Raw genomic sequence first — 72,089 nt, forward strand, 5'->3', positions numbered from 1 at the left:
TCCCATGAGAAGTGGTTTAAAAACAGAATAAGATACACATTCAATTGGATATGGAAATATAGCTTACCTTCTAGGAAAGTAAGAGAGGAAGGGAAATAATAGTAGGAAGGACAGATTGGAGTAGGGATTTGAGGAAGAACTGGATGAAAGGAGAGAGAAAAAATAGGATAAACAATATGACGGGGAATAGTTTGGAAAATGAAAGCTCAGAAAGCCAGTAACTTATTTTGTTTAAAAAAGAATAGCTAGACTCAGTGAAGTCATTGAAAGAAAAAAGAAACATACTAGCAATTGATTTAACTTTAAAATTTGCAAAGCACTTTACATATCTCATTTGATGCTCACAACAACCCCCATGAATTAGGTACTATAATCATTCTCATTTTACAAATAAATAAACTCAGGCCAAAAGCTAAATTTCTTGTTCAAGATCACACAGATAACAAAATCTTATGTATGATTTGGATTGAGGTCATCCTAATTCCAAGTTTAGAATTCTATCCTAAGTCAGTTCCTGCATGGGACATACATTTATTCATTTGTTGATTCACCCATTCAACAAGTTCTGGAATATCTGAGAGGACCTTTATGATACAGGCCCAATATGCTAGAACTAGAATGGACCTTCAGATGCAAAATACCAGATCTAATAGATTAGATCAGTTCTGATACAGATTGAGTAGTACACATATCCCAACGGTAATGCTCTGTGAGTTGTGTGACCTTAATTGGAGAGATGACTTCCTGTGCATTAGTCAAGAATACTCATTTCAAAACTTAGCCCTGTGGGAAAAGGGATGATTTTACTGTCAGCCTGTCTTGTCTGTCTCTCTCCAACTTACTAAATCTTTTTTTTTCCCCTCTGTATGTCTCTCTTAAATCTTCTGTCTGTCCATCTGTCTCTGTCTGTCTGTCTCACACACACACACAAACCTCCTACTGATACTCATGTGATACTGATGGCAGAAGTACATAAAACCTTACTCATAATAGTCAAAATTTTCTTTCTTTGTCTCTCTTTGCTAGGATTTGGGAATCAGCATGACTTTGCATCAAGGCAAGCCTTGCCTGAGATTCATTGCTCTGTAGAGAGCAGCCAACAATAATACCTAGGAGAGGTAATCTATGTCATGTTTCTTTCAGAAATAATTATGTGCCTTATGTTTTTATTTCTAAGAACTCTATTTTCATTATGTAGGAGTTATTTGAGATAGAGCTGTATGTCTGCCCTAAGCTGGGAATGTCCCCAGATAGTCCATATGCTTGGTATATTTTGACTTATCCTACATTTATATTTTTATTATTGCGCTAAGAATTCCCCTGTAGTTCATGCATGTGGCTGTTCTTATAAAATCTGTTTATTTCTTTGTCTTTGTCTCTTTGCCTCTATCTTTCTAGGACTCTCTCTCTCTCTCTCTCTCTCTCTCTCTCTCTCTCTCTCTCTCTCTCTCTCTCACACACACACACACACACACACACACACTTATGTCTTTTAGTTGTCCCCTTAGAAGTGCTTTAATTTCTAGAACCATTTGCACATGCTAGTGTGCACACATACGCACTCACACACTTCTGTATTCTGAACACCTCCAACAGATCTGGGGGCCAGCTCAAAAACACTTAAGATCCTAGGATCTTAGACTTAAATATGCTCAGCTTAGGAGAAAATTTAGATCATTTTGTATGCCATCTGCCATTGGATCATATATTTATTTAGAAGGGAAGGGATCTATGAGAGCTTTAAATACAACTCCTTTCTTTGACAGTTAGGAAACACAAGCCCACCTGGAAAGGGTTTGAGGTGGGACTTAAATCTAGACCTTAGTGATTCCAACTTCAATACCCTTTCATAGTCCAACTATGTTGTTTAATTGAGAGTGGGACACTATATCAAAATTTAAAAAAAATAAACAAAACATGCAAAATCTAAGAAATATTGTCTTGGAATCCAGGAAATATCATTTTGGCTCTACCTATTTACTATAAAGTCCGGACTAGCTCTCTGGAGGACTTTGGGATCAGCCCTAGAACTTGGTTTTAGTGTAGGCGTGAAGGAGGGAGGAGAACCACCAGGAGCATGGCCAAAAATGGAATGTCTCATTTCCAGTCCTTCTCAACCTTTATACACCTTAGTATAATTACATCATTACAGCCTACTGAAAATGTATGAACTAGAAAACCATTACATCTCCATACTAAGTACTAAGTATGAACTAGAGAACCATTATCTCATCAATTCCACTTGTTTCAAGTATACTTCTCCAAGTATACTGGGGAAACTGGGACACTGATGCATTACTGCTAGAGTTATGAATAGATCCAACCATTCTGGAGAGCAATTTGGAACTATGCTCAAAAAGTTGTCAAACTGTGCACACCCTTTGATCCAGCAGTGTTACTACTGGGCTTATATGGCAAAGAGATCTTAAAGAAGGGAAAGGGACCCATATGTGCCAAAATGTTTGTGGCAGCCCTTTTCCTAGTGGCTAGAAACTGGAAATTGAGTGGATGCCCATCAATTGAACAATGGCTGAATAAATTGCGATATATAAATGCTATGAAATATGACTGTTCTGTAAGAAATGACCAGCAGGATGATTTCAGAGATGCTTGGAGAGACTTACATGAACTGATGCTGAGTGAAATGAGCAGGATCAGATCATCAATATATACTTCAACAATGATACTAGATGATGATCAATTCTGATGGATGTGGATCTCTTCAACAATGAGATGAACCAAATCAGTTCCAATTGATCAGTGATGAACACAATCAGCTACATCTACCAAAAGAACACTGGGAAATGAGTGTGTACCACAACATAGCATTTATACTCTGTTATTGTTTGCTTGCATTTTTGTTTTTCTTCCCAGGTTACTTTTACCTTATTTTTAAATCCAATTTTTCTTTTGTAACAAGACAACTGTATAAATAAGTACACATATATTGTTTTTAACATATACTTTAACACATGCAACATGTATGGGACTACCTGCCATCTAGGGGAGGGGGTGGAGAGAAGGTGGGGAAAAGTTGGAACAACTTACAAGGGTCAATGTTGAAAAATTACCCATGCATATATTTTATCAATAAAAATAATAAATATATAATATTTATTAAATAAAAACGATAATAAAAAAAGAATGAGATAAGATGATGTTGAAACTAGAACTAGCTAAAAAGTTTTTGTACAAACAAAACTAATGCAGACAAAATTAGAAGAGAAGTAATAAACTGGGAAAAGATTCTTACAGTCAAAGGTTCTAATAAAGGCCTCATTTCCAAAATATTTAGAGAATTGAATATAATTTATAAGAAATCAAGCCATTCTCCAAAAGATATGAACGGACAATTTTCAGATGAAGAAATTGAAACTATTTCTAGCCATATGAGAAGATGCTCCAAATCATTATTGATCAGAGAAATACGAATTAAGACAGCTCTGAGATACCACTACACACCTCTCAGATTGGCTAGAATGCCAGGAAAAGATGATGAATGTTGGAGGGGATGTGGGAAAACTGGGACACTCATACATTGTTGATGGAACTGTGAATGGATCCAACCATTCTGGAGAGCAATTTGGAATTGTGCTCAAAAAGTTATTAAACTGTGCATACCCTTTGATCCAGCAGTGTTAATACTGGGCTTATATCCCAAAGAGATCTTAAAGAAGGGAAAGGGACCCACATATGCAAAAATGTTTGTGGTAGCCCTTTTCCTAGTGGCTAGAAACTGGAAATTGAATGGATGCCCATCAATTGGAGAATGGCTGAATAAATTGTGGTATATGAAAATTATGCAATATTACTGTTCTGTAAGAAATGATCAGCAGGATGATTTCTGAGAGGACTGGAGAGACTTACAGGAACTGATGCTGACTGAAATGAGCAGAACCAGGAGATCATTCAACAACAGTACTATATGATGATCAATTATGATGATCATGGTTCTCTTCAACAATGAGATGAACCAAATCAGTTCCATTGTTCAGTAATGAAGAGAACCAGCTACACTCACCGAAAGAACACTGGGAAATATTTTTTCTACTCCTTCTGTTATTTTCCACTAGCATTTTTGTTTTCCTCTTCAGGTTATTTTTACCTTACTTCTAAAGCTGATTTTTCTTGTGCAGCAAGATAACTGTATAAATATTTATACAACATATGTATACATATATTGCATTTAACATATACTTTAACATATTTAACATGTATTAGTCTTTAACATATTTAACATGTATTAGTCTACCATCTAGGGGGAGGGGCTGGAGGGAAGGAGGGGAAAAGTTGGAACAGAAGGTTTTGCAAGGGTCAATGCTGAAAAATTACCCATGAATATCTCTTGTAAATAAAAAGCTATAATAAAAAAATAGAAAAAAGAAACTAGAACTACCTAGGTATTGGATAGATATAGGGAGTCCTTTGAGAACTCCTTCAATTTGCTGATATTTTGATATCTATTTTTGTTGGAAACAAATGTTTTGGAAATACAGATGGCTATGGGATTCTAGCTAATAACGGGGGTCTTTTCTTTTGCTGTATTGTCTTAAGGGAGATAATTGATATTATTGAGTCAAATTATTGACATCATTGATAATTTGGCATTATGAGATCAAAGAGTTGGGGATATCATCCATTTTCAATCCCCACTGTCTCTCCATCCTGTAGGTAATTTCTTTTCTCCTAGGTTTGATACCAGGTCCTGCCATGTCCAAGCTATGCAATTTTGGTGAAGTTTCCCCTTCTATAGATCTCAGTTTTTTCACCTGAAAAATTGAGACAATTCATTCAATATGAATTAAGCATCCAGTAAAATGAGGAGGCCAAATTGGATGAACTCTCAGGTTTCATGCAACTCGAAATGTGTTCAAAACCCTGTGCTAAGCGAATACAGGGAAAATACAGCTGATCCTTGGAGCCACCAGCAGCAGCTCCATCTAGCTCTGATAAGGACAGAGTTTTGCCAACGGTGAAGTCTCACCCAACCCCCCAAAAGATTAGTGATCACTTGTATATTGTAGAATTTGCTAAAAGAACAAAGGAGCTGAGGACTTTCTTCCCACGTGCCTCTCTAAGAGTCTTAAAACAGTCTAAACTTTTGAAACTTGTGTTAGAAATGACATAATGTAATCTGCCTCTGACAGCAGATGCCTGAAGCATCCCCAGACTCAAGGCCCATTAGACACTAAATGCGGGATGGGGTCCAAACTGAGAGATGAACCAGGGAAACTCAGTGAATGGAAAAGAGGCTCAGGCGGACAGGGAGACTGCGGACTGCTGAACTTAGCATCCCTTTACTCTCCAGGGCACTGGTGAGCCTCCCAGAGGTGCTGACAGCATCTTTCTATTTCCTGAGCTTCTTCTTTGCCTGAAACCAAGAAAACAAAGTATTACACAGATCAAAATAGAGGCTCTTCCCAGGAGCAAAACAGGAATGGAGGCCACATAAAAACCCTTAGTGTTCTCTGGGCATATATCTGACAGTAGAGATCCAGTTGGCCACAAAAAAGTTGGAGACTTTTTCTGGCCATCCAACTCAACACAATTGTTTTCAGCACATCATGCTATGGCACAGTCTCTTTGAACTGTTCTAGCTCAGTTTCCCTGCACTAGTTTCCCTTATTGTCCTGACTCAGTTTCCTTAACTGTTCTGCCTCAATCCCCTCAGTTGTAAACCCCGCCCCCCTCTGGTTCATTAAGACTGAGGACCATTTGCTCTAAGATTATTAATGGTCAATGTGAAGCTCAAGATGAGGGGGGGGTCAGACTTTCTGGCTCCTGGCTCCTTCTGCCTCAAGAACTTATGACACTGCCCCCTCTAAAATATTCCAAAAAGTAAGGCTACCCCGGATACCTCATTGATATCTTTCCTTCTGTTTATTCAAATATCCTGACTCTGGCTTTTAGTAAGGATTTATAGCCTCCCCCCATCCTGACAGAACCAGATGGTTCTGTATTAAAAAACCAAAAACAAAACCAAAAAAACTTTCCCGCTCTTTTCTTTGTTCAAAAAAGATATAAAAAGACTTGGGATTCTCACATTCGTCACTGGATACTTTGAGACGAGAGTCTTGTCCAGTCAGTTATACTCTCCAATTAATAAAATATTAAAAAGTCTCTAATCTCTAATCAGCTTCTTTATTAAGTGCATGTTGGGGTATTTAAGGCCTCTGTACGAGGAATCTCCATTGATATGACAAATAAAACTCACATTTTCTCTTGACATAGAAAAGAGACTTAAAGGAGAAAGGATTCTTCCCTCCTGCTTTCTAATTATCCCTTTGTTCTTTCCTCTCTCACTCTTTCTTTCTCCTCCTCTTTCCCCTTTTTTTCTTTATTTACTCTGGCTCCCCCCCCCATCCTTTTATTACTTGGAGAAGGAACATATTGTAATAGGAGTAAAAAAGTACTGCCTTAGCCATCAGGAATGTCTCAGTTACTTACGGACCATGTGACCACAGCTTTTTTACCTGTAAGATAAGAATAGTATAAGTTGACATATCACCATAAGATCAATGTGAAAATTGAGTTGGATCATGCAAGTAGAATAGTTAGCAAACCTTAAGACAGTGTACAAATAGTCAGCTCTCATTTCTTCTTTCCTTCCCTCCCTTCCTTTCTTCTACCATAGTTTCTTATTGTTAAGGCATTTTTTAAAATCTTGTCCAACTTTTTTGATTTCCTTTACTGTTTTCTTGGCAAAGATACTGAAGTAGTTTGCAATTTCCTTCTCCAGCTCATTTTATAGATGAAGAAACTGAGGCAAATAGGTTTAAGTGGCTTGTCTGGAATAACACTCGATAAGTTTCTGAAGCAGAATTTGAATTCAGGAAGATGAGTCTTCCTGCCTCCAGACTTGTCACTCTGTCAACTGTACCACTAGTTCTGCTTCCTACATTGTTAAATACCCACTATGGTCAGATCTTCACAATTAAACTTGAAGTTCCAAGAATTTCTGTTAATTATTATTAACTATTTTTCTGCAGTAAAAGCTTCCCTTGGTGACTTATCTTCCTAAAGAAATGGCAGTCAAAATCCATACTAATAGAGAGTAGCCTCTGGCAAGCCCTACTAGCTTCTGCATACAAATGTAGATATGAACTGGATATCCTTACCCAAAGATCATGCAGGCTGAGAGGACTAGGTCTGGAAACAATCCTCCCTAGAAGATTGTTCACTAGAGTGGAGTTCCGCCTGTTTCTATCTGTAAATGGGTCTATATGTCTATACCTATATGTAATTGATGTCCTTTTGCTTGACTCTATCCCTCAGGAGGCCATCTCCACAGATGATGCAAAGGATATTTGGAAATATGAGGGGCACCTAGAGGATTGTTCTCTATCCTTAATAAATTTTAGAGAAGAGCAATTAGCATTGATGGAATTGAATGGAAACTCTTTGAAGTTTGAAGACTTTTCCCTTAAGCCATTTAAAGTCCATTTTACCACTCACTCTGCTTAACCTTTATGTCCCTCAATGAAATCCTCATTCTTTAGTCAGAATTGTTAACTGGGGGGCAACTAGGTGGTGAAGTAGATAAAGCACCGGGCCTGAATTCAGGAGGACCCGAGTTCAAATCTGGTCTCAGACACTTAACACTTCCTAGCTGTGTGACCCTGGGCAAGTCACTTAACCCCAGCTTCAGGGAAAAAAAAAAGAATTGTTAACTGTCTCTGCCAATTTTGCTTCGTCTGCAAATGTGACTAGCATTGTCTATGTCTCCATTCCAGTCATGATAAAAATTTTGAGTGGTGGGGGCCCATGATAGCTTAGTCAGGTACTCTGCTAAAGACCACTCTCCAGGGAGACATTTATTTGTTACCACTCTTTGAGCCTGGAAACTCAGTGATGCATTATCAGAGCCCAGATTCCTAAGACTTAATTTGGCAAAACTTTGAGAAAGTTCAGCTGGTTGCCTTAAGAATAGTAGACTGGGACCTGAAAAGAACCGAGTTTTGAATTTTATGGGACTCTGTGCCTAGCCTTAGTTTTCAGCTGGATAGCAATAATTGCACCTATCTCCAAGGGTTGTGAGAATCCAGTGAAATATTATTGTTACCTGTAAAGTGTCTTTACAAGCAGTAAAGTGTTGTGTTAAAATAATATCTATCATTAATATCTACTCTCTGTTTCATAGACAAGAATGATAACCAGGGAGAAAAAAATTTGGCCAAGATCTGATGGCAAATTCTGGTCAGAAGTGATACCAGAACCTGTCTTAGCTCCTTACAAAACAGTCTCGTTTTCTCTCTTCCCTTTTATCTTCAGTTGGGGTTTAGTGACTTTTCTGGGCTACACAGAGAGTAAGTGTGACTTCAGATTTGAACAGTTTTCCTCTTGACTCCCTCCAATGGGGGCTAAGTGGTTTGGCCAAGATCCCACAGATAAATGTTTGAGACCAGATATGAACTCGTATCCTCCTGTCTTCAGGTTTAGTGCTCTATCCATTGTGTCACCTTCCTGCCTCATTTCCACTACATTCTGAAAGTAAGGATATCCGTGAGTGAATGGAGCCACTTGTCATAGCAGGGCATTCTGGGAGAGGCACTGATCTCTTTGGCTTGTCATTTAAAAGTTTTCACCCCAAGTCAAACAGGCGACTGAAGTTAACTTGGGATTTTCGCAAACCCACAATTTTAGTGGCGAAAAGTTCTGCCAGAATCCAGGCTATCCTCAGAATTGGTTGGCAATTCTGAACTCTCTGTGACCCTCCCTCAGAGTCATTTGTCTAGCAAACAATGATGGAGAATTAATAAAAGATCTAAAATTAAATGGCCCCCTTCAATATGGTTTAATTGCCTCTAACCTTCTGAAGAGAATTCAAAACCCTGGCACAATGTATCTTCAAAGAAAAGCGTCTCTCTTCCAGGAGGTTACAACCATTTAGCCGGCAGATGAAAAACAATGTTTTCAGGGGAATTAAACTGTCTTGTGTCCCAGCTTCTAAAGGAGCAGTGAATCAGTTAGGCTAAATGGTCCCTGCTTCCAGATGATGGAAGGGACTTCAGGATTTTCATCATCCCTAATTCTTCCCATTGTGGAGTTCCTTAATGAGGTGCAATGACAGGCAGAGCCGGTGATCCCATTGCAGGCAATAAGGACAAAAAGCAGACATTCCCCTTCCTCCTTTTATTGTCACTGCTCAAAGCAGAGCCAGATTCTAAGCTGGGTCTGATCCTAAAGCACTATCCATGGGCCTTTCTCAATTTTCACATTCCTATTTGTGATTTTCATTGGATTAAATTCAATCACAAAATGCAGAATTTCAAAGTTGGGGACAAGTAGTGAGCGCCCCCATGTCTCCATCATAACAATATACCTGATATGGCTGTCCAAGCTTTGCGTGAAGACTACAGCGAGGCCCTCATTTTTCAGTAGCTCAAATTTTGAGAAGCTTGGCTTCACTAATTAAAACTTTTTTTATATAATATGTTAAAACACGCCTCCTTGCAGTCTCCCCACCCTCGGCAGCCATTGCTTCCAGCTCTGCCCTCCGGTTCCAAATACAACACATCTAATTGCTATTTTGTATGAAAGTCACAAATCTATTAAAAAGAGCTCTCATATTTTCCTCACCCTAGCATCTCATCATTTTCAGGTCAACTTCAGGTCAATGCCCATTTATTCACCTATCCCATGGCTTGGAGCTCTTGGTCAGTCTGACTGTCCTTTCTTGGATGCTTATTGATGTTCTGCGGAGTCCAAGCTGCATCCAAGATACAGGACAGAGAGAAAAATCACAGCTCCTTAATGTGACACTAGCTGCTCTTGTGGTAACCTCCAACTGCCCAAGCTCTTGACAACTCTTATCACACTGCATTGGGCTCATGTCATTAGGCTGGCAGGTGATACAGTGGTCAGTGCTGGGAATGGCTGGAGTCTGGGAGACCAGAATTCAAATCTACTCTCAAATAGTTTTTAGCTATATAACTATGAGATACTGCCTCAGTATCCTCATCTATAAAATAGGGATAATGATAGCACCTATCTCCTGAGATGGTTGTGAAGATTAAATGAGATAACCTTTATAAGTTTGAGTCTAAACAACTTTGTTGTTGCTGTTAGTAGACTTAAATTTTATCACTATTAAATGTCATATTATTAGATTTGCTCCAGCTTTTCACCTTGCCTTAATCTTTTGGATCTTAAGAGCATGTTAGCTATCCCCTTTTGTACTACCTCATCTCCAAATCTAGTAAGCTTCCCACCTGTACTTTGTTTCTTTCTACAAAGGTGCTACACACATTAAGAGAATCCCTTGCACATCCCTGGGTTCCTCTGATCAGGATCCAATCAGGATTATTCTGTGGGCTTGGCCAGTCAATGACTTTCCAGTTCATGCAGTTATCCAATTAACTAGCTATATATTTCCAGCTTTTCCTCAGCAATAGCATGGGGATCTCTCATTTATTGGAATAAATTAAGGGAATAGTTCTTCTACGTCAGCTTAGCCATCCTGCCCAAAGAAGAAGTAAGGTTAGTTCTTGATGAAGGGATGTTGACTGTTGGGAAGCATAGCTTCCCTTTCATAGTCATAGCCACAGCTCTTAGTTTAAGCATAATAGCTGACATTAAGTGGGTAACTCTGGGCCAGTGATTTTCCTTTGGTTTACTATGTTGTAAAAGTGGTTCAAACATTAGCTGTGTGACTTTGGGTAAGTCATTTAATTCTATATGCCTAAATTTCCTCATCTGTAAAATGATCTGAAGAAAGAAATGGCATACACTCTATTATTTCCACCAAAAAACTCCCAAATGAGATCATAAATAGCCAAACATATCTGAAATGATAAAAAAAATTAAAAATTATTTAAATGTTTACAACATGCTTTATAATATCATCCTCTTACCCCCCCCCCTTTGTTTTGTTTTGTTTTTTAAACTATCTTTGCCCAATAATGTAATTCTCTGGCTTCTTCCAAGTTACAGCTCAAATCTCACCTTTCCATATCTTCCTCATTTCTAGTGCCTACCATCTGTTCTTTTCAATTTATCTTTTTTATAGTTTGTATACATTTATTTGTTTATTATTTCTCCCATTAGGCTGAAAGCTCTATGAGAGATGAAATAACTTTTTGCCTTTCTTTGTATCTTTTTCACTTAATGCAATGCCTATATATTATTAGGATACAGTAGGTTCTTAATAAATGTTTATTAATTGATCCTTCCAACTCTAGAAATCTAATTATAATCCCTATTTTAGAAATGGGGCAACTGAGGCCAAAGGGGGTTAAGTGCTTTTCTAGTAAGTATCTGAGATTGGATCAGATTGATTGACTCAGAGTCACTAGAAATGGCACTTCATATAGTTATGTTGGAATAATTAAGATAAGTAGAGAAGAGACAAAGTCGAAAGACGACTGAGTCTGCTTCTGCTGTTTACAATCTATATGTCCTTGAATGAGTCCCTTTTCCTAACTTTTCCCATTCCTATCATGGGGCATTTGAGCATGATGATCATTATGGTTTTGCCCAAGTTTAAAGTCTCTGCTTATTGGTAACTCTCGCACAGAGTGCAATATTATTCTACGAGTAAAGCAAGTAATCAATGGGAAAATATGTGAATAGCTATTGATCTTTCCAAATTTTATCAAACAGAGTGATGAGGAGGAGATGTTGAGGATGGGTATGTGGTGATATGATAATGGTACCACAGGATGTAAGAAATAGATGAGATTTCTTCCTGTTGGTCAAAGGGCTAGGAGTAAGTGAGAGTGACATAGAAAGAATAACAGGAATTCAGGGGAATTTCTATAGGCACTTTGCAGTCTAAACAACTTTGTTGTTATTGTTAGTAGTTAGACTTAAATTTTATTACTATTAAATGTCATATTATTAGATTTTTGGTGGGGAAATCTGTTTTTCTTTGATTCCTGTTCCTTCCCCCAGAGACAAAGCTTGTATGCTTTTTATTTCTTCAAATCCAAAGTAAAGTTCCATTTTAATGGGAGAAAAATCCTGTTGAAATCAATTAGTTTCCCTAAATCTGTTGCTAAGCTTTCAAAGGACTCTTGAGTTCTTTCTGTACGTGCTGCCCTCAGAAGTTGCAGAGGGGAGGGGAGAGTGGGGCCGGGAGTTGATGGGCAGCCTCATCTCTGCTGTCATCTGCAGATATCATTATCCAGAGAAGATCCTAAATGCCTCACTGGACAACAAGCAAAGGCGGTTTCATTTTTGCAGAAATCTGAATTTGTTGGCAGACTGTGTATTTTTCTATCATATTGCATAATCTATCTGAGCAGAAACCAATTTTCACTCAATCAACAATACTTTAAGGAAAGCTATGTCTGTGAACTTACTCAACCCAGCAGAGGCCTTGGAGATATGCTGAGCACGTTCTTGTAGGGCTCCTGGGTGCAATCAGAAGGACTCCGTCTCTCGGGCTGGACAGGAGAAGTTGCCACTTGTTGGAACACTATGTACCTCCCCACTGGTGGGTTCCATTTTAATTCAATTCAGCAGGAATTCCCCCAGGCACAGGACTAAGGAAAGAAAAAGACAAAAACAAGCTTTAATCTAAAGGAGCTTGTGAATTTGGGGGGAAGTGAAAAGTACATATCTGAATGAATACAAACTACATAAAAAACCACATATTTGTTTTTTTTGTTTGATCTCATTCATTTTTATTTGTTTGCTAACAGTAATCAATTTTGCTGATCAAGGCAGCTAGGTGGCACAATAGATAAAACACCAGCCCTGAAGTCAGGAGGATCCGAGTTCAAATCTAGTCTCAGACACTCAACATTTTCCAGCTGTGTGACCCTGGCCAAGTCACTTAATCCCAATTGCCTCCTCAACAACAAACAAAGCAAAACAACCCCCCCAACCCCCCCCCCCCCCCCCGCAAAAAAAAAACAAAAAAAAAAAAACAATTCAATAGTCACAATCAGGCTGACTCAAGATTTAGCTGTTTATATTCTTTTAAAAGAATATAAATGAGTGTCACAGGATGACTAAGTTAGGGCCAGGGAGAGGAAGAACAGAGCAAGCTTATTTGACCATCACTTGGGAAAGCCTCAAATACTTGCTTAAGTAGCTCCCATCTGGGAAGCTATGAAAAATTTTTGATCAACAGTGCCAGACTTCACGAAGGGTGTGTATGGGGGCAGATTTCCTTTCAGTTTACATAAGAATTTGTACCAATGAAAACTTCCCTGTGAGAAGAAGGATTGCTCTGTGAGCTATTAGAGTAGGACTTTAAATAGAGAATTAATGACAAACTCTTAGAAATGCTGGTTTTTCAGTCTCCCAAGACCCACTACTTTATATGAGATGGAACAGGATATATCGGGAGTCTGACACTCCTCCTCTGTCTCTAAATACTCTACCAAACATTTTAATTATTACTGTAGATGCCAGCTCCTTTCCTAGACAGGAAATTCCAGTCTAAGTTCCACATCACACTCTAGGTTTTTCTCTTCATTCAATACAGAGAACTAGTTTGGTTGGTATTTGGGAATCAAGAAATAGTTATTGGCTTAAAAGTAATGTTAACAAGTTTCGACTTCTGTGAAGGACATCGGCCTCTCTGAAAGGAAGGCTCGCGAAGCTATGAATTGTGGAAGGAAACATGGGAAGTCGGGGCATCCTGCTTGTTAGCCAAGAAATAGCCCAGCCTCCCGGATATCCACAATGTCAGACCTCGTCTGTCTGAGGGACTTTGTCCTTTCCCCAAAGCTCCAGTCCCATGTTTTCCCAACTACCTGGAGAAGTCTGACTAGAACCACATACCTAGCATGTCTAATCCATCATGTGTATGTTCCTAAACCAAAACCTGCTCTTCAATTCTCTGTGTCTGGAATGGCAGCGGTCCCTCTTTGCCCACTCTCTCTCAGGCTTAAAGCTTCCGTGCCATCTTTGGCACCTTTCTCCGTGTTAGGAGATCAGAAGGGCTCAAACTTGGCTGATGGTTGGTGGCTAGGTTGGGATGTTGGACATTCCAAATCATGGTAATTATCTGTGGGATTGATCTGTGGCAGCATGAAAGGGGCCACAGGCATATTGCCAAGAGGAGGCTAGTAGCGAAGCCCTCATTCATTCCACGTTACAGGTGCATGGGCTCAGAGCCAGATGGGAGGAGAATGTCAAGAGGGAACCATATGGAACTTTAACCCCACCTGAACAGCAGCGCAGAAGGGGGACCATGAGTGGGGACTGTGACAGTTTTGGATGATAAGTCTGGATGATCAGGAGGTATTCCTTTCATTCTGGCTTCCTGATCTGATCCTGACTTCCCAATTTTAAATTCCTGTCATTCCCTTAGATCTTGGGTCTTCATGTGGTTTGGCAAAGAAAAGATTGGGTAAGAAATGGCAGGTAAGCATAAACTTATTCACACCTGGAAGCTTGCCTGCAAAATGCAAGGGAAACCATAAAGAACGCAAAATGAGTCTGCTAAGAAAGGTTATAGATTAGCCAGACAAGGGTCCCAAAGAAATAGGAATTCGTTAGAACTGGACGAGGCAGAGACTAGTTTGGGCTCCATCACAAAGCTGCTCGCAAAGATTTGTACGCTGTAAAGCATCTGTTTCTTCTCCCCACCTTCATTCCCAGGGTCATCTCACTAACAAGAGACATTTGATGCTGGCATTGAACTTCCTCTACGTCCACTCAGTTAACAAGTCCTGCCATTTCTACCTCCCAAATATCTGTCAGACTGTCCTGCATAGATGCACCCATAGCTACCATCCCATTTCAGAGCCCCATCCCCTCTCCCCAGAAGTATGCTAAACTGGCTCTTAATTGGCTTCTCTGAGTCTGCTTTCTCCTGTTGCCAATTCCTTCTCCATCTGCTCTCAGATTAATATTTCTCCTGAACAGGTGCCGCTACCCTGTCATCTCATCTGCTCAAAATCACTCATTTCTTTACGCTGTAGACCCCTGAGAGTCAGAACTTCTTAGTCTGAGGAGCAGAAGTCTCCATCATTGGGCTAAAACTTCATTTTCCAGACTTAAGTCTGAGTACTCTCCCCTTTACTACTGAAGCCTCTCAGTACCACAGTCATTGTTCATAAAATAAATGCTTTGGCTTTTAAGATTCTGGTATTCCCCAATTCTTAGATTCCTCCTAGTTTTGTTATTCTCTGTTTTAAGCTCCCTCTCAGCTCTGACATCCCCTGTTCTAAGCTCCCTCCCAGCCCTGACATCCCCTGTTCTAAGCTCCCTCCCAGTTCTGACATCCCCTGTTCTCAGCTCCCTCCCAGCTCTGACATCTCCTGTTCTAAGTTCCCTCTCAGTTTGCACATCCCCTGTTCTAAAGCTAGTCTCAATCCTGTTATTTCTTGCTTAAGCTCCATGAGAGTAAAGAATGTTGATGAGAACAGCTGTAAATTCCCCAACCCTTTTGCATCCCCAGCCCTAAGAATAAGGATTTGCCATACTTAATAACGGATTTTAATACACGTTCCTGGCTGCTTTTCCGGTTCCATTCCTTATACAGGAGTGAAAGCAGCTGTTTTCAACTCTACAGCTTTATTTTACTCTGGCTGATGTGGATGGCCACCTACTTCATGTAGCATGTTCTTCAAGGCAGTAACCAAGCCTATTATGCTAAGAATCTTGCCTTCAAGAACTTTGCAGTCTTATAGCAGAATAATGCTTGAACACAAACTCTTGCCCAGTTTAGTTTGTTAATATATGAAGACAGCTGATATCGGAACATCAGCAACAATATGAGTTCTCACCCTAGTTCTAGGCCAGTTCTTTGTAATTTCAAGGCATCATGGTCCAAAAACATATAAAACTCTCCTATAGGAAGGGGTCAAAACTGCAAGTTTCCTTTATTTGCCTCATAAATAAAATCATCTCTCATTTAATTATCCAATTCATTGCTACACTGCTTGCTCTCCAACAGGACTTGTTCCTTGCGTGTTTCTTGAAATAATAAGGTTACACTGTTTTCTCAAGCCATTAAATTCAGAGAGCCCTGCACACTGCTGTTCCCCCCCCCCTTTAACAATGTTTAGAGGATATTAGTCTCAGTTACAGTACAAAATATCATCCTCCGAGTTCTGCAATACAATTTTCTGCATGCACTCAAGTGGAGGGACTCTTATTTGAATTGATGGGACGGTTACCAGTTTCGCCTTGGATCTCTACATCATGTCCTTAAACTAGAATACAGAACATCGAGACTATTTAACGTCTTTATTAAGGTTGTGAAAGGTCACAGAGACATGGCCAGAGTATTCCTTTACAAATCTCTGCAGTGCTAAATAAGAGAACGCGGTGAAACAAAGCAGAAAAAGAAACTCCTCTCTCTCTGGGGAGGGCCTGGATAAAAAGGATTCTCTGCCCAGGCTGTCCAGTAAGCTCCAGGAACAAATAACGAATGATGAAGTTTGGATAGTCTTCCTGGACTTTATCTTAACCCTTGTCCATGCCATACCAACCCCAATCAATCCTTTAATAGAGTTTCATGGGGAAGTCAACAGAAAGAAAAAAAAAAGTTTCCTTTGAATAACTCCTCTGGGGATTCAGACATAAAGGGAGGAAAAACTTATCCTTATCTCCAAGGAGTTTATATCCTATGGAAAAACTTTTTTTTTTCAAGACCTTTAATAGCTCGAGTGTCTGACTAATTCTGTAGATGTTCGGTATATAGAAGTATAACTGGGCCCATCCGTCATAGCAGTGCAACAGTTGGTTGCAGAGGGGATTGGTCAACATCCCCTTGTAACAAAGAAGTATTATCTCTGCTATAGAGAAGTTGGGTACAGGAGAAGAGATTGCTTATCCATCTATGTTGATTGTCTTTCTGAGAATTAGGTAATTTAGGAGTCTCAGGTAGGATTCCTGTTCCTGAAAGCCCTGTACTTGTTGCTTTTCCTGCTTTGGAGGGACTTCCCAAGATGCATTTAACCCACAAATACTAAATCGTTCTTGGAAAGTCTATTGGTTCTTTCCCCTAAAAAGCTCCTTCCCTGACTCCCTCTCTCAGGCCTTATTAACTGCCATTAATCTCCAGCATGAACCACTCCAGTATCTATAGGAATGTAGCAGCACTCGTCCCACTCGGGAATACATCTCCAGAATTCCCAGAAACTTGGACTTGGGGGGATCATCACTTGGTACCTGAATAAGAGTCCCTCTGCAGAACAGCTTTCTAGCAGTCATGCAGATTTTATTTGAAGTTAGCCAGTGCCTCCAAATAAATGCAAAAACCTAAATCCTGTAAACCCTGCCTCTCAAGATATCCCATTCTGCTGCAGTCAATTGCTAATCCTTACTAAATTTTCCTTAATTTGCCTCTATAATTTTCTACTTCTCTGTTTTCTCAGAACAAAAAGAATCAAAACTTCCTTGTGTAAAACCCTGCAGGGAAGGAGAGGATATGAAGTGGTAATTAACTTTCTGGCAGTGATGGCCAATGTGATCTGTTAAATGTAGGGTCCTGTCTGGGTTAAAATTGAGTCCTCTGCTTTTTTGACAACTTCTGGAGAGACTCATTGCTAGGATTTTTTTTTATTTTTTAGATATTCTGGACTGTGAAATCCTAGAGAAATTCTGCAACTTTAAAAAATCTATACATATAAATAATAATTATTATTTTCTAGTGAGTGTTCCTTCATAAGTCAGTTTCATTGATATAATTTGGCAAACTTTTCAGTTGTTGACTGGTTGACTATTAAATAATGATAATTTTGTTTTATTGAATTCCATACATTGATGTGCTCTGTTTTACTGAATCCTGTGTAAGCACAAATATTAAGTTTAATGTGAGATATCTGAAATCATTAGATTGTTCCTCTCTAATAAAAATGTTCCTATTATTCTTTTTTGCAGCCAAGTAGTCATAGACTGTCATAGAAAGAAGAATGTCTAGTCCTTTCTTAGGGTGAGAAAGCCTGTGACTAAAATTCACAAATAGTTCCTGTTCTTTGTTACTTTTCTGAGCCCACTTACCTTCTTGTCCCGATGGATGTGAATTTGCATTACCCTTTGGTTTACCCCAGGAGTAGTAAGGATCCATGGGGGAAGTGCAGGCTTCCTTTAGGATAAGGGATGCAAAAGAAATTGCCTGGATCTTTGTAGATATCAGCTATGCTGGAAGGACACCTGAAGAATTTTATTGATCCTTTCATAGAAAGGGACAACTTTTTGTACAAAACCTATTTAAAAGATTTTATGCGCTGAAGAAATCATGGAAATAATTCCATCCAGGACACTTTTCACATTTGAGAAAGGAACAATTCTAATTTAGCCCCAGACCACAAATCCCTATAAGAACGTTCAATATAGCTTGAAAAATTCATTTTGATCCAGGTTTCTGGTCAAGATAGAACAAAATTTTTTTTGTCTTTGTTCTTCCCTGTGTTTGTGGATTAACAAAGGCTAACCAAACAAAGATAGCTGATAAAGATAGCTTATTTTGATAGCTTATTGGATGGTTTCTTGTTTTGATGGCTTATTTGAGGAACTCTGCAAAATGTTCCTTGTTCTTTAAAGCTGCAAAACTTTATTTGGAAGTAATTGTAATTTTGATCTGTACATTTGGGATGGCATATGATATTCGAGATTTAACTGTGTAACGCTGGGGAAGAAGGTGAAGGACATTACCTTTGCTTACTCAAAAACTAGAGAAAACTGTTCTGGATTAAGGACAAAATTTGTGTTTAAAAAATGCACTCCTGCTTATTTTCTGGGGATGACAAATACTTTTTGTTTGTTTTTTTTTTTACTAAGGCAATTGGAATTAAATGACATACACAGGATCACACAGCTAGTGTTAAGTGTCTGAGGTTGAATTTGAACTCAGGTCCTCATGACTTCAGCTCTAGTGCTCTAACCATCTAGCTGCCCCAAGAAGGCAAATTTTAAATGGGGAAATATGTAGTCACATTTTCTCTGGGCACGTCCAACTCTCCTAACATAGAGAAACCTCTTTTGAGTTGGCCAGTTTGCTTAACATGGAGCCTACAGCATCCCCTACCATAAGGGAAGAGGCAGTCTCTTTTGATTGACTGTCTGCATCTTTAAAACCAGTGAATCATTTATTCAAGAGGACACCATGAACTGAACCAGTGAGAGAGAAGCACTTTCCTTCCTCTGCTCCCCTTAGACCTCAGTTCCTAGAAATGGACCTAGGAGTGTTTATTTCTATTCTGCAATATTTGTCTTTCTTAGTTCCAAATTCTGAAGGTGATTCCTGGGAGTTGGAGCCTGGATTGCAAATGCCAGGGAAACCCTGAAAAGCCAGTGTGTCCGAGATCGGGACCCAAGATGGTTTAAGATTGGGAAACAGGACTATGTTTTATGAGAACGGAAAGAAACTATGAACCTAATCTCTTCCCTTTCCTCTGAGGCTAAGGTGGTACAAGAAGGAAGGGCAACTATCCCTCCTATGGAGTGAGAAGAGGGAATTAAGTTTATGTACTTGACATTTTATATTCTGAAGTAAATATCCTTTATAAAAACCACTCTGGCTATTGGTGGCTAATAGAATTCAGTTGAAAGGCACCACCTTCTATACTCAATGGGGGGACATCATTTTGGGGGTTAAAGTGAATATCAGGGAATCCCCAAATCTTCTTAGTGATACTAGAGAAACCTGTGAGAGGAATAAAAAGCTCCCATAGCTGCTTTTTATGCGATGAATTCAGTTCAATTCAACCAACATTCACTTATTATTGTGATCAAGATGGAGTGTACCTACATGGACAAAATTTAGTTCAACAAACACCGAGTAATCTAGTTTAACTAATATATAAAGTATAAGAAAGTGCATTATTATGAAACAGGTCAAGAGATGTGGTTGAAGACCCAAATGTACATGTCTTTAAAGCTTAAATCTGACCCCAAGTGCCCGTCCCCTCTAGATCTTGCCCTCTGCCATCTCCTACTATCATGTATTTGTTTCTCTCTTTCTGTTTCTCTTCCCCCGGCACACTCCTGAGTGCCAGGATCACCTCTTTTTTCTTTTGATACAAACATGTTATACTGCACACAGAAGTACTCATGGAATAGGATGGAGTATCAGGCTTAAGAGTTTTTATTTTCTCCTAGAGACAATAGGGAGACACTGAAACTTTTTGGACAGAAATGTGAGAATTAAATATCAGTCACACTGTTTTCGTGTGCAAAAATAAACAAGGGGCAGAATTTAAAAGCCACTTATTTGGCTATGGTAAACCAAGCAATAATTATCCAATAATTAATTAAGTATACTGGATGACTTAAATGAAAAAAAAATCCATGAAATCATTAGTGTTATTATCTATAGTGATGAACTGATAAATATTAGCTTCATTTTTGCTTTGGACGCCTCTTCTGTCCCTTTCAACACTTTAGTGAATGACACTCCTTATAATAGGATTTTTCAGGGAATATCTGAAGGCTAAAATATGAGGAGGAGGAGGAGGAGGGGAAGGAGGAGAGAGATGATGGTGGTAGTGATGATGATAATGGAAGATAGAGCACGGACACGGATTTAACAGTCCCATTGTGATGTTGCCCAAACCTTTTGGTCAAAGAAATATGTAGACTATAGGGAAATAGAGGCCTCAGTTAACTAACTTCTGGCAATCTGGTTTCTACCTATATGCCTTTTCCCAACCATTTTTTTTTAAACCCAAGATTTAGTCATGTTGTCTCAATCTTCACTAGCCTTGACCCATATGGCTTTACAAACACAGCTGATAGTTCTTTATTGTTGGAATTATTTCCTTTCTTTTTACCTTTTATTCGACACAGTTCTGGTTTTCCTTTTACCTCACTGGCCAATTTTTTGTCTCTTTTTCTGATTCATCTTACCTGCCCTTGCCCCTGAATGTAGTTATGCCCTGAGATCCAATTCTAAACTTTTTTTCTTTTGTCTCACCCCTCGCAGTCACTATTATGCTTGCAATTGTTACTTCTTTCCAATTCTATATTTTCAGCTTTGAATTTTCACTTGAACTCCCTATTTCCCCCTTCACATTGACTTGTAATATATGTAATTGTATTGCACTAAAACATGTAAATGTATTATATTGTACATATTTATGTAAATATATCACATATGTAAATCAATTTTCAAACCTGAAAACAGTATATAATAATAATAATAATAATAATTATTATTATTATTATTATTATTATTATTATTAGTTGTGGTGGTAGTAGTGGTATGTCTAACTGGACGTCTTTCCTGCCCCTTCCAAGATAATCTGTGGAGCTTCCCTCAACTCTTCCTTTGCCTCACCCCTTACGTCGCAGTTAATACTTTCAGCACATACTTCCTTGGTTCTGTTCAAGGCTATATTGCATCTTCCTTTGAGCCATTTGCAATTATAACCTACCCAGGATAGAGATATCTATAAGAACAGCTGTAAAACATCCCAGGGATGACATTGGGTTGTTGTAGCAGCTTCCTTTTAGTGAAGGTCTTTAGGGGAAAGGTAACATGGCCATTGCTCAGGTATGCTTATAGAGGAGATTTTTACCCAACCCATTTGATTTCAGGGATTGTGGGATGCAAAGCCAACAGAATTTCATGGGTAGGTTAAAAACCATCTACTTAGGGAATAGGCAGATGGATGGGGTGGAGGAGTACAATTCTAATCCAGGTAGAACAGGTTGCAATTTAAGCAAAATGGTAGAGACAGGAATGAGTCTAGAATGTTCAGTTGATGTGGACGGGTCTGATCTGACTGGAACACTTTGTCAGGGAGAAAGAGAACGTCCAAGAGATAAAGAAAGGCTCCCATTTAGCCCAGATCTTCTCCCTCACTAAAACCTAGGTGCCCAGTCGGAGATTGTTCAGATAAGGGACGACTTGGAGACATAGGAGATCTCTTCCTGCTCTGAAAACCTGCGAGTCTCAGAATCTACCGCTAAGGTCTCAGTAAATCCCACGAACAACTACACGGATGTAAAGATACTTTCTGGATTCATAGCTGCCAGACACCAGACTCTCTCGCCCTAGATACTGCCTGTGTCAACAGATGAGATGTGAAGACGCTTCTGAAGGCTGCTAAGCCAAGTAACAATATAGTTTTTCCATAAGATCAATGAAAATGAGGTTTCGGGTTTGTCTCTTTCAACTGAAAGACAAATTAACAGCAGGAAAACAGTTAGGAGCCTTTGGCAATCAGCAGGATTGGGAAAGAGGAAAGATTCAAAGGAATAGTCCAGCCTTGCCATGTGTGGCCCAATGTGATTTTCTCCTTAATAGTCAAATCAAGTCAGAACACATAGTCCTAGAAGCAGTGGCGGATTTCAGGTTACTTGCAGAGTTGTACCTCCCCCCCATTCCTTCTCCACTCTATTGTCCCCCATACCCCACCAACCTTCACCATCCCCCAGGATTCCTGTTCTCTTTCCTCTGGTGATAGAAAAATGGCTTTTAGAAAGATCCCTCACTTACCATTCTGAAAAATTCAGGAGGTTAGAGGTGAGAATAGTTGTATTCATTTCAATTAAAAAGATCATAGGAATACAACTAGAAAATATCCAATAGGCCATCTAATGCAGTCCTCTATATTTCACAAATGAGGAAACTGAGTGAAGTAAAATAACTTGCCCATAGTCATACACCTGATAAGATACAGAGATAGGAGTTGAACCTTGGTCCTCAAGACTCCAATCCCAGCATTCTTTGCATTGCAGGATGCTTTCTTTCTACTTTGCATTATGATAATTTAGTATCTATGATCAGGAGGGAGCTTCTAAAGGACCCTGCCACTCCAAGTCAGCATGCTGTCTGCAACTTGTTGCCTTGGCAGCTTGACTTGGACACAGAGCCTGAAGAACTTGCCCATTGTCACACACATCTGTCACAGGGAGGACTTACACTTGGGTCTTCACGAGTGCAAGACCAGGGTTCTGCCCCGTTTTAGAAAATCATGGCATTCGTAGAACGGACAATACAAGGAAAAGACCCTCCCAGTTTGACAGGTTGACAGGACCCAAGAGAACATCTAGTCCGAGCAGCATCTAGTTGCCATCGCATGCAAGGAAGAGTCAATCTTACCCTTTCAGGATACTAAAACCCTCAGCCATTTTCCCCATTTTTTAAACTGTAAACCTAAGAATAAAGGATGCGCATGGAGACAATCATAGACTCTTGTTTTTTGTCTCTCCCATCCATTAGTGAAGATATCTTCCATCCTTCAGTGATCTTAATTTCTCAAAATGAACTTCATGGAAAGAGGAGCCGTGTCATATTCCCTCCCCAGTGCTGTTCAGCATCAGCCAATTAATAAATTCAGGGATTGTACAGCTTCCCCAGTTGGGCCCAATGTCCCACAGGCAGTATTATTGACTACTATGGAAAGCAGATATGAAACTGCATATTCATCAGTTTCTTGAGCATTCTAATCAGGGAGATGTTGCAGTGCAAACGAGCTGCGATATTCTTTAATTTTGAGAGATGGGCAGCTTTGGAATCTAATAGACCATAGCTCAGTAATGCCAGCCTGGGGATGGCAAGAAGCAGAGTGTATGTTTTTGTTGTTGTTGCTATTGTTTTATTTTTAATGGCACATTATTAGCTTATAGGGGTGTGTGCATGCGTGTGTGTGTGTGTGTGTGTGTGTGTGTGTGTGTGTGTGTGTGTGTGTGTGTCTCCTGAGCAGAAAGGCAGCTATTAAGAAGACAGAATTCTCTGGACTGGTTGCAAAGAAAGTAAGTGTAATATCAGATATTCTCTTCAGTTAAAATTGGACACTTATTTATCTAGGGATGAAAAGTCTGAAAAGCTTCAGACTTTTTCTTCCTACTGTTTTCAGAATTGCGTTTGGAGTCTACTTCCCGCCCCCCCCCCCCCTCCCGCACTTCCAAGATGATGATTCTAGGAGAGGAATGGCCACTGCTTTCTGCATTTATTTTACCAATGAAAAGTCCCTACTTCCTGGTCCCCTGTAGCCGCATGTTCTAGCGCTTTTAACTGCTTTGTTACTGTGACCAGGGCTCTTGCTCCTTTGTGGCCTATTAGCAATGCTCTTTTAAAAAAATAAATTAATTCATTAATTTAATTAACTTTTACAAAAAATCTATGCATAGGTAATTTTCCAGCATTGACAATTGCAAACCTTTTGTTTCAACTTTTCCCCTCCTTCCCCCCACCCCGTCCCCCAGACGGCATGTTGACCCATACATGTTAAATATGTTCACGTATAAGTTCAATACGATATAGGTATACATGCCCAAACAGTTATTTTGCTCTACAAAAAGAATCAGACTTTGAAATAGTTACAATTAACCTGTGAAGGAAGTAAAAAATGTAGGCAGACAAAAATAGAGGGATTGGGAATTCTATGTAGTGGTTCACAGTCAACTCCCAGAATTCTTTTGCTGGGTGTCGCTGGTTCAATTCATTACTGCTCTAACCAATGCTTTTTTTTTTTTTTTTTAACCAAGGAACTGGGACACACAACTGTGCATGGACAATAGAGTTGCCAGTAAGCACCAGCTGTCCCAGATCCAGCAAAGAATCCCTTGAACAGTTGTCTGACATCTTCCTAAGCTCCTTATCATCTATGGGCTGAAAACTTTCCAAGGTGCTGCTGTTGCCATTGCCACATATGTAGGCTCTAGTCAGAGCTCACCTCAGTAAGTTATACACTTCTTCTGCCAACCTCTTTAGTTTCTAAGGCTGAGAAAAAAATCTCACCCTGCTTTTTGGTTGGCTTTGTTCCTCTAGAATTTGATTTGAAGTACTATTTTAAAGTTGTTTGGAAGGGAATATTAAGGAAGTTCAGCTAGGTAATTGCCTTTAACCTGCCATCTTGATTCCCAATTAGAAACATTTTTAAAAACTCTTGATTTATTCTAATGGTTTGTTTTATCTCAGGGAGTCATTGCTTTCTGTTTAGTATATTCTCATTCTTCAGGGAATCCTTTATTTGGATAAAGTTTACGAATTTCTGTTGTAAGTTTGTCTATTTTTCTTTCATTTCTTCTATCCAGAATTTTTATTTCAATATTTTTCTCTTGTTTCCTATTTTCTAAGTATAGAAGTTATTTCTGTGGAAAAAATACATTTTTTCTTTAGTTTCTGCTCTTCCTGAGTATGGTGTTATTTTTTCAAGTTTGAATTTTTAGCAATCTGTTTCTACAGTAATTCTTTTTTGTCAAGTGAATTTCTGTAATAGATTATTCTCTCTCACCTTAAAGTTTCAACATTAATTTTTTTTGCTGTCCCCAAGGCCAGGTTTCTTCCTCTTGCTGCACTTTTGGATGAGGTAGTCAACCTTAGTCTTGCTCTGCATCTCACATTAGTTCCTACGCTGATCTATATTTTCTGGTTTTAACCTTGTTCTCCTGACTATCTTTAAGAGCTAGAGTAATAGATCTTCAGGAGCTGCATGGAATTTCAGGCAGAGTTCTAGGGACATCAGAGCCCTGAGGTGTCCCCAGTTGAGTTCTGCTGTGTCTGTTCTCATCACGCCTTTCCTAGTGGCTTCCACCACACTCTGGGGCTTTTTCAAGGCTGCAGCATGCCTTGGGCTATTTGTGTTTCTAGCAGGTCTCTGGTGGTACTAAGGCTTCTTTGTCAGTGCTAGCGCCACGCTATTGCTGCTTGGGCAGGAAGCCCTCTGTTCTCTAGTTCTGGGTCTCTAGTTGCCAACGTGTGCATTCATTCAGTGAAAGATGCCATGCCTCGTTTCCCTTTGGATTTCTTGATCATTAATTGATCTGAGGCGATTTTTAGTATTGTGCCATAAAGAAAGCTGATCTTCCTACCTCTAACAACCTTGATTGCAAATTATAAGCTTATATGGAACTACATACACACATATAAATACATATTTATGTATATTGTACATGTGCAAGTATATTCAAATCCATACAGAGGAAACAAAAGGTAACTTTACGCTATTACAGATGTGACTTAGGGGAGAAACATCCTGCAGAAGGTCACAACCAAGTCTCTATGGAAGGCAGAGATTCTAAGAAGTGGAGGTAAGAAAGGAGAACATATTAGGCATGAGGGACAGTCAGTGCAAAGAGATGGGAGACTGAGTTTTCTATATGAGAAATAACCAATAGGAAGGTGAAGAACTCAACGCTGAGCAGAAGAAGTCTTTGTTTCTGCTTTCAAATCCTAGAGGTAATAAGGACTCACTGGAGTCTACTTACTATGGTAGTTGTAGGGAATGAGAATACAATAGCCATGCAGTGAATTATACTTAAGGGAAATCATTTTGGCATCTGCATGGAGGCTGGATTCAGAAGGAGTATCTGGAGTCAGGGAACCCAGTTAGGGGATAAGCAGTAGTATAGCAATGATGTAATGGAGGAACCAAAATAAGGACTTGAACAAGTAAAAAGAGAGAAAGGGAATATACCAGGTGAGAGAACATATAAACAGAAGAGAAAGTGGTTGCCACACATATATTCCTCCTCTAATCTGTTTTCTATCTAGAGATCAAAAGTTGTTTCTAATTCATTTCAGACTTGGACTGACTCACAGGAAAATAGGCATTATTGTTGTACATGTCTCAACTAAGACAGAATAGCCCTTAATTAAAGGAACAAGAATAAAGTGCATTGAGAGCAGAATTTGGGGTCAGAAACACTCAAATTTGAATTCTGCTTCTGGTTCTGCTTGGGTGGCCTTAGATTTCACTTTCACTTCAAATCCCTAAGCCTCAGTTTCCTAACTGAACAATTATTAAAAAGCACTTTATAAAGACTTGGTTTTTTATGGTTCTTCAATGGTTCAGTGATCAAGACAATCCCACTAAACTTTGGATAGAAAACACCATCTGCATCCAGAAACAGAACTATGGACATTGAATGCAATTCAACACATGGTATATTCACTTCTTTTTTCTCTTTCATGGTTTTTCCCTTTTATTCTGATTTTTCTCTCCCAATGTCATTCATAAAGAAATGTATATATAAAAGTTAAAATACCTATAAAACCAGAAAAATAAAACAATTTTAAAAGAAAAAAGACACTGCATAAAACTGTCCAGAGAATCAAGTGAAATAGCCCATATAAAGTGCTTTATAACCCTTATATCATTGTATTAATTCTCCCTGTTATTAAGAGATCCAAAAAAAAGACAGATATGACCCAGACTTTGTTAAAACAGGCACCACTCTGCAAGTGGCCAACTTGTACCCTGTATCCAATGAGAAAAAACCCCAAATCCCACTCTATGACCACATGTCCACCAGTGTTACCTCTTGCTGGTGAAGGAAGGATCCTCATCTTTGGGATTCCCTTGTTATTTTCCCGGTCTATCTGAACATTTCAGGAAATTAAGCCAATTCATGTTTTAGGGCATTGACTTCCCGAGTACTAAGAGGCCCAGAGGAGATAGAACCTTGACTTCATCAGCACTCCATGTTTCCTCACTGAAGTGTCAGATCTCTTCTTAGTACAGAGATTCATATCTGGGTCTATTAAAAGCCTCACTCTGACACTCTCCCAACTTGAAATGTGTCTATTAATTCTCCTAAGATCCCTGGAAAGTAAGTGGACGAAAAGCATCACATAAAAGTATGTGGGTTCTTTTTTTAAAAGCAGGACCAGCTTTAATTATAAAAAGAGGAAAGGGTGATAAAGAATGGTAATTGAACAGTAGTGACCTCTGTGGCTCATGACATATATAATGAGATTTTTTCCCCTTGAAACCAGCCCAAGTCTGAATCAGGACACTAAATGAACAAGGGATGAAAGGCTGCTCTCAGGCATGGTGGTTGGGCTATTACCCTTTAAAAAATTAAGACAAGTCAAACATCCAAGAAGAGAAGATGCAGTGATGGGGTATCATTTAAAAGTCCTCAAGGGGCATGATGCCCAGATTATACTCAGGAAATTGAGATCACGCTCAGAGTTTGACAATCAGAAACTGCTCTGAGAGGCTGTAGTTTAAATCAATTAGTAAAGATTGGGATGTTCCAGAAGCAGATGACCATCTGATGGTCAATCAATCAATATTTGATTAACTGTAGATTGAGAAGCTGCTAAAATGGTGTTGATGAGTTTATCTATCAGTTAACTGTGATCATCTCTATTTCTATGGTTCCACTGAGATAACTCCTAACTAGTATGTCCAACACTGGCCCCTACCCTGAATTCTAGTCTTCCATCTCTAAGTACATCAGCTGGCCAACTCTCCTTGGATATACCACTAATTCTAGTCAGTGGACTGGTATATTTTGAATCGAGTGCATTAGCACAGTGCTTCCAATGAAAGGCAAAAGAATTCCTGCTCTCAAAGAATTCAGTTTCATGCAGGATACTGTGAAAATGGCTATGTATAAATATGTTGTAGACATGATAAATTGGAGATATAATCTACAGAGTGAAGACACTGATAGGAAGCTGGATAGGGAAAGGCTTCTTGCAGAAGGTGAGATTCATGGGACTTCATGGAAACTAAGGGAACTCAACTCCGTCTCAGCAACCTGAAAATCCTTCAAAGTCAGCAAAATGTGTCAAATGCAGAGAGCCTCTCAAAGTCAACATGTCAAAAGCCAAATTCCTTATCTCTTGCTCAAAACCTCCTTCTCATTCTGATTTTTTAATTTTGATTAGTATCTCCCCTATTCTCCCATTCCAGACACTAATTAGCTATAGTCTGAGCAAGTCACTTAACTGCACTTTGCCTCAGTTTCCTCATCTTCAAAAGGAATGTAATAACAGAGGATACCCCACAAGTTTGTTGTGGGATCAAATGAGATTAAAGTGCTAGATAAATGTGAATTATTATTAATAATAACCATCTTTATGATCTCCAATTTCCATGTTCAAACCATAATTTGAACCTTACCTCCTCTACATCCTCTCAGCCACCCAGGGCTTGTGGATTCTCTCTCTTTAATAGTTTTCTCATATTTTTCTCTCCTTTCTAGTCTTGCTGCTACCACCCAAGAATAATCCCCTTGCTTCATCTCCCTGGATCACTGCTATGACTTCCTAAAGAGTTGCTCTTTCTGGGTTAGCATTCATGGTCCTTCACAATCCTGGCTCAATCTTCCCTTTCTGTCTTATCTCATATTGAAGCATTTGGGTTGTTTAATAGGTAGAATACTGACTTGGAGGCAGGAAAACATCTTCCTGAGTTCAAATCTGGTCTCAAGAGTTATTACCTGTATGATCCTGGGAAAGTCACAGAATCCAATTTGCCTCAGTTTTCTCAGCTGTAAAATGAACTAGAGAAGAAAAGGGCAAATCACTCCAGTGTCTTTGCCAAGAAAACCCTCAATGAGGTTTTGAAATCAGACACAATTAAAAAATGAATGAACAACTGTGTCTATTAGTCTATAAACACCCTAGAAACCAGCATTTCATGTTAATATATCTCTGTCAGCACAAAACCGTTCCTAGAATAATGATGATGGTGGTAACAATGAGGATGACAATGATAATATCTAAATTTAAGTTACATTAAACTTAAACTACATTTAAATTACCTATTAATGTTTGTAAAACACATAAATATTACCTCATTTGATCCTCTCTACAATCTTGGAGAAGCAATTTCTGCTATTTCCATTTTACAGTTGAGGAAACTAAGATAAGGAAAGGTTAAGTTTCTTCTTCAGGATTACACAAATAAGAAGTGTCTGAGGCTGGATTTGAATTCAGGATTTCCTGATTCCAGGTCTAGCACTGTGTTGTCTATCTATTTCACAGGGCTGGGGATGTGATCTGGATAATTAAAACTAAAAATTTAGTTTCCTAAATCAAAAAATGATATGGAAATACGACTCAGTGCCATATGTCTTAGATAAACTGGTATACACTGTAGACATTCAGAGAAGGGAGTCAGTGCTGGTAATGGACGGTGCCATAGAGAGAATGCTGGATTTAAGCGTTAGGAAGACCTGAGGTTGAATTCTGTCTCATACACTTAAAACCTGTTCGATTCTTGGCAATTCACTCCAGTTCAGTGATCTTCAGCTTTTTTAGCTGTAAAATCTATCCATCAGAGGATTAGTATGAGAAACTAAAGGAGATAATAAATGTCAGGGCTTTGCAAACCTTAAATCACTATATACATTCTAATTAACTATCACTAATCTTTCTCCTCCTCCTCCTCTTCCTCCAACTCCCTCTCCTTGTTAATCTCTTCCTCTTCCTTCTTTTTCTTCCTCCCTTCTTCCTCCTTCTTTTCTGCCTTGTCCATTAAAGATGAAACCAACCATAAACCAAATCCATTTCCTTCTAAGTGCCAACAGAATGTTCTAAATTCCATGAATGGGTTTGGAAATATGGAAGGAAGTGTGTGGCAGGGAACCACCTTTACCATTTATAAGAAAATTGGATCCCCATATATTTTGTCTTCTTTCAAATTCTGAGCTTCTCATGAAGAAATACAATACTTTTAATCATCATATATCTTCATCTTGTAAATGAAAAAAAAATCCTGAATTCTCCCTGCATCCCAGTAGAAGGCATTTTTAAAATGCGCAATCAGGGTGTTTTAATGGTGTTATTACTGTGTGCTTGCTGTTACGCACATATAAATGATTACATTTTAACAGCAACTTAGTAATCTATAACTTCCATAATGAAGTGATTTTTATAGAACATTTTTATTCATTTGAAAAATGTCTAGCCTTCTATTGAATGTGAATTAGACTCCATATTTAAATAATCAGTTTTAGCTGTGCAGTATTAGAAAGTCACATTTTACAAAGCACTTTTAATTATTTGGGGGAAAATTGCATGCCACTTAATGCATTTTTGCAATTAAAAATAATGCCCATGTATAATTTTGTAATTTCATTGATATTAAAATTTAACTAAAATGTTTGTACCTACTGTTAAAATAGTCTAAGAATTTAGAACCACTGAATATCAGAGAGGGAAAGAACTTTACAACATGGAGTGTCAGAACTAGATGGGAAATTAAATAGAGAACAGCAGAGTTGGGAAGGGTCTTGAAACAGAAAATATAAAAATGGGGAAGGGGCTTAGATATAAAATGACAGAAAAGGGAGAGAGGCCTTAGAACAGAAGATGTCAGGAGAGGGAAATTTCAATATAAGACTAGGAAAGAAATTAGAAATTATATAAGCCAACCCACTCATTATGTAGATGGAGAAACTAAGGAAAAGATGCATTTCCCAAAACAGAGGGTATATAATTTATGGCCTGAGGTTTATCCCAGCATTAATTCCATGACTCAGTGGCAAGGTGTAGACAATATTGCAGGCCTTTGACCTCTCCATCCCGGCCCTTTGCCATTGAACCATTTAGCCAAAAATTTCAAGGTACGGCTCACGGCTGGGCTTCAAAAGAGACAATTTTCTTTGCTGACGCGTCTCTTGGATTCTAATATTTTCCTACAGATTAATTACATCCCAGCCAGGTCCTAATTGTTATTTCCATCAGTGGGAAAAGAACTGGGTTTTTTTGAACTTTAAGAAAGGTAATTGGTCCTGCCCTGATGGCTCAGCTCCTCACCTGCCAGCTCTTGTTTGTGGACACAATAGTGGATGGATGACTTGCTAATGAAGTGCTGGAGAGCAGGGCCCAATGGTACACTCCGCTGGCACTTCGGAATGAGCATCTCCATGGTCTCCAAGGTCTGGCAGGCACAGAATGAGCATGCAAACCTTACTTTGCCTTTCTTGGTGGTTGAGGAAAGAAATCTAATGAATGGGCCCTTGCTAATGTTGCTCCCTTGCTCTGATGGCCCAAGCCCATCAGTCAAAGACAATTCAACCCTGAATTGAGCTGAGCAATTATGTTTTATCAGATTTACCCAGAATGATTTAATCATTTGGTTTTCGCCAGTAAAATATAAAGAATTTTTTCTTCTTTTCTGCTATCCCCCTTGACCCAGCTTTTCATGTATAACATGCATATACTTATGTGCACTACAAACTAGTAATACATAGACACTTTATTAAGCATGTGTGCACATGTGCATGGGCAGGCGTGCACACAAACATATCATTATACCTTTCATTTTTATTAGAACATATTTTCCCCCGTGACTTGCAAAAGTTTCACACCTTAGGTAATATGGACAGGCCCATAGAGTCTTGGAATCCCAGATAGTCGGGAGACCTCAGAGATACAAGTCCAATATGTGCCTTAAAAGGAGTCCCTGATCCAACATCCTCCACGAGCAATAGTCATGCATCCATTGCCTGAACACCTTCAATAAGAGGAAGCCTATTACCTCCACGATGGAAAAACAGCCACGTCCACTTGGGCACTCCCACCGATCTGAAATTTTCTCTGGCCTGAACACTAACTTTCCCTCCTCCCTGAAATGTCCCCGTATTATACTCTAGAGCTCCATGTAACAAAACCAAACTATCTTCCATGTGATAGCCTTTTAGAGATGCAAATACAGATGACTGGACATTGCCTCAAGTTCTTCTGGTTTCTAAGATCCACTGATCCAGTTGATTTTCACTGTTCACATGGTCTCCTTTGCATGACAAGATAAAAACATCTTTGGTTTACAGGCTTTTTAATTGCCTTTAATTAAAAAAAAAAAAGCAACTACCATGTTCTCATTGTTCAAACAGGTGAGGTGAATTCAGCTTGTCAGAGAAATTTTAAACCTAACCCTGAATGATGTGACATTCAATCTGGTCATCCTGGTGAAGGGTTTCATTTCTGTGACCTCTAGCCAAGGATATGGCACTCTCCCTTGTAAGTCTTGCTAAATATAATAAACTTACATATCTATTCACCTTAGTACATATCTTACTAGTACCTTTCACTAAAGGGTAAGGCAAAAGCTCCAGAGACAAATTAAAAAGTCAGGTCCATGGGACTGACCCTAAAGTCCAGGATTCTCCCTTTACTCCTCATGGACCTACCTAGATCCAGCCCAGAGAAATCAACCCATCTCCCGAGAATCAACCTCCAACTCTGCTTTCCTGAGCACTTCATATGGAGTCAAAAGTTGAGGAGGGGAGAAAGAGGCATTTTAGAAACAGTTGAAATTCATCCTATAACTGAAACCATTCTTCCCTTTTCAAAGTTTCTCAATAAAAGATTATTGATAGGAAACTGTCAGCCACTCATCTCATGCAAAAGAAGAAGTCTATTTCATAGACGTGTTCCCAAGAATTGTGTTCAGTATAAAGTCAAAGAAGGGGAGCTCTCCTGGGCTCTTTGTGATTGCCATCACCATTCTCTGGCACGTACTCCTCTCACACCTTTTCTTTTTCTCAGACACTCTTCCTGAGCTTAAAAGTAAGCACAGGTACCCCAGGTCGCCATGACTCCAGCTGGTGTACTTATGTGGCAAAGAATCCCAGAATCCTTGAGCTGGAGAACAAATGGTATCATTTCACAGAGACAGAGACGCAGAACAATACATAGGAAGTGACTGCTCTAAATTATGCTGAGAGTTAATGACTGATGCTGAGATAAAATCCATAGTATCATGAAATATTGAAGCTGAATCTAGGATAAATCATGGGTGCAAACAGCAAGGATCCCAGAATGTCATGGTTGGAAGAGACATCTTGAGTAGATTATTCTAAATAACAAGTGGGCACCCCAATCCCCCGGAACTGGTCATCCAGCCTTTATTCAAATGCCACTAGTGGGGGAGAACCTACTACTTGCAAACTTCAAGTCCACTTTGAGGTGACTTGTTATAAATTTTTATTCTTCTTTGTTAATGTTCCCCCATACACACACCACCCATCCCTTATATCAAACCTAGATTTCTTGCTTTGTAGTTTGTGGACAGACCTTGATTCTAGTTCTTTGGAGGCAAGAAAAATAAGTCTGATCCCCTTTCCAGGTAACAGATATTTAAGGAAAACTATCAGTTTCCCTTCTCTCATGGAATTTCCCAAGCCCTTCTTTTCTGAACTACATTTGCCAAGTTTCCTTTGCTTGGTAAATCCTAACAGGATCTAGATTCAAAGTCTTGAACCACTCCAGTCATCCCCCTCTGGATCATCTGTCCTAGACTGGGTGCCTGCAATCCTGCAGACGAGGGCTCTCTTGTCTATCTGACAACAGGACTCCGGCCTCCTTATTCCTAGAAGAAATGCCTCTCTTAATTCAGTCCATGGCCATATTATTCTGGCCTTCCAGAAAAGCCTGTTGACTATTAATGAGGCTAAAAGTTAACTCCTAATATTTTTTGTACAATATTCTAACTGTGACTCACCATTTTGCACTTGGGGGCAATTTCTTGAACACCAGAGTAAGATTTGACATTTATTCCCAATTATATTTATCTTCTTAGATTCAGTCCAGTTGTCTATCCTGCCAAAACCTCTGTGAATCGTGACTCAGGGATTTATCATACTGTCATCCCTTGCTTTGTGTCCTCTGTAAATGGGGAGAAGGATAATGTCTATGCCTTTATCCAAGTCCGAGAGAAAAATGTTATGTAAGTACAGATCCCTACGGCACTCTCGTGGAGACCTTCTTTCTCCTTGACCTTGAAGGATGAAAGGCTGCTCTTTGAATCAACTCATCCAACCAGTTCTGCCCTCATTGTGCCATCCTGGAGTATCTCTCTCCATCTTAGACCCAGAAATATAATGAGCCATTTTATCAAACGTATTGCTATGTGATTTGATTTTTTCAATCAAATAAAGAATGAAGATCCCAGCAGACTTTAAATTGTCAGTAAATAATATATGTACAAATTCACCTCCAGACACCAGCCCTTAAACTGAGCATTAACTCTGCTAGGCTTCATTAAGGAAGGGTCTTTGGTGATTTACAAACCCCTTCATTAGCCTTAATGGTACATGACAGTACTGGCTTAGGAACAGCTCAGAGTCTAAGTAATCAGCAGTAACCTGAAGCAGAAACAAAGTCTCTGATTTGCAACCACCCCCCTTTTTTCTTTTTGTCTTTCTATTTTCTTTCTTTTCTTTCCTTCCTTCTTAAATTCCTTCCTCCTTTTCCTTCCTTCCTCTATCCCTCCCTCCCTTCCTTCTTTCCTCCCTCCTTCTCTACCTCCCTCCCCTTCTCCTTTCCCCCCTCCTCCTCTACCTACCTCCTTGCCCTCCTCCTTCCATCCTTTCCTCCTCTAATTTTCTTCTTCCCTCCTTTCTTCTTCCTTGCTTCCTCATTCCATCTTTTCCTCCCCTTTCCTTCCTTTCTTCCCTCCTTTCCTCCTCCTCTTTCCTTACCTTCTTTCCTCTCTCCTTTCTTCCTTCCTTCCCTCCCCAGAAATAAAATGAGAATGATTCTATCTCTGAACAAAGAAAAGCTTCCTAAAATGCAGAGGCATCTTAAACTGGGATATGCATCTTTGCTTTTTTTAAAGGTTAAGGTGCAAGTTCCTTGGCAGTATGGTGTCTAAAGAAAAGACAGGACACCCAAGGAGGATTCCTGCATTAGTTTTCCCCTAAACTAGATAATCTCCAAGATCATAGCCCTAGAGGGAGCCCACAAGAGTAGAGCAAGTTGAAGTTGGAATCAATATTCTTGGAATTAATTGTGGTCTAATTCTGGTCCCTATAATTACTAATTATGTTCCTTTAGGCAAGCTACTTCATTCAGAGCCTTAGTTTCCACATCTGTAAAATGACAGAGGAGCAATACTTGCTTAACAGCATTGTTGAGGGGAAAATTCTTTGCAAAGATTCACATTCCACAGAAAGATTAGCCCTTTCCAATTCTATTTTTCTCATGAAGAATTTATCATTTGTTTTCTTTGCAGATGTGAAAAAGACAGACTTAAAAACAAATGATTTTGCCGGAAGGATTCCAGGAGATCATTTAATTAAACTGCTTTATTTCTGAGATTAGGAAAATGAAGCTCAAAGAAAAGGGTCCTAGCCAAAGTTTGAAACTAAATCCTCAGATTCTGAGTCAAGTGACTTTTTATTGTATCACTAGAGAACAGTTGGACAAGGGGAAATGGAAGAGTTAGACCAAATAGCCACTGGAGATAAATTCTATCGCTGACTTTAAACAGCTACTTTCCTCAAAACCACCTGGTTTTTGGCAGACTATGAAACTGGGATTAGTTTATTAAGATGAACTTTAATAAAGATAATAATAAAGATAAGATAATAAAGAAGGTCTTACACTCAAGCGTAAGATGGCACATGGTAAGAGAGATAGCTCACCAGTAGTTTTGAAAAGGATCTGCAAATGTTAGTCGCCTGTAAACTTTACAAAAGTAAATGGTATGATATGAGATCCAACATTCCAATACAATTGTGAGCTGAAAAGAAAAGTTAAGAGGAATGGCGAGGAAATAGTCTGACTGCCCTCTGCCCTGGGCCAGCCACATGTTGAGTGATCATGACCCATGACATGAACATCACATTATAGGAATGAGGAAATTAATAAGTTAGGAAAAGTCCAGGAGAGATAAAGAAAACCTTCAGTCCAGATTACATGGAAGTCAGTTGATGGAAATAAAGATACAGAAAGTAAAAAAAAAAAAAAAAAAAAAAAAAAAAGAAAAGACTTAAGGAGAAAATAATTATTGTGTTTTGTTATTTAAAGGGGTTGTGATACGGAAGAAAGATTAGCTTTGTTGTAATTGTGTCCCCCCAAAAAGAAGAGAAGTAGAAGAAAGGGATAGGATTTTCAGAGATACCACTTTAGGCTTGATGTCAGGAAGCACCCCCTTATCCTTGAGAGTGTCTCTAATCAGAACTGGCTGCTTGAAGAGGAGAGGTTCTCATAGGACCCCTTCAAGCAAAGGCTGCATGACCTCCCATTATGTGCCTTGTCAATATGGGGATTCTTTCTTGGGTACAAGTTGGACTGACTGACCTCTAGATCCCTCCTAACTCTGAAATGCAACTATTCTGCGAAGAAAGTTTCTTATGCATACTGTGCATATTAAAATGAATCCTGCAGGATTTTCTTAGTATTAGGAGGGAAATAAGGGATTGCTGCTATCCCCCCATAATCCCAAAGTTCCATCCAAGCATAATGTTCCTTACACCTCATTTATGTAACCACTCATGGTGCTCAAGTTGTAGGACTGTGGGCAAGTAATACTGATTCAGGGGTATGGAAGACCAGCATATTATAGCTCAATCTCAGAATTCTTCCTGTAGGAAATGAACTCTCAGATTAGTCTTAGAAAAGACATCTGCCTCATTGGAACAGAAAGCTTGCCTAGGAGGGACTTGTTTGATTAGAAAGGATGAATTGAATTCTGCATGCTAGGGAGGCGGGGCAGAGGGATGCAAATATGTTTTCACTGATCCAAAAGACACTCCTGGGACCACCCCAGTCACACCCATAGGAAAAGGTGTGATCTCTGAGAACTAAACCTATAATAAGGGGAGTTGAGAACAGCCATGACCTCTTCAGATCTCACACCCCCAATATGAAATATTCTTTAATTCTTCCTCTGTGGCTCCCAGGAGGTGCTGGGGGTGAGGCAAGTCCTCTCCAAAGCTTAGGAGGATTAATTTAAAACAACTGATTGCTAGGGAAGGTTCTCATCAAAGATTAAATAAGCATAATTTAACTGTGAGAATGACAATAGGTTTAGTTAAGAAGAGAAAGAAGCAAAATTGGATTAGAATGCATATTTGTAGGAAAATTGGAGTTTAATATAATTACCCTCAGAGATGAGCACGATTACAGTGACTGGGGTCCTGAGGTGGAAGTTTTAATTGTATTATTTAAAATAAAGCCTGGGCCTTTGGCTCATCATGGGTCAGTAGCACTGTTGGCGGCTGTGGGAAGATCAATCCGATCCCTGTGGGAAACTTCACTTCACTGGTCAGATAAGAAGAGAAACAAGATAATCTTCCCTCCCCCCATGCTCCCTGGACAGAATAATGTTTGCCAGGAAAACATTTTCTAATACTCTAGGATGTTAAAGGCTTTGCCCCTAGCGGAATGCCTTGTAAATAGCAGGCCCTTCATACACATTGAATAAAAAAATAGACTCTTGAAATTTTTTTCTTGCTTTTTGGTGCAATAGCAGTACCCTGGGCTCTCTAAGGCTAATATAGTTTAGCAGTGCTCTTTTTTTAACAGATATTGCCAAAGTGCATGGGCTTCACGTGTGGCTTGGTGATAGAATGGCTCATGGGTCTGTTATCTGAAAATCACATAACCATCAGGTGGTGAAGTTTTGCAGCTACAGTAATTCATAAACATGATTAACGCAGGCACAAAATGCCTGGCATCTGGATCCTTGGGAGCATCCTTAGAGATGAAAATGAACAAGTTGAAATTTATCTTTTGACCTACTGAAAGAAGTCCCTTTCTGATGGATTCTCCATGGACTCTTAACTATTCACATCTCAAGTAACCTTGAGCCTTGTGAAACAGATCTCAACTCATGAAGAAATGTATATAAACCATTTATCAATCTATCAATCTACCTGTCTGTCTAGCTTTCTCTTTTGCTATAAAGCATTAAATAAATGGTAGATGTCAGTACAGAAGAATGTTTCAGCTACCCATTTCAACTTCCACAAAACAAATTAAAGCTGGAAAAGTTGTAATCATTAACATCCCACAATAATTTATTTTGTTCCATATAAAACTAATTTTAATGCAGTGATAAGTCTGACAGAAAAATGGTGCCCACTGCTTTGTAGACTCATGGGTACTTAGGAAGATCACTCAATTTTTTAAAAATCATTAATCTATTGTTCTGCCTTCCAGCTAGTTTTCCCTATAGGCTTGTCCTAAAGGGAGTTTAAATTCCCCTGGAAAAGATAGTGGACAATTCTATCAGGTTGTACACAATAAATAATCCGTAGTGGCTGAAAATTTTTTCATGTAGCTCAATTTTCTTTTTTCTACCTCTAGTACCTTATGGTTTTCTAATAGGGATGGAAAGACTCATGAAGGGTTATATATTTCTGTGGGAGTAATAACTGACTTCACATATCTACTAGAAGAAAGAGCAGAATTTCCCCCTGTATGCCTTCCCAAGAAGAACTAGAAATGGGGGGAGAGAAGGATAGTTACAGAGGCAGCTTTAGACTCAATGTTAATAGGAACTTCCAAACAACCCAACCAAAAAGGTCAACTCAAATGAGCAATTTGTGGAAATAAAATATAAATCTCTTACTGACATGAATCCTTCATGTAGGGAACATGGGGACTTGTTTACTAGTAAATAGAAAAGAAGAAAATTAGACAGGAAGCATATTAAGGTGGACAAAGTCAAGATTACCCTGGCTAGAAAAAGCTTACCTGGTTCCTATCACAAAGCTACTACCCTTACTCACATTCAGTACAAACTGGAGGTAGCTATGGGAGCAAAGGCTCAATAAACAAACAAAGCAAGTAGAAGATGGTGTCTTCATTTGGGTAGGTAGAAGAGATCAGATATCAAAGAATCAGATTAAGAGGAAAATGCATTAAGGCTCATGAGTGGACCTTATCCCTAAGTCTAAGTTTTATTTACTATAATATTCAGGGAAGAAATCTATGTCCTCCAAATAAAGGTCAGCCCAGCCCTTCCCTTCCTTAGGATTCAGTTTTCTCAGCATATTGGGCACTGATTCAAAGGAAGCATGTCTCATCTTTAGGGTCCCTGGAGACTTGGGTCAAGGTCCTCCTGTTCTATGTGTTTCCATGGATGTCAAGGAGTAGTGTATACCCAGAACAATATCACCTAAATCTAGATGGAAGGATTCTCCTTTACTCTTCAAACTGAAGAGACATTATCTATCCTTTGTTTGGCCTCTTAAATGGGCCTCAATGACATTCAAAACATAAAATGTGGTCCTTCACGTGCAGCCAGATAAAGCTGCCACGGCCACCACAGACCTGGAGACGTGAGGCTACAAATATAGTCGGACAGAAGATAATGCTGCAGCCTTAGACACTGTTCAGTTACACCCTACAGCAAATGGCATTTTGCTCTAATATACTTTTTATTATTTTGTCATTTTACATACTATTTGCATTCTTGCCAGAATCCTTGTTTGGTTTCAAACATTCTCATTAAGATAATTACCATGCATCAGTTGAAGACCATTTATCATGGCAAGAATTTATCGAGAGCCTCTGTCTTTGCTGACTTTCAAATAGTCCTATTTTCTTTTCCTTTTCCCTTTCTTTAATTGGAAAATGCTCAGGCTTCATAAGTATGTTTTGGAAACTTTGGGGAATTTTTTCCCCTTATTTTAGTTATATCTTTAAAAATTATAATCAGTTTCTTTATCTTCCTTTCCCTAGTGAGAAATAAAATCCCTGTTATTTAAAAACAATGCATAGTAAAAACCAAAGTATTTCCTGGATTTGGCTATGTCTTGGCTGCAGTCTCCTCTCTCTATGATACCTCTGACACACAAGATCTAAACTTCCTACCAAACTGTGCATATCCTTGGATCCAGCAGTGTATCTACTGGGCTTAAATCCCAGAGAGATCTTAAAGAAGGGAAAGGGACCCACTTGTGCAAAAATGTTAGTGGTAGCTCTTTTTGTAGTGGCAAGAAACTGAAAACTGAGTGGATGCCCATCAATTGGAGAATGGCTGAATAAATCGTGAAAAGGCCTGGAGAGACTTGTATGAACTGACACTAAGGTAAATGAGCAGAACCATTATACACAGCAACAACAAGGTTATACAATGATCTATTGTGATGGACTTGGCTCTCTCCAACAATGAGAAGATTCAGACCAGTTCCAATTGTTCAGTGAAGAGAGCCATGTAGCACCAGAGAGGGGCCCATGGGAATTGAATGTGGACCACAACATAGCATTTTCACTCTATTGATGCTTGCTTTCATTTTGTTTTTTCTCTGATTTTTTTTCCCTTCTTGTTCCTATCTTTCTTGTGCAGCAAGCTAACTGTTTAAATATGTAAACATATATTGGATTCAACATATATTTTAACATATGTAACATGTATTGGATTACCTGCCATCTAGGGGAGGGATGGGAGGAACACAAAGTTTTGCAAGGGCCAGTATTGAAAAATTATCCCTTTTATTTTTGTAAATAAAAAGCTTTAATAAAATTTAAAAAAAGAAAAAAACCAATCTAAACTTCCTTTAATGTTGTCTCCAAAGTCACACCTCTTAACTTTTGTACGATTTTACCAATTTGGGAGTTGGTCCTTAACTTAATTTTATCTTGTCTCTGTAATCCCTCTTACACCCCTCTATTTAGACATTCTCTCTCTCCAGTGCTCCTGGTCCTTTTCCCTGGTATAGGATAGAATAAGACTAATCCCTCTTCCATGCAACAACCCCCCAAGCATTAGCTATTAGTTGCCATTTCCTCTTGAGATTTCCTTTCTCCTCACTAAACATCCTCAACTCTTTCAACTTTATCCATCTTTTATCTCCTCACCATTCTGTTTGTCCTCATATGAATAATTCCAAGTATCTTATTCTCCTACTGAAGCAGAGACATCCATAAGTGAATTTCTTCATTGCCTTTCTCTAAATGCTCTCTGGATCATCAATGTCCTTTCAAAATGAGACTCCCAGACATGTGAACAATGCTCCTCCCCAGGGTGGAGCAGGATTATCACTTCACTTATCCCGGCTACTCTCTTCCCCCCTTAATGCAGCTCAAGACCACATTAGAATCTGTGGCTGTCATGTCACTTTGCTGACTCATAGGGAGTCTAGTCCTCAGTTCGAAAACTGCACTCTTTTTGATTCTTTTGTCCTTCATGTCCGAGATACTTTGTTCACTGCAGGAAACATCCTTTTCTGATGAAGTGATTCATCGAGCAAATCACAAAGGAAAGACAAGAAGGAAGGGAAACAACACAACACATCTTTTATTAGACTGTCTTGAAGGGGGCTCATGTTTTCCTCAAGACAGCTGGACAGCTTCTCATTCCTGGAAACCTCATCTTATCTCTTTAGTGGCTCTCAAAAGCCTTGTCAAATCAAAGGAGGCAGGTGTGCTTACAAACAGTTCCGGGGCACTGGGTGACCTGCTTCATTGTTTGCTGCAATCAAGGGAGCATACATATGCATGTGTGTACGTGTGTGCGCACGCGCAGTCATGCTCAGTTTTCCCTTCTTAAGGACTATTGAGATGCTGCTTCATACTTCTAAGAAAATAGCAGAAATAACAAAAACAACAATGAAATCTGTATGAAGAATGTTTAAAAAAAGAAAAAGGAGGGGAGGGAGGGAGAACAGCATCTTCCTTTTAATCTGTGCCCTAAATGACAAAGTAGAGGTACAAGGCATACTGCTTATAAAGCTGCTTTCTTCCCATTTCTTGCAGTTTACCTCAAATGCCATCACCTCCAGGAAGTCATCTCAAAATACTCCAGTTCTGATGTGTTCCCTCACAGGTCTTTGAGCGCTATTTTTGTGATAATGTGATTATCGTGTAACACTGTACATTCTAACTATAGGTACAGCTTCCCATAGTTTGAGCTCCATGAAGGCAGGGATAGTACTGGGTATACTAATACATCTCCACCAGAGCAGGACCCTGTTTGTAGATGGTGCTGAAAGGATGTTTATTGGGTTATATTCCTGCAGTAAATTCTTACTGTATGCCATTGAGTTGAAGTGTGCTCAAAAGGAAATTTAACTACTTAAAATTTACTTATAATTTAATTAATGTACTATGTATTTCTCTAGACCAATAATATACCATATTATGCTCTATTTTTAGATAAAAATATTAATACAAAATACCATTAAATAGGATGAGAAGGAGCTAGATCTGTTTTCTTTGTCCTACTCTCCTTTAGAGTCTCCCAAATTCTAAAAAAAAGCATACATAAGAGTAAAGGAAAGGACTCCAAAGATCAATACTATCACTGAACTTTTGATTCCAAATATTCATCATCACCCATCTGTTTTCTGTCCTTATTTCCAAGGTCTCAGGCAGCTCATAGTATTTTATTTAAACTACACAGTTTTAGTAAAAAAAAAAAAAAAAAAAAAAAAAAAAAAAAAAAAGTCTTTCCAGAGTATACACAAAAGAAGAGAACACAAATAAAAACACAGAAGAAAAACCCCATAGATAAGCACAACTTGCTAGAAGAATAGGTTCTCATAGATCTGGTTTTCTTTCTACTGTCAACAGAGTAGAAAAGCCAGTTTAAAGAATTTAAGTCCAGACTTCCAGGCTCTTAGTGAAAATGGTACTCTCTTTAGTATTATAGATGGAAAATTCTGTCTTTCTAGTCTTATAACTCAATTATTTAGTCTCCTTGAAACACTACTTTTCCTCCTTAAAAGTATTTTTTCTCAATTGCATGTAAGAATAGTTTCAGCATTCATTTTTATAAGATTTTGTGTTCCAATTTTTTTCCTCCCCATCTCCCCAAGCAGCAAGCAATCTGATATGGGCTACACAGGTACAACTATGTTAAATATATTTCCATGTTGGTCATGTTGTAAAATAATAATAATAATAATTACAAAAAGGAAAAAAATTACAGAAAGAAAAAAACAAGAAACAAATTTAAAAAGTAAACACATTACTACCCAAATCTTTCCTGGTTATGAGGTAAAATCATGGATCTAAAGATACTACAAAAGCTTGAAAGTATTGTATACAACAAATAGTTCATCATTGTCATGATTTTCCTAATCCAACCATTATTATAACATTTAAGGCATAATCAATTTGTCCAAGAATCCACAAATCAGGAAAAGGTCAAGAAAGATCAGGATTTGGGGAATATGACATTAGAATTAAGTGAAATCTAAAAGATACAAAAATGCTCACATATAGCTGACTTTATTTCCCTCCTGATTCAGCAGAAGTTACTTTAGAAGGGAAAACAACATGGGGTTTACAGGAAGGAGGCAATGAGGATGAAACCAATGGTGAATTTGCCTCGGCTGAAGACAACAGATAGAATTCCTGAAAATGACTAGAAAATCATCACATCTTTTGTTTTTATATTGACTACATTTCTTACCCTATCTTCTCCCTCCTCTCTTACAGAAATCCATCCTTCTTGCAAAGGAATAAGAAAAAATGAAAAAATAAAATAAAGCCTAATAAACATTTTGGGGGTAAAAAAAGCTGATATTTTATGCATTGTCTACAGTGTTCTTTATAGGCAGCTAGTTGGCACAGTGTATATATACAATATTGAGTCAGGAAGATCTGAGTTCAAAGTTGATTTGTAGCAACCTAAGCAAATCATTTAACATTTCTTAAACTTGTTTTTTTTCATTTCCAAAATGAGGATAATAATATAATCTAACTCCTGGGATTGTTATGAAGATGAAATGAGATAATATTTGGAAAGTGTTTCACAAAGCCTAATGAATTATTTAAATGCTGTTATAGCTGTTGTCATATCCATGATCATCATTACATCTTTAGTCCCTCACACTGACAAAGAAATTGGTGGGGTGGGGATGCCTTCTCACTTTTCATATCTCTCTTTCCAAGACCCAGCTTGGCCACTATAATTTTACAGCTTTAAGTTTTCATTGTTTCAATACTGGCCTTTCCACTTATGATATTCCTGCTTCTGCTCACTTCATTTTCCATAAGTTTAAGGAAAGATGTCTTTCAATGCTTTTCTGTATTGATTATATTCATCCTTCATTACATCAGAGTAACTTGCTTAAAGTTATATTTCAACCATTTCCCCAATCAATGAGTATTAACTTTATTTCTATTTAATTGTTTAGTGGTTCACGTGAAACCTATGTTTTAATCATCTTCCCCTTTAAGCTATATATTCCTAGTAGTAGGATATCTTGGATAAACAGTTCAGTGACTATTTGCAAATTTCATTTTGTGTTCCAAAATAGTTTGATCAGTTAACAATTCTACCAGTTACCTACTAGTGTATTTTTCCCCCACAACTTTTAAACAAACTAAGAAAGAAAGAAAGGCAGGAAGGCAAGAAGAAAGGCAGGTAGGAAGGAAGGTAGAGAGGGAGGGGAAAGGAACAATAGCGTGCATTTTGTATTCAGATAAAGCAAGTTCTTTCTCTGAATGCAAATAGCATTTCTGATTATGAATCCTTTGGAATTATCTTGAATCATTGTACTGCTGAGAGTGGCTAAATAATTTACAATTCACCATACAATATTGCTGTAACTTTGTACAGTGTTCTACTTCTGCTCACTTTACTCTCTATCAATTCAAGTAAGTCTCTCCCTTTTTTTCTGAAATCATTTTGCTTCTCATTTATTGTATCCCAATGCTCCATTACATATACCAATTTGTTTAGCCGTTTCCCAACTGATGGGCATCCCCTCAATTTCCAGTTATTACCCACCACAAAAAAAAGATCTGCTATGAATATTTTTGCACCAGTAGGTTCTTTTCCCTTTTTTAATCTCCTTGGAATACACATCTAATAGTGGTACTTCAGAATCAGAAGATATGCACAGTTTTTTAAACTGCTCCAGAATGGTTAGATAAGTTGACAGTTCTACCAATAGTATATTAGTGTCCCAGGCTTCCCACATGCTCTGAAAAACTTATTTTCTTTTTTTGTCATATTAGTCAACCTGATGGATACGAAGTGGTACTTCAGAATTGTTTTAATTTGCATTTCTTTAATCTAGAGTATTTTATATGACTACTGATAACTTTAATTTCTTCACCTAAAAACTGCCTGTTTGACCATTTGTCAATTAGGGAATGACTTATTTTTATAAATTTGACCCAGTTCTAAATATATTTGAGAAATTATGCTTTTAACAGAGATAGTTACTTAAAGATCTACCCCCCCCCCCATTCGGTTTTCTGCTTTCCTTCCAATTTTGGTTGCCTTCATTATGTTTATGCAAAAACTTAAAATTTTTATCAAAACTATTCATTTTATAATTGATGCTGCTTTCTATATTTTGTTTGGTCCTAAATTCTTCCATTGTCCATATAGGTCTAATAAGTAAACTAGTCTAAACTCTCCTAATTTGCTTATGGCACCACCCTTCAGACAAATCATGGGATGTTGGTCTATGCCTAGTTTTTGCCATGTGAGCTTTCCTAATAATTTTTTCCCCAAATAGGGACTTTTTGTCCTAAAAGCTTGCATATTTGGGTTTATCAAACACTAAATTATTATGGTCTTAAACATATTGGGTGCCTAATCTACTCCACTGATCCACTATTCTTTTTCTTAGTGCCTGAGTGTTTTGATAATTATCCCTATATAATATGGTTTGAGATCTGGTATAGCTAAGTCATCTTCTGTTAGGTTCTTACTAAGCTAATGAGATAATGAGATATTAGGTTCTAAGTGCTAAGTCGGTACTTAACAATTCTCTAGTTCCGGCCTTTACTGGGAGTTTTACTTGTGAACTCCTGAGGGAAAAGCTTGCATGCTTAGGAGGAGCAAGTTCATTGGTTGAAGTAATTTTTCCCACGCCCATTCTCTGGAAGGATAAAAGAGGGCGGCACTCCAGAGATAGAGGGTCTCTGCTCTAAGTCAGAGTTGAGGAGGCTCTCCGGAGGAAAAAGTCTCTCCTCTAGACCAGAGAGTGATCGGCAGTTTCTAGAGACAACAGCACGTTACAATCTTCCTTTACTTTTCCCTCATTGATTCTCTTGATATTCTCAAACTTTTGTTCTTCTGGATGCATTTTGTTATTATTCTTTTTATTTTTTTTTTCTAAAATGGGATTTTTAAGTATTTTATTTTCTATTAATCTGGGCATTAATCTGTGATTATCTCTTGATTTCACTTATAATTTCAGACTGACAAAATAGCTCCTAACGATTATTTGAATTTCCTCTGCCTTCAAGGTGAATTCACCTTTTTCATTTTTTTATACTTGTAATTTAGTTTTCTTCTTTCCTTTTATAAACCACTTTAGCCAATGGCTTATTTATATTATTTTTTGTTGATTCGATAGAACCAGTTTCTAGTTTTATTATATCAATGGTTTTCTTACTTTCAATTTTATTTATCTCTCTTTCGAGTTTCAGATTTTCAATTTGATGTTTGATTGAGGATTTTTAATTTGTTCTTTTTCTGGAATGTTTGCTGTTGTTGCATGCCTAATTGATTGATATAAACATTTAGACATATACATTTTCCCCTCAAGTACTGCTTTTGCTTCATCCCATAAATTTTGCTATGTTGTTTCATTGTTGTCATTCTCTTTCATGAAATTATCATTTCTACATTTTGTTCTTTGATTCATTTATTTGTTAGTATTAGATTATTTAGTTTCTGGAATACCACATGAAACAGTTTCTGAGAGAATGAAACGTCTCTCCAACTCAAGATAGTTTAAAAGGACTTCAAAAAAGGTCAGTCTTACTGGAATGAAAGAGATGTTCAACCCAGCTCAGATAATTTCTGGAAAATTCAGCAAGAGTGTCTTCATCACATCAGATCAGCAACTGATACCCCTGATCCTGATTCAAGAGCCAGACCAATGGAGCAACTTCAGTCTCAGTACAGAAAGCAAATTGTCAGCCTGGGAAAACAGATTTATTGCCTGAAGAGAGCCACAAAACATAAGGGACCTCTGTGCTCAAAGTCAAGACTCAGAGCAGCACAAGAAGCTTGGGACAGTGCCCCCTGAACTCCAGGAGTAGAGCTCAACCTTAAAAGTTACAAAAGAAAAAAAAATGAACAAGAAACAGAAAAGAACTTTAACAATGGAAAGCTACTATGGTAACAAGGAAAACCAAAGCACCAACTCAGACAAGGGCAAAAATGCCCACGTGGGAAAATCTCAAAGGATGATATGAATTGGTCTCAAGAGTTTTCTTGGAAATGCTCATAAAATATTTTAAAAGGCAAATAACAGTGGTAGAAGAAAAATTGAGAAAAGAAATGAGAGATATGCAAGAGAGAGTCAACAGTTTGGAAAAGGAAAACAATTCCTTAACAAATACAATTAGTCAAATGGGAAAAAAAAAATCAACTAATTTCTTAAAAAAACAAAATTGGCCAAATGCAAAAAAAAAAAAAAAAAAAAAAAAAAACCCACAGAAGATAATGCCTTAAAAAGATATACAAGAGCTAACTGAAGAAAATCATAAATTAAAAAACTAGAACCTGGAAAATGAAATCTAATAACTCTATGAAACATCAACAATCAATCAATGTGAAAAATAATGGAAAATGGAAGAAAATGTAAAATACTTCATTGGAAAAATAGCAAATTTGGGAAAAAGATCCAGGAGAGGTGATTTTAAAAATTATTGGTCTCCCTTAAGGTCATGAGCAAAAAAATAAAAAAGATCCAGTATAGCATTCTTCAAGAGATCAAGGAAAACTGCCCAGATATAATAGAATCAGAGGGCAAATTAACCACTGAAAAAATCCATCAGTCATCTCCAGAAAGAAACCTCAAACATAAATCCCGAGAAACATTATTACATAACTCCAGAACTATACTCTCAAGGAGAAAATACTACAAACTTTCAAGGGAGGGGGAAAAATTCAATTCAATTCAAGTATCAAGGAGCAACAATCAATATTATCCAGGACTTGGTTGCTTCTAAAATAAAAGATTATAGTGCCTGGAATACCATATTTTGGAAGGTAAAGGACCTGGGATTACAGTGAGACTGAGCATCATCTTTCAAGGGAAGAGAAGGATCTTCAGTGAAGTAAGTGACTTTTAGTCATTTCTAAAAAAAAAAAAAAAAAAAAAAAAAAAAAAAAAAAAAAAAAAAAACAGAACTACACAGAAAATTTCATCTTCAAACAGCACTCAAGAGAAGCATAGAAAGGTAAACAGGAAAAACAAACAAGAAAAACATTATTTGAAAGTTAAACTGCTTACATTTCTAGATGGGAAAATGATATGCTTCATTCTTAAGAACTGTGCCTTTTATTGGGACGGTTAAAGGGGACATATATAGACAGAAGGTGTGGATATGAATTGGCTCTGATGTGATGATATCAAAGGAAAAGACATTAATGGGTGAAAAAAAATTGTTCTAGAAGAAGAAGAAAAGGGAGGTAAAATGGGATTAGTTTACATAAAGAGGCACAAAAACCTCAATAGAGGGAAATTGGGGGGAAGGATTATTTAATTTCAAATTATTTTTTAATCTATCTTTCCATTGTCATTTATTGAATTTACTGTTATATTATGATATTGAAATGTATTTAATTTTTTCTTTTCTTCATTTAGTTATGATCTTATTATACCCTATGTGATCAGTTTTTGTTTAAATGCATTTCTTTCTTTCTATTCCCAGTTCTTTCTAGAGATCTACCATATATAAATTTTCTAATCACTTCCTTAACTTCTTTCTTATTTATATTTTCATTGATTTATACTTTTATTATCTATTTATTATCTATTTTCTCCTGTGACTCATTTAACTTGTTTAAAATTTAGACGTTCTACCATTTGGTCTATGTACGTCTAGTATTGATATTACTTATGTATGTTTATTGATATCAATTCATATCCATGGTACTTTTCATTAAGAAATAATTTCCTTCTTTATCTCTTCAAATTATAGCTAGTTTTACTTTTGCTTTGTCTGAGATCATATTTGCTACTCTTTCTTTTTAAACTTCAGCTAAAGAATAATAGATTCTGCTGTGGTCTCTTACCTTTACTTAGTGTGTGTCTCTGTTTCAAATGTTTTATTTTCTTGCAAATAACATATTATAAGATTGTAAAAGACATTTTGTACATAGGCTATATTTTTCCCTTGTTGGCTGCTTCCCTTTTCCCTCTAGATACAGTAATACTATTCATTAAAGAGTTAAGCAATGTTATGAAATCAAAGTTTATATTTTAAACTTCAATCACTACTATTTCTTGTTTGGTCAATTCATTACCCCCAGAATCACGGCTCTGAAATATTGGTGATCTGCCACTTCTTTTCTAATTTTTATATCATCTTTAATGATCAGGTCATACATTTTTTGACATTATTGTACAAGTTTTTTCCCCTGAGGCAATTGGGGTTAAGTAACTTGCCCAGGGTCACACAGCTAGGAAGTGTTAACTGTCTGAGGCCAGATTTGAACTAAATCCTCCTGACTTCAGGGCTGGTGCTCTATCCACTGCAACAACTAGCAACAACAACAAATCTTAATTTGATTTTCTCAGATCTTATTCAATTTTTATAAGGTATCAAGTAAGGTTTTCTTTCCTATATAATATATGTTCTTTCCTTTTAAAAATCAGGTTAATTAATAGTTTATTTTATTGGGTTTATTTTTAATAAAACCTGCTTCTAATTTTAGTTGTTATTTCAATAGTCTTTTTCTTTTACTTTCAATTAGTTACTTATTCTTTGATTTTCAGGATTTCTTTCCAGTTTAATGTTTGATTGGGAATTTATAGAATTAAAGTATTTTTCATTTATTATCATTTTCATTATATTGACATGGCCCACTTATGACAACAAAAAAACTGTAGATTTTTTTTACCTTATTTTGTTGTGATTATATTTACTAAATTTATTGTCTCAATCAGTTATTTGCTGGTTCCCAAATATTACCTAAGTAAGCAGCTGGGAAGCCGAGTAAGATAATGTTCAAAGGACTAGAGGAAGACCTGAATTTAAATCCAACCTCACTTACTAAATTCTGACTCTGTACAAGTCATTTAACATCAGCAAGCCTCAAATTCTTCATCTGTAAAATAAGAAAAATAAATGCCATGCAAAATTGTTTTGAAGACCAAATGAGACAATTATGAAGCACTTAGCATAGTACCCAAAGCATAGTAAATGCTATTTAAATGTTATATTATTAACTATTATTAAGTCATAATAATATCAGTAAATAGGGATAATTTTGTTTCTTATATGTCCATCATTGAGGATTTTATTTTGCTCTACTGTCTCATTGATAACACTATCATATCTAGAATTCTGTCAAATAGCAATGGGAACAAGAGATATCCTTGTTTTACCCCACGTATATTGTGAAAAGTTCTAGTATCCCTTAACATAATAACAACTTTTAAGCTTAGACAGATTTTTTTCATATTAAGAATATATATCCTTATGTCTATACTTTGTAGGGTATTTAAGATTTAATAGAGGACTACCGGCCAAGATGGTGGCAAGGACACACACACATCTACTTAAGCTTCATCTTTCCTCTCAGAATACTTATTTCATGACAAGGCCTCGGAATTAGGGCTTGACTGAAAAAAACCACAAATAATTACCAACAGAAGATATCCTCAAAATTCGCCCCCAAAAAGTCTTTTTGTTTGTGGGCGGGGATGGTTAGATCAGGCAGACAGAAGGCAGGCAGCAAGAGCACAGCAGGCAGCTCACACTGAGCAGACTTGAGGGAGGTGGGGTGTGATCTCAGCCATTTCTGTGGGGAGAATGCAATGTGTCTACTTTGCCCTGGCAGCAAGCCAGTGTGGATCACCAGAGAAGCTGTCAACACAGGAGGTAAAGACTATAACCCAGAAAAGCTAGGGTCTCTCCGGACCAGGCCACACCCACCCAGAGTATCTCAGCACATTCTCAGAGTCTCAGAATGCACTGCTGTCCTGCTAGCGCCTCACTTCTGCCACCTGTAGTCTGTAGAGAAAGCTTGGTAATACCATCCAGCCGCCCCCCCCCCAACCCCCCCAAAAAAAGTAGACTACATTTGGGTTTTTTGGTTTTTTTCTTTGATTCCTCTTTGACAAAATGAGCAAAAAATTAAAATGGACTCCATTGATAGCTTCTATATGGATGTAGAGCAGACTTTAAACCCTGAGGAGACTAAAAACAAACTGTCTCCAGATGAATCCCCAAAGGGGGATATGTCTGCTTCTCAACAAACAAGACTCTCACAGAAGAAAATAAAAAGGCTCTCAAGAGAGCTAGAAGAAAAATGGGGAAAGGAAAGGGAAGCTTGGCAATAGAGTCTGGATAAATCATCCCACTCATTTAAAGATAGAGTGGATAAAGAAATCAAATCCTTGTAAAACATAATTAGTGAATTGGAAAAGGTAAACAATTCCATGGAAAACAGAATTAGTGAATTGGAAAAAAAATACTTCTCTAAAAAATAAAATTGGTGAAATGGAAAAAAAAATTCCATAGAACAAAACTACTCACTTAAAAACAACTGGAAAATAAGAAAAAGATATTTTTAAAAGTAAGTAAAGAAAATAATTTATTGAAAATATTAAGTGCTCTTGAATAGGCTGAGCGAATATAATAAAGATGACAACACTCCCTAAACTAATCTATTTATTTAGTGCTATACCAATCAGACTCCCAAGAAACTAGTTTAATGACCTAGAAAAAAATATAACAAAATTCATATGGAAGCACAAAAGGTCAAGAATTTCAAGGGAATTAATGAAAAAAAAAAATCAAATGAAGGTAGCCTAGCTGTACCTGATTTAAAACTATATTATAAACCAGTGGTCACCAAAACTATTTGGAATTGGCTAAGAAATAGATTAGTTGGTCAGTGGAATAGGTTAGGTTCACAGGGCAAAATAGTCAATAACTATAGCAATCTGACAAGCCCAAAGATCCCAACTATTGGGATAAGGATTCACTATTTGGAAAAAAAAACTGAGGGGAAAACTGGAAATTAGTATGGCAGAAATTAGACATAGACCCACACTTATCACTGTACACCAAGATAAGATCAAAATGGGTCAATGATTTAGGCATAAAGAATGAGATTATAAATAAATTAGAGGAACATAGGGTATTTTACCTCTCAGATTTGTGGAGGAGGAAGGAATTTGTGACGAATGAAGAACTAGAGATCATTATTGATAACAAAATAGAAAATTTTGATTATATCAAATTAAAAAGCCTTTGTAAAAAAAAAAAAACTAATGCAAACAAGATTAGAATGGAAGCAGCAAACTGGGAAAACATTTTTACAGTTAAAGGTTCTGATAAAGGCCTCATTCCCAAAATATATAGAGAATTGACTCTATAAGAAATCAAGCCATTCTCCAATTGATAAATGGTCAAAGGATATGAAGAGACAATTTTCAGATGATGAAATTGAAACTATTTCTACTCATATAAAAAGGTGCTCCAAATCACTATTGATCAGAGAAATACAAATTAAGACAACTCTGAAATACCATTACACACTTCTCAGATTGGCTAGAATGACAAGAAAAGATGCTGATGAATGTTGGAGGAGATGCAGGAAAACTGGGACATTGATGCATTGTAGGTGGAGTTGTGAAAGAATCCAACCATTGTGGTGAGCAATCTGAAATTATGCCCAAAAAGTTATCAAAATGTGCATACCTTTTTTTTTTCTTTTATTATAGCTTTTTATTTACAAGATATATATGTAGGTGATTTTTCAGCATTGACAATTGCAAAACCTTTTGTTCCAACTTTTCCTTCCTTCTCCCCACCCTTTCCCCCAGATGGCAGGCTGACCAATACATGTTAAAAATGTTAAAGTATAAGTTAAATATGATATATGTATACATGTCCAAACAGTTATCTTGCTGTACAAAAAGAATCAAACTATGAAATAGTGTACAATTAGCCTGTTAAAGAAATATAAAAAATACAGGCGGACAAAAAAATAGAAGGATTGGGAATTCTATGTAGTGGTTCATAGTCATCTCCAAGAGTTCTTTCCCTGGATGTAGGTGGTTCAGTTCATTACTGCTCTATTGGAACTGATTTGGTTCATCTCATTGTTGAAGAGCCACATCCATCAGAATTGATCCTCATATAGTATTGTTGTTGAAGTACATAATGATCTCCTGGTCCTGCTCATTTCACTCTGCAACAGTTCATGTAAGTCTCTCCAGGATTTTCTGAAATCATCCTACTGATAATTTCTTACAGAACAATAATATTCCATAATATTCATATACCACTATTTATTCTCAAATTGATAGGCATCCACTCAGTATCCATTACAAAGAGGGCTGCCACAAACATTCTTAATGTGCATACCTGTTGATCCAGCACTGTTATTACTGGGTTTACATCCCAAAGAGATACTAAAGAAGAGAAAGGGACCTGTATGTGCCAAAATGTTTGTGGCAGCCCTTTTTGTACTGGCTAGAAACTGGAAAATGGATGCCCATCAATTGGAGAATGGTTGGATAAATTGTGATATATGAATGCTATGGAATATTATTGTTCTGTAAGAAATAACCAGCAAGAGAGCTTGAAAAGACTTACATGAACTGATGCTGAGTGAAATGAGCAGGACCTGGAGATCATTATACACTTCAACAACAATACTGTATGAGGATGTATTCTGACGGAAGTGGATATCTTCAACAAAATCTATTTCAGTTCCATTTGATCAGTGATGAACAGAATTAGCTACACCTAGAGAAGGAACACTTGGAAATTAATGTGGACTACTTGTATTTTTGTTTTTCTTCCCAGGCTACTTTTACCTTTTGAATCCTATTCTTCCTGTGCAACAAGAGAACTTTATGGTTCAGTATACATCTATTGTATCTAGGATATACTATAATATATTTGACATGTAAAAGATTGCCTGCCATCTAGGGGAGGGAGTGGAGGGAAGGAGGGGAAAAGTCAGAATATAAGGGAGTACAAGGGATAATGTTGTAAAAAATTACCGGTGCATATGTATTGTCAAAAAAAAAGGTCATAATAAAAAAAAAAAAGATTAATTAGAGGCTTCTTTCTGCATCTATAAATGTGATCTTTTGTTTTAGATCATTTTATTCTTTGTAGGAGAAATCATGGTAATTGTTTTCCTAATATTGAAAAATGTTTTCCATCACTGGAATAAATTCAACTTAATTATGTGAATTATTTTAAAAACAAGTTGCTATAATATTCTGTTGGTATTTTATACATTAAAATTATACCATTATCTATTAATAATGCAGGTCTAAATTTCTATCATTATTTTTCTCTTATTCCCTGATTTAGCTAAGTCTCAAAATTGTCTCAGGAAATTGGGATTCTAAGAAATATTCCTTATTTTTTGAGAATAAATTTTGTAGATTGGGAATTATTTTTATTCCAATTAAATTTTCATCTATATCAATCTGTAATTGATTGTTTCAAAATCAAACTGACTAATGGCTTATGGATTTTTTTAGTCTTTTCAAGATACATCATTAAGTTTTATTTATTGGTTCTGTAGTCTATTCTGTCTGATTTATCTATTCCTATTCTCATTAAGAGTTCCCCTTGTGGGTTAGTTTTGAGTTTTTTCATTTGTTCCTTTTCTAATTTTTATACTTTTGAATTCAGTTAATTCTCTTTTCTGTTTTGGAAAGCTATTTATTTAAATCTTCTCTAATGAATGCTGAAGGTTCATTCAAAAAATTTTGGTGCCTTTTCTCCTTATCACCACATTTCATATGATTATTGGGTTTTTTTTTTTTGGAACACTTTGGATTACTCATAGTTTCAAATTTACTGTTATTAAGTCTTCATTTAGATCTATGTATTTTTGTATTTATTATTGTTTATATATGTATATTATTATTATTGTTTGGGGTTATGCTCTCTTAAGAGAGCACATTTATGGGTTTTAAATTAATTTATTTGAAATTCCTCTCTGCCTAAGATATGGTCTGTTTATGTAAATGTTCCATGTAGTGCCGAGTGAAATGCATATTCTTTAATATTCTTATTCTTAATGCATAATTAATCTTTTCACTTTAAATTCTCCCATAATTTATTTTGTTTCATATTTTCCTTTTTTAAATTTATTTTTCTATTATGTTAGTCCAGATCAAAGAGAGGAATGATGAAATCTCCTTTTATTATTATGTTATAATTTCTTTAATTTTTCAATTCAGTTAATTTTGGTCTTACGGATTTCTATGTCATATAATATACATGTTAATATTGATACTTTTTTATTGTCTGGTTCGTTTTAATATAATAAAATTTTTATCTACATTGATATTGATATTTTATTTTCAATTTATCAAATATTATGATTGCAATTCCTATCTTTATTTACCTAATGCATATTACATCTTGTTTTATGCTCTCATTTTGACTATATGACACAATGATGTGTGTCATTGACTTTCAAAGGCATTTATTTTTAACAACAAATGGAAGGCTTTCATTTTGTTATCCATTCTACAACTCTTGTTTTATAGAAACTGTTAGTCCATTCACATTTGAAGTTTTAAGAATTACATGTGTATATCAATTTATTTCCTTAGCTTAAGTTTCCCCTTTCTTTTTAAAGTGCTTAATTCAATTCTACATCTTTTTCTTAATAATAAATCTAATCTCATAGGTTCTTTTTCTTTTCCTACCTCCCATATGTTGAATTTCCATTTGTTAATGTTTTCCCAAACTTGGGAATTTTACATAAATCATTGATTTATTTTTTTCATTTATTATTATTATTTTCTTCCCCTCTTCCCTTCTTTTTTCTGCTGAGAAAGAACTTAGTTCAAAATTTTCTCTCTACTGCTCCCCACTGATTTATGTCTTCAGACTTCTTTTTTTTTTCTGTAGATCTTTCTAAATAATTTATTTTTGCTTTATTCTCTTCATTAATTCTTTTCTATTCTAGTGTATTCTGCATTGCATTATCTAATTCATGGTCTATGCCCTTATTTAATCATTCTTTAATCTCTGTATTTCACATGGGGTTAAAATCCTGAGGCATGAGATTTGACATCCCTTTTCTAATTAATTTCTCTGTTATTGCCTTTATAGCAATTGTCCCATCATCTTTTCCCCCCCTTCTCTATCTTGCTCTTTGAAGCATCAATTTATAAGGGAAGTAAAGTTATGTAGAAGTTGTACAACATAGTAGCAGTCCCTTTGCCTCATATTATGTGTCCCAATTCAACCCACTTCCCTCCCTATTATTATTTTCCTTCTCAATGACCAGACCAAATTGACTCAAGGTCTATGTATCCCCAATGTTAATGCAATCTATCTGCCCCTAAGAATTCACATATCTCTCTTACTGTGGATTTTCGATAGGGGCACAACACTCTCAAAGAAAGTGGTCTCCCAATGAACAAAATGCCATAGATTTAATTTCCCTCTATCCATTAGGTTCATTGAAAAATACTTAGCTAACTATACCCAGAGAAGGAACACTGGGAAGCGAATGTAAATTGTTAGCACTACTGTCTATCTACCCAGGTTACTTATACCTTCGGAAGCTAATAATTAATGTGCAACAAGAAAATGGTATTTACACACATATATTGTATCTAGGTTATATTGTAACACATGTAAAATGTATGGGATTACCTGCCATGGGGGGAGGGAGTGGAGGGAGGGAGGGGATAATTTGGAAAAATGAATAAAACAAAATAAAAAAAAAAAAGAAAAGAAAAATACTTAGCAAAGATTTTCACCCACCATGAGAATACTATTACTTTTCCCTTCACTCGTCACTGGATTGAGACCTTCCTTTCAGGTCTTCAAATATAATTACTTTTTTTCAACAATCTTCCCATTCTTGGACACCCCTCCTCCTTTTGCTGAGAAAGGAGAAGGAACTATTTCATCATTGTTCACCTATGAACTTAGGAAGGGCATCTCACCTCTTCATCTCTGTTCTCCAATTCATTCTATCTGTGCTACAGCCCTGTGAGATAGATACTACAGTTAGTCCCATTTTACAGCTAAGAAAAGAGGCAAGCAGGTAAATAACATATCCAGGGACATAATTAGTAAATGTCTAAGATCAAATTTGAACTCAGTCTTTCCTAAAGGTGTTCTACTTACAGTACTACTTAGCTCTTGCTTTGTGGGTAAATAATGGGGACTAGTCTCAGATCATTTTCATCCCTTCTTCTTTTAGGATCAGCACAGTCAAGGGTGCTTTTGTTCATTCCAATTCCTTTTCCTTCATTCCCTGTCTAAACTGGAATTAGGATCTGATACATTTTGAAGGGTGAGCATTAGCCAGAGATGTCTTGTGGTCAAAGTCTTGGAGGTCCCTCCTCTATGCTGGACACCTCAAGTGCAAAAAAGTACCTTTAGTTTCATCTCTTTCTTTCTTATGCGACTAAGAAAAATCGCTGTATATTTTTTGGGAGTGGGGGAGAATTTAAATGGGAACCTTGGCATCAAGAGGAAATCCCAACATTGACCCCAAGAACAAGCTCAAAGGTTAATACATCATTATTGGATATGTGGCCAATTGTGCAGGAAAGGTACTGAGTAATAACAAGAAGTGTAATCTGCTATAAACTCATCCAGCATTTATTTGGTCAAGATTATGTTGAATCCAATATAATCTCTTAGAATCTAATCTTTGGAATGCTAGAAATAATGCACTAATGTCATCTCGGAAAAGTATCTAATCTTTTATACTTTTGATCCCATAAAGCTAGACATCTCAGAAAGTCATCTTGTAATCATTATAGTTTAGCATCAGGGAAGGCAAAAGTTTGCATTTGGGGACAGGCAAATATCAAATTTTTGGACATAATGAAGGTGTCAATTTCAATTTTAATCTGAGGTAGCCTCAAGAAGACTATTTATATAAAAAGGGCCTAGGCTTTTTCTGGGCAGATATTTGCAAATCAAATCTTTACAATTAAACTTAGTAGATTGATAAGGAGAAGAAGAGGACTGAAACATACTTCCTGGTATTAGAACAGGAAGGTTGTACATAATCTGATTATATGGGTGGCTCTCTCTGAATTTGTATTTATATGCCTCTGTTTGGAAAGTCTCTTTAGAGCTGCAGGATAATCATGACAGGAAAGCAAGAAAAATGACAGTTTCTGTCTTTTTTAATACTTTCTTCTGTTTCTCTTGATCTTTTGGTACCATAAATCATTCAACCTTGACCTCAAGGAGTAAATATAGATTTAACCACTTAAAATTGATAGGAAGAAATTGTTTTATCGATATGTGCTTATGCTATTGATTGTATGATCATGTTGACCTGCTTCATCCTAGAATAGAATGGTGATATCAGAACTGGAAAAGATTGCTGAGTTCCAGTAAGGTGACAAGTGCCTATATAACATCTCTACATTGCCCAGGATTTGATTGGCTATTGACGAGAATGGAGGATTTATTGCCATTCAAAGTGGATTGTATCATTTTAGACAAGTTTACTGTTAAGAAAATCCTACATGTAAGAAAGTCCATTATTAAAATTAAGTCATCCTTTCTATAACCTCTATTATTTTAACATTAATCATCAATTATTTTGTTAATTATTAGTTAATCCTACCCCTACCCTCCAGAAAGAAGAGTTGAGTGACCATGTTTATGAAATAGTTTCTGATAATAGAAATTCCATGAAGCAATGTGAGAAGAATGCTGGATTTGGAATTCGGGAAGTGGCTTTGGCTATCAACTTTAAAATTTGCTAGTTGTGGGGGCAGAGCCAAGATGGCAGAAAGCAGACATGTCTCTATGTGACCTCCTCTGAGATTCTCTCAAATTCACAGCAGATTAATCCTCTGAATTGGTTTTGGAGTGACGGAACCCACAAATATTTGGAGTACAACAAATTTCCAGAAGAAAATAATTGGGAAGAACTTCAGAAAAGGTCTATTTCAATTGGCAGGGGGAGAAGCTACCAAACCCAGGGCCAGGAGCTGGGGTAGAAAGTCAAGGTATTAAGGTGTCTATGAACCAAGGAATCTATAGGGAGGTTCTTAGGCTACTCTGTCCTGGTTGCAAGCCAGTGGTTCAGCAGATTAACTGTAAGACACAAAAACAAAAGGCAAATTGTGAGCCCCTGAACCACAAAACACTAGACTTAGCCACACTTAGCTAGCACCAGAAGTCAGTAGTACTAACTTTATGGCAAACTGAAGCGGCTGTTGCCCCTTTGCCTTAAAAGCAGACTTCAACTTTTAAAAAAAAATTGAGCATAAAAGCAAAAAGAACTGACCATAGACAGCTTTTATGGAGAAAGATTAGATCAGACCTCACATACTGAGGATCTTAAAGGCAAATCAACTCCCAATGAAGCCCCAAAGGGTGATACAAGTTGGTCACGATTTCACAAGGCTGTCTTGGAAAAATTCAAAAATAATCTTGGAGAATTAAAAGTAAAATGGGGGAGGAAATGAGATCTTTGCAAGAGAGTATGGAAAAGGAAAACCATAAATTAACTGAAGAAAACTCATTAAAAAATAAATGTGATGAAATGGAAAAGGCATATAACTTCTTATAAAATAGATATGAAAAAAAACAATTTGTTGAAAAGAAGAATTTGTTAAATGAAAAAAAAATATGATCAAAACATCTCAATTGGCCAAATGCAAAAGGAGATAAAGATAACTGAAGAAATTAATTCACCAAAAATTAGAACTGAACAAATCGAAGTGAATGACTCAATGAGACTTCAAGAATCAAAGAAAACTAAACAAAAATGAAAAAAAAAATTGAAGAAAACATGAACTATGTCATTGAAAAAACAACTTACCTGAAAAATAGATCTAGGAGAAACAATCTAATGGAAACAATCTAAGGATTATTGGATTTCCTGAAGACAGAGCTTAGGCATCATTTTTCAGGAAATCATCAAGGAAAATTGCTCTGGTTCTAAGACCAGAGGGCAAAATAGCCATTGAAAGAATTCACTGATTGCCTCCTGAAAGAGACTCCAAAATGAAAACTCCAAGGAACATGTAGCTAAATTTCAGAATTAACAAATCAAGGAGAGAATATTTCAAACAATAAGAAGGAAACAATTCAAATATCAAGAAGCCACAATTAGGATTAGGAAAAGATTTTACAGAAGAGATCTCCTCCCAGAGAAGGATTATAACACAATCAACAATTTCACCTAAGAGAATGACAACAGAGACAACATACCAAATTTGTGGGATGCAGCCAAAACTATTATTAGGGGAAATTTTATGTCTCTAGATACTTGCTTGCATAAAACAGAGAAAGAAAAGATCAATGAATTGGGCTTGCAACTAAAAAAAGAAAAAAAAAAAAAGAACATTTTTTTAAAAATCCCAATTAAATACCAAATTTGATATTTTGATAATAAAAGGGGAGATTAATAAAATTTAAAATAAGAAAACTATTGAATTAATAAATAAAACTAAAAGTTGGTTTTATGAAAAGAACAACAATAGCTAAACCTTAAGTTAATTTGATTAGAAATAGGAAATAAGAAAATGAAATTGTTAGTCTCAAAAATGAAAAGGCAGAACTTTCCACCAATAAAGAAAAAAAATCAGAGCAACAATTATGAGTTATTTTGCCCAACTATATGCCAACCAATTTGATAATCTAAATGGAATGGAGGAATATCTACAAAAATATAGACTGCCCAGGTTAACAAGAGAGGAAATAAAGTATTTAAATAGTCCCATTTTAGAAAAATAAATATAACAAGTTTGTTCTGTTAATTGTAAAATTATTAATTATATTATATATTAAAAATTTATAATATAAAATATATAATTATATGAATTATATATAATTATTAATTATAAAAATATATTGTTCTATTAATCAACTCCCTAAGAAAAAAAATCTCCATATCCAGATGGATTTACATATTCAATGAATAATAAATTACAATATTATATAAATTATTTGAAAAAAATAGGGAAAGGAATCCTACCAAGTTTCTTTTATGACATAGATATGGAGCTGATAGACAAACTTAAGTAGGGTGAAAATAGAAAAAAATTATAGTTCAATTTCCTTAATGAATATTGGTGCAAAAATCTTAAATAAAATATTAGCAACAAGATTACAGAAAGTTATCCCCAAGATAATATGCTATGACCAAGTAGGATTTATACCATGAATTCAGGGCTAGTTAAATGTTAAAAAAAACTACTAGTATAATCAACTATATTAATCACCATACTAAAAAAAATCATGATTATCTCCATAGATGCAAAAAAAGCATTTGATAGAATCCAACACCCACTCCTATTAAAAACACTAGAGAATATAGGAATAAATGGACTTTTCCTTAAAGTAATCAGTAGCATCTATGTAATGGGGATAAATTGGAACCATTCCTCATAAGATCAGGAGTGAAACAAGGTTAACCACTATCACCATTACTATTCAGTATTGTATTAGAAATGTTAGCTCTGGCAATAAGAGAAGAAAAAGATTAAGGGAATTTGGGTAGGTAATGAGGAAACCAAATTAACACTCTTTGAAGATGATATGATGGTATACTTAGAAAACCCTAGACTATCAACTAAAAAATTACTAGAAACAATTCACATCTGTAGCAAAGTTGCAGGATACAAAATAAATCCACATATATCAGCATTTTTTTATTACCAAAAAAGTCCAACAGCAAGAAATATAAAGAGAAATTTCATTTTAAATAACTGTCAATAATATACAATATTTGGGAGTCTGTCTATCAAGGCAAAGTCGGGAACTATATGAACACAATGACAAAACACATGCTATACAAATAAAGTCATATCTAATCAATTGGAAAAAATTTTGTTTCTTTTTAAAAAAATTTTTATTGAAGCTTTTTAATTTTGGTATAGCACTGAATAAGTAAATTAATTTAACTATTATTGTCATTTTTATTATATTTGCTCATCCTATTCATGATCACTTGATATTTTTCCAATTGATTAGATCTGACTTTCCATCTCTTCTTCAGTTAAGTGTCAAATGGTGATAGCAATGAACATCTATATAGGCAAGGGCTTTGGACTTTCATGGAAGATTTTCTGACATTAATTAACAGACAATTTAAATACACATTAATGTTGATGCATGTCTCCTGAGATCTCTAGGAGATTTGAGACAATATGCTGGGGATTATAAATCTTTCCAGAAAGTTAAAATGCTACCCTCTTCTCAAGATTTCTTTCTGAGGGCATCCTAACTGGTAAATCAGAACAAAAAAAATCAGTGATTTGTCCCAAGGGAAAAAAAGGGAAGGGAAGCAAGAAGACAAAGCAAATGTTATTCTGAGTACTTAGCACTAAAGTCTCTAGCTAGTCCACTCTGTTTATTCTTCCCATTATCTTTGTCTTTTGTTTTGAATGCACATTGACAAATATTCTGAAATCTACTAGGATTGCAATATGGAAAACCGGAATCCATCTCCTGCCCAAAGATATCAATTATATAGCAGCTAATGAGGAGGTGTGAGACTCATTCATTAGCACATTATTTATCTTATTCCAGGATTTCCTTATTAACTGACTCAATTTAGCAGTGCCTTCCAATAGAACTCCAAGTAGGAAATCCAAATAGCCACAGTCCGATTGGTTACCCCAAAATCCAATGACTAAGTGTCAACCATCCTCTTCCTACTATTGAGCTTAATTTTATTTTGGTTTTATACAGAGTATTGCCAAGCTTGGGAACTTCACTTCTGAGCCCATATTAACTTAGAAGAAGTAAATTAGAAGAGTAAAGCAGAATCCTTCTTATAGTTTGTTTTGTTTTGGTTATTAGATACTTTCTTGCTTTCATGAGTACATATTAACATTTGGATAGGATTTTTAAAATTTTAACTTTAACACTGAAAAAAGAACATTCTTATATACTCAAGAGAATGCAAAAAGAGGATTACTATGAATTTTAATTTCATTTTAGTTCAATCATTTCAGTCATGTTCAATTCCTCATTATGCCATTTGGGGTTTTCTTTGCAGAAACACTAGAGTGTTTTTAGCCTTCTCTAGTTTATCATACAGATGAAGAAACTGAGGCAAATGGTGAAATGACCTGCCCAGGAACATACAGCCAGTAAACTGGATTTAAATTTAGGAAGATGAGTCTTCCTGACTCCAGCATCTGTACTCTATCCACTGCACCACCTAGCATGTCACATTTTTTTTTCATTCTATAATAATTTCCATAATTGCTTTACAAAACTGTTCTGCTTCTCTGTGCTTCCTTCCAAACTTTTTTCTACATTTATCCCTTCTACATTGTGACTTTCCCCATCATTGTTTAGATATATTGTGGGTGAGCATAAGAAAGTAAATGGGAATTTTAGCAGAGTTTTATGGAAGTTACAGATGTCATATAAAAGCCAGCAGATGACAGAGTCTATACTTATCCCAAATTTTCCAATAAGATAAACATAATATAAAGAAAAAGAAAAGAATGGAACTCCTCTGATACAAAGGGAGGACCAAAAAAATTTACAAAAGTTTTCCAGAGCACTGCCCTACACTGTAATGTAGAAGGAATAACTATAATTATTCTATGCATTAACAAAGATATTACAATAATCCTCCTATTTCATTTCCATAAATACTGTTACTTCCCCCATATACTTTCTATAATCTATTTTTTACTCTTGAAAAAAATGAAAGAGGGGGAGAAAAAGTTTTGTAACTAATAAGCCAAGTCAAGCAAAATGAATCCATCAAATTAACAAAAGACGCTGCTGATGATTTGTAGAAATTTGTCACACATGATAGACCTTTGAACTTCCAAATCTAGAATCAAAAGTATGGAAAATATTAGCATCCTGCTGGGGGTGTTCTTGTCTAATTTATTATGTTCATAATTCCCATAACATCGGCTAGATAGTATCTAGAGAGAGATACACTTCCACTACAAAACAAAAGAACAGCAATAGATTCTGCTTTGTCACTGAGGAATCTGGGTAGATCACATTATTCCTTTGAGGGATCAAATTCTCCAGAGGGGAGCAAAGGTCATTAAAAGACCCTTGCAAGCTGTGGCATTTTATATTTTGTTTTCTAAGACCCTGTTCTCAGACTCCTTCCCCACTTCTGACACCCCCTGTTCTAAGGCCCCCTCCCAGTCCTGGCACCCCCTTTTCTAAGCCCCCTCCCTGCTCTGACATTCCCTGTCCTAAGTCCCCTTCCATCCCTGATCTTCTTTATCCATCTGCTGTTCCCCCCACCCCCAGCTTTGATCTTCTCTTCTAATGCCTTTCTCAGTGTTCACATTTCCTACTTCCACTATGTTCTCTCTAAATGCATTTATAGCTTCGGAAATAGCCAAAGAGACACACTTAGGATAGTAGCCTCAATTCCAATCCCACATTCTGCTTCTCATTTGCTGTGTGACCTCTGGAGAATGTATTAGCCTTTCTGAGCCTGCTTGTTCCCTCTCCAGCTCCTTTTCTGTCTTAAGAAGATTCAGGCGTCCCAGAGTACAGTCTGGAATTTGGCTTTAGAAACCACTACAAGTAAACGCATGCTGAATGACCTTTATGCAAGGGTCTTTGAAGGAGATCCTCACACTCTGTGCACAATCTCCATTTCTGAACAGGAAAGGAGACTTTTGCTGCAGTGAAGCTCATTCCACTAAGTGTCAGCACCATTGGGAGTTTCAACAGCCTGGTTCTCTCAGTATTTGCCATATGGCCAAGAAATCAAAGGACCCAGAGCAGAGCCCTATCTATGATACAGATGCCACTTAAGAGCCAGCTATGTTGCTCTTAGCTCAAGCAACCTCTGAGCCTCCTGGGCTTCAGACTGGCCTGCATCACAGTGGGATACTCTTCCAATTTACCTTTAATCTCACCTAGGTTGTAGAGGGCCAGGCTTCTGCAGAGAGGTCAATGCACAAGAGAAGCTGCCTTGTGGCTGTCAGGAATTACCATTTCTAGCCTGTAAAGGATTAGCACTGAGCCCTTCAGGAGTGAACATGGGCGGGAAACTCATGGTTCTCTGTTCCCTTCCTAGATAACAGAGTTGGGGGCAGGAATAAAAAGGAAGTCTCATGAACTCAACTCCTGAAAGCTGCACATCAATCAAGCAATAATCATTTATTGTATACTAGGTACTCTAGGGTGTTCTTGGGTTACAAAGACAAAAATAAATCATTAACTACCCATAAAGAGTTGATGTTCTATTGGGGAAATTCATTGATCACACACAAAAATGGGGAAAACAGGAAAGATGTCTTCAAGGACATAGCTATTGAGCTTTGCCTAAAAGAAAGCTGCAATTTTAAGGAGAAATGAGGGGAGGAAGGAGAACATCCCAATCTCTACAAAAGCATGGAGATGGGAATTTAAATGTTAGATACAGGATGCTTTATGTGAAGCTCATTGAGTAAGTCATGAGGAGTCATGGATACTTAGGCTGGGGCTGGATGAGTATAAAATAGTCTGTAGCAATTTTTTTTTAAAAAGTCAATAAAGAAGTATTACAAGGCATTTACCACTAATTGTCACCTTTTCTGCTTACACAGCCTAAGACTAAGGAAGGTCTAGTATCTATCAAAGAAAAGGTTGTGCTAGGCAAAGCTTTCACAAAGTTTTTGATCTTGGAATTCCTTTACACTCTTAAAAATGTTAAAGATCCACCTTTTGTTTACATAGCTTTCTCAATCAGGATTTACCATCCTAGAAATTAAATGTTTTAGTATTTATTATTATAGAAATAGATCCAAAGAAATCCAGAGTGAGAACTGCAGGATTAGATAAACATTGATGTTCCATCTAAGTTTCATCCCAAACCAATGTAAAAGTCCCTTTTTTGGCAGAGAAAGGAGTTTAGATCTCACAAAGCTAAAAAGACTTCCCAAAAGCATTCCTTGCCATAAGCCTCCCCTGCCTAGCAATGCCATCCCTCATTTAACAAAGCATTTCCCTCTGGAAAGTCATGTAATTATTAAAACTCCTCCACCCCAAACTTCACCCCATTCAGTGTGAGTGAGCACACCTTGACCTCATTTTAGAGCTATCTAAGGGAAATGCCTGGATTGCAAGTTGCTTCAGCTGTAAAATGGGAATAACAACAGTAACTGCCTTTGGGGGGTGTTATGAGAATCAAATAAGATAACGTGTAAATCATTTAGCAGAGAACCTGGCATATCGTAGGTATTGTACTAATATCTTTTCCCTATTCTCCCCCCACCATCTTTTATTTCCAAAACTGGCTCTCTCTCTAATAGGCCAGGTTCCTCCTTGCAAAGGATTATATCGCTCCTAAGATCATAGATTTAAAACTAAAAGAGTCTCATGAAGCTGTCAAGTAAAACCTCGCCATTTTACAGAAAGAGCAAAGAGAAAGGAAATGACTTAGCCCAACTTACACCGGTAACAAGAAGCAGGCTTGGGATTTTAACCACTCTGAAATATGAACCTGGATTCTTTAAATGCCAATAAAGCATCCTTTCACATGCAAAATGTCACTTTTTCCATATGCTGCAACATTAACATAATATCTTTAACCTCCATCCATTAGTACTTTCCTCTAATTTCCCCTCTGTCTGTTATTGATCTTTTAATAAACTTCTCATTCTACTATTGCTTTTTCATTCCAAACATTTTTGGAGGGCAGAGGACTAATTAAAAAAACAGGCTTCCCAGTGCTTTTCTGAATTCTGTGCAAATTAATCACCTCCCCTCTCACTGATGAGTATTGATCTATGGCTGGAAGGTAAAGGGCAGTAGATGGAATGTGGATTTTACTGCTAATTCCCAAGCCTCAAGAGAAAGATTTCAGATTTGAAAAGGTCTTTTTTCTCTCATGGAGGAGAGCTTGTCAAATTTTCATTATACCCATCTTAGTGATGGGGAATCTGTGAGAGAAGCCAGTTGCCTAGTGCCACTGGGCTTGAGTAAGAGCCAACATTCATTCCAAATTTGCCTGATTAAGGACTCCTTCTACTAACTTTATGGGGTTTACAGAGCAAACCCACGCCATAATCTTATGGCACTGGTAACTAGTACTTCCTCCAAGTTTGCTATATGGAGGAATTTGTTTATACCAGTTAATGTTTTCCAGATACCTGGTAAGTCCACTCTACTCCCTCCCAGCATCTCGATGCACTGGGAGGAATCATTAGCTGTGAGACCCAGGAAAAGGGAGTAGGGCAGTGATTTTTGGAGACAGTTGGTGAAAGACAAGTAAGTAGAACCCCACTCCAACCCCCATTCCATGTTATTTCCATAAAAGAATCATGGCAGCCCTATTACCATGGCACAAAGTATGGAGATGAGAGTGAAAATTGTGAAGGAAAGGGAATCCCTTCCCAACTCACTCCTACAATATACACCATCAATATGGCTGTGTTGTGATATGGCTTCCTCTTTGGTAGTTTTCTGTCCTTTTTTTGCTTGAAAATAGCATTTTAAAAAGACAAAACAAGAACAAAAAGCATTTAATGCCTACTCAGAAAATCTGAGCTTGAATCTCCTCCTGATATTTAATACTGTTTGATTTTAGCTGAGGTTTCCCTGTCCTTATCTGTGAAATAAGGACTATTAGAAACACAGTCTTTAGATTCTATAAATCCTATAATTTATACTCCATAATCTATTCAGAAAAAAGGCAGTTTATAGAAATAAACCTAGTCTAAATCTCAACAGAGCAGAAAAGATCCTTGGAGAGCATCTTTAGATCCTTGGAGCAAAGGGAAACTGAAAAATCTTATAAGTTTAGTAGTAATGTGCCAGCATCAAAGAAGAGATTTTAGGGCAAAGCCAAGAGGTGCAGACCACCTCTGACCTTCTCTCAAACCAACAGCAGATTAAGCCTCTAATTTTGGAGTGAAAGAACCCACAAATATTTGAAGTACAACACATTCCCAGAAAAAGATACCTTCAAAGAACTTCAGAACAGGTCTGTTTCAAACAGGCAGGAGGACAGTCTTGTGAGTTCAGAACTCAGCACAGGGAGACTGGAGTAGAGCAGGAAGTCACTTCTTTGAACCTCCTTAGGCTACTCTGTCCTAATTTCAAGCAGGTGGTTTGGTAGATTTGCTACGAAAGACAAATTGTAAACCACTGAGCCCCAGAAGCCTCCTAGCCTCCTTTACACAGCACCGGAAATCAATCTGCAGAACTGCCCCAGGGCAAATTAAAGCAACTATTGCTCTTTTGCATTGAACAGATCTCAAGCCTTAAAAAAAAAAAAAAAAAAAAAAAAAAAAAAAGAATTAAAAAATAAAAAGAACTCCCACCATAGACAGCTTTTAAGGAGAGAGAGAAAAACAGACCCCAAATTCCGAGGTTTCTAAAAGCAAAGCAACTCCAGATGAAGCCCCAAAGGGAGACAAGAGCTGGTCCCCATTTCACAAGGCTTTCTTTGATCTTAAAGGATCTTAAAAGAGAAAAGAAAAATGGGGAAATGAAGTGAGATCATTGCAAGAAGAAATGGAAAAAGCATATAATGCCCTACAAAAGAGATATGAAAAAGACAAAAAGACACCAATTCACTGAAAAACAAAATTTGTGAAATGGAAAAAGAATGCAATGAACAAATAAATTCAAGCCATTCTCCATTCATAAATGTTCAAAGGATATAAGCAATTTTCAGATGATGAAATTGAAACTTTCTAGTCATATGAAAGAGTATTCCAAATCACTATTGATCAGAGAAATGCAAATTAAGACAACTGAGATACCACTACAAACTTCTCAGATTCACTAAGATGACAGGAAAAGATAATGACTGAAGGAGACGTGGGAACACTGGGACATTGTTTGTTGGTGGAACTGTGTTCGGATCCAACCATTCTGGAGAGCAGTTTGGAACTATGCTGAAAAAGTTATCAAATTGTGCATACCCTTTGACCCAGCAGTGTTTTTTACTGGGCTTGTATCCCAAAGAGATCTTACAGGAGGAAAAGGGCCCCATATGTGCAAAAAGTTTGTAGCAGCCCTTTTTGTAGTGGCAAGAAAATAGAAACTGAATGGATGTCCATCAATTGGAGAATGGCTGAATAAATAATGGTATATGAATGCTATGGAATATTGCTTTTTCTGTAAGAAATGACCAAAGGAAAGGGGGCCTAGAAAGATGTACATGAAGTTATGCTAAGTGAAATGAGCAGAACTAGGAGATCTACACAGCAACAATAAGACTGTATGATGTTCAATTCTGATGGGCGAGGCTCTCTTCAACAATGAGATAATTCAAACCAGACCAATTGTTTAGTGATGAAGAGAGCCATCTGCACACAGAGAGGACTGTGAGACCTGAGTGTGGCCACAACATAGCATTCTCACTCTTTTTGTTAATGTTTGCTTGCATATCATTTTCTTTCTCAGGTTTATTTCCTTCTTGATCTGATTTTTCTTGTGCAGCAAGATAATTATAAATATGTACACATTTATTGGATTTAACATATGTATTTAACATATTTGACATGTATCGGACTACCTGCCATCTAGGGGAAAGGAGTGGAGGAGGGAGAGGAAAATTTGGAACAGAAGGTTTTGCAAGGGTCAGTGTTGAAAAATTATCAATGCATATGTTTTGTAAATAAAAAGCTTTAATACTACTTTAATACTGTTCTAATTTTTCCCCTCCTCCCCCGCCCCCAGATGGCAGGTTGACCAATACATGTTAAATATGTTAGAGTATAAATTAAATACAATATGTGTATACATGTCCAAACAGTTGTTTTGCTGTACAAAAAGAATCGGACTTTGAAATAGTGTACAATTAGCCTGTGAAGGAAATCCAAAATGCAGGTAGACAAAATTAGAGGGATTGGAAATTCTCTGTAGTGGTTCATAATTATCTCCCAGAGTTCTTTTGCTGGGTATAGCTGTTTCAGTTCATTACTGCTCTATTGGAACTCATTTGGATCCTCTCATTGTTGAAGAGAGCCATGTCCATCATACAGTATTGATCATCATATAGTATTGTTGTTGAAGTATACAATGATTTCCTGGTCCTGCTCATTTCACTCAGCATCAGTTCATGTAAGTCTCTTCAGGCCTTTCTGAAAACATCCTATTGATCATTTCTTACAGAACAATAATATTCCATGATATTCATATACCACAATTTATTCAGCCATTCTCCAATTGATGGGCATCCACTCAGTTTCCAGTTTCTGGCCACCACAAAGAGGGCTGCCACAAACATTCTTGCACATGTGGGTCCCTTTCCCTTCTTTAAGATCTCTTTGGGATACAAACCCAGTAGCAACACTGCTGGGTCAAAGGATATGCACAGTTTGATAACTTTTTGAGCATAGTTCCAAACTGTTAGTGATATATTTTTAAGAACTACAAGTATTTTCTCATGTAGGGAAGTAAATGGTTAAGTTCTATTGAATCTGTTATGATTTTTCCCCCTTTCTATCTATTTATACCTCTTTTGGACATGTGTGTGTGTGTGTATGTGTGTGTGTGTATGTGTGTGTGTGTGTGTGTGTGTGTGTGTGTATGTGTGTGAGTGGTTGTAACACACAGATATATAGTTATACATGTTCATGGTTTTGATTTAGTTCTTCTTGTGAAAGCTTACAATTCTTTTGTTTCATTAAATAAATTTTCCCTTCTTGATGTATTATGTTTAATTTTACTAGAAAAGTGATTCCTTGTTGTATTCCTAGCTCTTTTATCTTCTAGAATATTATATTCCATGAAAGCCTAACAAAGCCTGGCCTAGCAAAGCCTGGCCTAACAAACTCTGTCCTTACTAAGCCTGGCCTAACTAAGCCTTATTAACTCTGGCCTAACTAAGCCTAACTTAGCTAAGCCTTACTAAGGCTGGCCTGACTTTGGCTTACTAAGCCTGGCCTAACTAAGCCTAGCTTACCTAATCCTTACTAACCTTGGCCTAACTAAACCTGGCCTAACTAAGGCTTACTAATCCTGGCCTAACTAAGCCTGGCTTAATTAAGCTTTACTAAGCCATGCCTTACAAAGTCTGGCCTAACTATGCCTTACTAAGCCTGGCCTTACTAATCCTGACCTAACTAAGGCTTACTAAGGCTGGCCTACCTAAGCCTTACTAAGCCTGGCCTTACTAATCCTGGCCTAACTAAGGCTTACTAAGCCTGGCCTTACTAAGCCTGGCCTTACTAATCCTGGCCTAACTAAGGCTTACTAAGGCTGGCCTACCTAAGCCTAACCTAGCTAAGCCCTTACTAAGCCTGGTCTTAATATGACTGGTCTAACTAAGCCTTACTGAACCTGGCCTAACTTAGATTTACTAACCCTGGCCTAACTAAGCCTAACCTAGCTAAGCTTAACTAAGCCTGGCCTTACTAAGCCTGGCCTATCTAAGCTTTACCTAACTAAGCCTTACTAATTCTGGCTTAAGTAAGCCTAGCCTTACTAAGCCTGGTATAACAAAACCTTGCCTAGCTAAGCCTTACTAACCCATGCCTAACAAAGCCTGGCCTTAGTAAGCCTTACTAAGCCTTGCCTTACTAAAACTGGCCTAATTATGGCTTACTAAGCCTGGCCTTACTAAGCCTGGCCTAACTAAGCCTGACCTACCTAAACCTTACTAACCCTGGCCTAAGTCTGGCCTAACTAAGCCTTACTAAGCCTGGCCTAACTAAGCCTAACCTAGCTAAGCCTAACTAAACCTAGCCTAACTAAGACTTACTAAGCCTGGTCTAACTAAGCCTTACTAAGTCTGGCCTAACTAAGCCTTACTAAGCCTTGCCTTACTAAGTCTGGCCTAACTATGGCTTACTAAGCCTAGCTTTACTAAGCCTGGCCTAACTAAGGCTTACTAAGCCTGTCCTAACTAAGCCTAACCTAGCTAAGCCTAACTAAGCCTTGCCTTACTAAGCCTAGCCTAACTAAGACTTACTAAGCCTGGTCTAACTAAGCCTTACTAAGCCTTGCCTTACTAAGTCTG

Source organism: Sminthopsis crassicaudata, chromosome 5 (assembly GCF_048593235.1).
Source record: "Sminthopsis crassicaudata isolate SCR6 chromosome 5, ASM4859323v1, whole genome shotgun sequence".
NCBI classification, from domain to species: Eukaryota; Metazoa; Chordata; class Mammalia; order Dasyuromorphia; family Dasyuridae; genus Sminthopsis; species Sminthopsis crassicaudata.